The sequence below is a fragment of the Mustela erminea genome, chromosome 1, assembly GCF_009829155.1.
Source record: "Mustela erminea isolate mMusErm1 chromosome 1, mMusErm1.Pri, whole genome shotgun sequence".
Classification (NCBI taxonomy): domain Eukaryota; kingdom Metazoa; phylum Chordata; class Mammalia; order Carnivora; family Mustelidae; genus Mustela; species Mustela erminea.
The window spans coordinates 171,416,662-171,474,006 of NC_045614.1; the positions used below are offsets into that span (position 1 = coordinate 171,416,662).

General features: G+C 36.1%; 1 long non-coding RNA gene across 1 annotated transcript; it reads right to left on the bottom strand.

Moving 5' to 3' along the window:
- Positions 1–22,990: 22,990 nt before the first annotated feature.
- On the bottom strand, positions 22,991–42,296 carry LOC116567057. The gene is made up of 3 exons (XR_004276095.1): positions 42,224–42,296; positions 26,372–26,378; positions 22,991–23,000 (listed from the first exon to the last, which is right to left on the bottom strand). It is a non-coding gene; the product is annotated as an uncharacterized LOC116567057 (long non-coding RNA).
- Between the last annotated feature and the right edge of the window lie 15,049 nt (positions 42,297–57,345).

Consider the following 57,345-nt stretch of genomic DNA (forward strand, 5'->3'; position numbering starts at 1 on the left):
CCTCTAACATTTCTGGGTTTCCCCAAAAGGATGCCCATTTGGTCACAAATCAATATACAGCCACAATAACCCCAACCTGTTCTCATCCCTTCGTGGTGTTTGCTGTTTCTGATGCCTTTTGGAGCACCTCATGGCCATGAAGAATGTTGGAGAATCTAGAAACCAAGGGAGCTTTCTTCTGATGTTCCCAAAGTGAACAAGCTGCTTTTTCTATGCTTCCTGCTGCCTCCTTTCCTCCAACTGAGTATCCTAACGGGTCAGGTCTTCTGACAATTAGGGTTTGGGGAAATTTCTTTCACCTAAGGATTGTGTACCTGGAATCACAGGCCTGTGAGCTCTTGCTTTAGTGTGAAGGGGAATATTTTAAACAACTATTATTCAGCCATTATTTAAGTGCTAATTGGTTCCAATTATTATGGATAAAAATACAAAAGAATGTTCTTTGTCTTTAAGATCTAGTTCAAACTATCTAGTTTAAGTAGGATAAACACACTAAAAGGTCAAATAATTTTGCAAAAAATAAATCACTGCAGGATGTAAACCCAGCAGCCCAAGGCATTTGTGGTGAAGCTTTTGCAGGTAAGTAGGAATCACATTCCTAAGTCATTAGAGACAACACCAAAATAAGGATGTTTTTCTCTCCAAGGAGATACTTTGACTAGGGTTTATTTACTCAGTGAAGATGTTTTTCGGGCTTATGTGTGAGATATCTAGGGATTCATGCTGAAATCTCCCTGCCTCCCTGGCAGTTTTTATTTTTATTTTTTTGTTTATTGTGTTTTCCTTGGCAAACTTGTTGACTTGAAAAAAAAAAAATTTGAAGCGTTCATTGTGCCAGCATGATTGTGTGCCATGTGCTCTGTCTGATCTTGTCAGTCTTTTCCTCCTGTCTTCAAAAATACAAGTATAAAGCTTCTTTAGCTAATTAGTCATTGCAATGTACTTTCATTAAAGAGAATAGATTTACAATCTTAAAAGTTAGTTACAAAGTATGGGGATACAAAGAGGTTGAGGTGAAAGAGGTTTTTAGGGTGCTGGAGAACGCCAAATGGAACTTTTGAAGTATTAACCAGAAATGAGATATGTTCTGAAGAAAGGTGTTTCTTTATTTTCAGAATTACTGAGTAGGATTGTTTCAGTTAGAAGACTGCATTTTTTGAAGAGACAGTAAATCACTATTATTTTTTAAAGCCTTCCTATGCTACAGATTTGCTGCTGAGTAATAAGTCACATCCCCTTGGTTTTATGATGAAATACTATGTAACTGGAAAACTAACAACAACAAAAAACAAAGGTAGGCAGCCTGGGCTTTACTTCACCTGAGTTGAATTGGAATCTCTGAGGTAGGTTCTGTGCTTCCTATAAGTGATTTTAACATGCAGCTAGGGTAAAGAATCACTTCCCTACCCCAACTACACCATGAGATGACACTATGTTTACTTAATTGTCTTGGAAATAATTGGGGTATGGGCAGCTCTAGCTTCTCATGGTTGTGTAATCCAGACATTAGTCCCTTATCATAGATGGGTGGTAGAGCCAAGTAACAATTCACCTAGCCAGGTCCACACATAGAATTCTGATGAATGTCGAGTCCTTTACTGCAGTTAGAGACTCTGAAATGGTTGCATTCTACCTGGTCATAGAGAATAAGTCTAGTTTACCTTGTCCCTGAGCCTCATTCATAGGAGTGACTCCACGTGGGCATTTGTTTATGGTAACTTCTGTTGTATAGAAACATTTCTATAGTCAATTATGTCTTTCTCAGTGTGTTGCTTTGAGCTTTGTCTTATAATTATGTTTTCTTTGCCCCAAAATAATATTGACTTATACTTTCTATTGCCACTTCTCATCATTTTTTACATCTATATCTTAAATCCTTGTGGAAAGTATTTGAAATAGTTTTAATCTTCTATTTTCTTCCCTGAAAAGTTGGCCAATGTTCAGTGCCATTTATTGACATCTCTGTCCATTTCTCATTGATTTGAAATGACACTGGTCATATTTTTTTTGTTTATATATGAATCTTTCTTTTAAGCTTTCTATTCTATATTCTTGATCCTTAATTGATTCCCAAGTTGTTGTTTCTGACTTTGAAGATGATACCTTTTGTGTTCAGTCATTAAATAAGACGTTGACATGGAAAGTCTGAGATTATTATCATAAGAAGGTATTCATTTTATTCATTTCCTAAGATTTCTTAAAATCTGTAATGATATTTTGAGTTTTGTAATGATATAGTTTTTTTCGTTTGATCAACTGATGTGATGAACTATATCAATAATGCCCTAAATAGGAAAACATTCTTGCCATTTTTGGAATAAATCCAACTATGTCATTATCTATCATTCTTCTAATATTGCACTGCATTTTATTTTTCTGAAACATTTTACTATATGATGGAATTTAAAAAATTATTTACCACCAAAACTGGAATTGGCAATTTCTTTTTTTTTTTTTAAAGATTTTATTTATTTATTTCAGAGACAGAAATGACAAGTAGGCAGAGAGGCAGGCAGAGAGAGAGGAGGAGGAAGCAGACTCCCCGCTGAGCAGAGAGTCCAATATGGGGTTCGATCCCAGGATCCTGGGATCACGACCCGAGCCGAAAGCAGAGGCTTGCCACCCAGGCACGCCCTGGTATTGGCAATTTCTATAAAAAATGTGTTTTAAGGTCATAAGCAATAAGTGGGTAGTAAAGAAACAGAGGCAGTTGGCCTTAAAAAAAAAAGTGAAGAATAAAAATAAGTTTCTAGTTTAAACTTTCTCAAGGGTTATAGATTTAACTTGTGTGTTGAAAGAGCAAAATATTTAAGGTGTAATCGGAAGTGCTATTATTCATGTGTCATTCTTCATTCAACTCCATTCTGTGAAGATAGTTTTCTCATTCTGGCTAAAATCTTGTGCCCAAGTAGTATCTTCTACTCCTATTTATTCCTGTCAGTCTCATTTCAGTGAATAAAATATCAAGAATCATGAAATAGTCAAAACTAAGTTAAACTTCTCTCCTACCTCAGTTCCAGCCTTTAGTGAGAGGGGTGGGATTTTTCTGGTGGGATTTTTTCCCCCCTCTTCACCAGCTCCTTTTCCCTAGTCTTTACTTCTTAGCCTCAGCTTCTGATACTTCTGGGTTTAGAATACAGAGAAAGGAACAAAAGGAGATAAGATTGTACTTGACTGGCCATAATTTATAAGGATCTTAGCTTGTTATAGCCTTGTTGAATATTTAAAAAAAATACACATTTTTTTATTATGTTCAGTTAGCCAACATATGGTACATCATTAGTTTTTGTTGTAGTGTTCAACAATTCATTAGTTGTGTATAATATCCAGTGCTTATCACAGCACATGTCCTCCTTAATATCCATCACCTTGGTGAATATTTATTTATTTATTTATTTATTTATAAATGATTATTTATTTATTTGACAGACAGAAATCACACACAAGTAGGCAGAGAGGCAGGCAGAGAGAGAGGAGGAAGCGGGCTTCCTGATAAGCAGAGAGCCCCATGTGGGACTCCATCCCATGACCCTGAGATCATGACCCGAGCTGGAAGGCAGAGGCTTAACCCACTGAGCCACCCAGGCGCCCCCACCTTGGTAAATATTTAAAGCTAACACTTACAGAGGGCTTTGTGGGCCTTCAGGAACCTCATCCCCACCGAACACTAACAATACCTCATCTGTAGTTCAGTAGCTAATACATTTTCTTCAGCCAGTTATTTAAAATTCCTCCTTTAGTCTTTAAACTTCTAGCAGTACAACTTTAGCTTTTTTGTGCTGAGGTCCTTCTTCCTCCAGGCAGCCCTCCTGGGCAGATTCTAACACCTCATCATCTCTTGTCCAGGAGAAGCACTAATACCAGGATTACAGACGATTATGGATTGAATGTTTGTGTCCCTTCAAATCTGCATGTTGAAACGCTACTTACTCAATGTGATTGTGGAGACTTTGGGAGGTATTAAGGTTTAACTAATTACCTTATAAGAAGAAACACTAGAGAGCATGGTTCCTCTTCTTAGCATGTGAGGACAAAGAAGTGTCATCTGTAAGCTAGAAAGAGGGCTTCCACCAGAACTGAGTCATTCTGGCCTGGTCTTGATTTTCCAGCCTCCAGAGCTGTGAGAAGTTCATGTCTGTTGTTGAAGCCACTCAGTTTATGGCATTTTGTTATCACAGCACAAGCTGACTGAGACATAGACTGTCCCAAATGCAGCTATCATGCCTACTCTTTCTTCAGAGCAGTGGCTCCACCATAGCCTCTCACTGTTAGCCTGGTGTCTGACACTTATCTGGAGACTCTACTGTGTCTTCCCAAACTTAAGGGATAGATACCAAGTCTTCTTGAGGACTCCCTCAAGATGTTTGAGGAGAGCAAAAGACACACTTTTGCAGGTTCCTAACCCACCAGTAGTTCTTGCCAGTTTTCTCACCATTTAGCTTCCCATTCTTTTCTAAAGTCTGAAGATGTTTGGTAAGCCAAGGGTTACAAAACTGGTTCTTTGTTATCTCTTTTAGAAGGCTTGTACAGGGACTCCTGGGTGGCTCAGTTGGTTGAGCAGCTGCCTTCGGCTCAGGTCATGATCCCGGCATCCTGGGATCGAGTCCCACATCGGGCTCCTTGCTCCGCGGGGAGCCTGCTTCTCCCTCTGACTCTGCCTGCCACTCTGTCTGCCTGTGCTCACTCTCGCTCTCTCTCTCTCTGACTAAATAAATAAAATCTTTAAAAAAAAAAAAAAAGAAGGCTTGTACAACCTGAATATTGCTTGGGTGTGACAACAATAGTTACCTATTTCCCTGAGGTCTCAGTCAAAACAGATGTAAGACTCCTATTTTAACATCCTGTAACACAAAAGAATATTTGTTCTATTACTTTGTATTAGGTGCTGGAGTAACGGTAGCTTAGAGACAAGAGAAGGGCCAGTTAGTTAGGACATATACACTTTGCAGCTCTGAACTAGTTCAGTGTAATCTTATCTGGACCACATCAAAATCTGATGGCTTTAGCATGCACTGAATCTGTCTTCTTTTCCTTTTTCTTTCTTTATTTTTAACCAGCCACAGTATTCTCACTTTTTCTATTAATTTTTATCTGCTTTTTTTGGAAAATCCCTCTGAAATTCTAAAAAAAAATTGGAAAGACCACAAATATATTCTATTTGTAAATATATATATCTATTTCTATATATAATGAATGGGTTAACCCATTTATTCTTTAGTAGGTTTAACCCAGGAAATTAAAGAAGAAATTAAAAAATACATGGGAGCAAATGATAATGAAAACGTGACAGTCCAAAGCTTTTGGGATTCAGCAAAGGCAGTCCTAAGAGGAAAGTATATAGCAATATGGGCTACCTCAAGAAGAAGCAAAATCTCAAATACACAACCTAACCTTTATTAAAGGAGCTAGAAAAGGAACAGCAAACAAAGTCTAACGCCAGCAAAAGAAGGGGAATAATAAAGATTGGAGTAGAAATAAATGATACAGAAACAAACAAAATACCCAGTAGAACAGATAAATGAAACTAATATCTGGTTCCTTAAAAGAATTAATAAAATTGATAAACCCATAGCTTGACATATCAAAAAGAAAAGAGAAGGAATCCAGATAAATAAAATTGCAATGGAAGAGGAGAGTTCACAACCAACACCACAGAAATACAAACAATTATAAGAGAGTATTATGAAAAATTATATGCCAATATACTGGACAATCTGGAAGAAGCAGACAAATTCCTAGAAATATACAAGTTACCAAAGCTGAAACAGGAATAAATAGAAAAGTTGACAGACCAATAAGCAGTAAAGAAATTGAGTAAGTAATCAAATATCTCCCAAAAAACAAAAGTCCAGGGCCAGATGGATTGTCAGGGGAATTCTACCAAACATTTAAGAAGTTAGGATCTATTCTTCTCAAACTGTTCCGAAAAATAGAAATGGAAGGGAAATCTCCAAACTCATTCTATAAGGCCAGCATTACCCTGATTCCAAAACCAAAGACCCAGCTAAAAGGGAGAATTATAGGCTAAAATGTCCGATGAAGTTAGATGCAAAAATTCTCAACAAGATACAAGCAAATTGAACCCAACAGTACATTAAAAGAATAATTTATCACAATCAAGTGGGATTCATTCCTGGGTTGCAAGTGTGGTTCTATATTCACAAGTGAATCAACATGATATGCCACATTAATAATAGAAAGGATATGAATATTATGATCATTTCAGTAGATGCAGTAAAAGCATTTGACAAAATATGACATCGATTCATGAAAAAAAAAACCCTCAACAAATTAGGTATAGATGGATCATACCTTAACATCATAAAAGTCATATATGAAAAACTCACAGCTAATACCACCCTCAATGGGGAAAAACTGAGAGCTTTTCTCCTATGGTCAAGAAAAAGACAGGGATGTCTACTCTCATCACTGTTATTTAACATAGTACTGGGAGTCCTAGACAGCCATCAGACAACACAAAGAAACAATAGGCATCCAAATTGCCAAGGAAGAAATCAAACTTTCACCATTTGCAGACCACATGATACTCTATGTACAAAACCCAAAAGACTCTACCAAAAAATTGCTAGAACTGATACATGAATTCAAAAAAGTCACAGAATATAAAATTGATGTACAGGAATCTGTTGCATTTCTCTACACTGATAGGGAAGAAGTAGGAAGAAAGTTAAGGAATCAATCCCATTTACAACTGTACCCCAAACTATAAGATACCTGGGAATAAACTTAACCAAAGAGGTAAAAGATCTGTCTTCTGCAAACTATACAACATTTATGAAAGAAATTGAAGAGGACAGAAAGAAATGGAAAGACATTCCATGCTTATGGATCAGAAAAAGAAGTATTGTTAAGTGTCCATGCCACCCAAAACAATCTATACATTTAACACAATCCCTATCAAAACAACACCAGCATTTCTCACAAAGCTAGAACAAGCAACCCTAAAATTTGTATGGAACCACAAACGACCCTGAATAGCTGAAGGAATCTTGAAAAAGAAAAGCAAAGCTGGAGACATCATGATTCCAGACTTCAAGCTATATTACAAAGCTGTAGTCATCAAGACAATATGGTACTGATGCAAAAAAGGACACATAGATCAACAGAACAGAGCAGAAAATTCAGAAATGGACCCACAACTATGTGATAACTAATCTTCAACAAAGCAGGAAAGAATATCCAGTGGAAAAAGACAGTCTCTTTAACAAATGATGTTGGGAAAACTGGACAACAATATTCAGAAGAATGAAACTGGACCACTTTCTTACATAGTAAATAAAAATAAATAAAAATGGATGAAAGACTTAGATGGGAGACAGGAAACCAAAAAAGCCCTAGAAAAGAGCATAGTAAGTAACAGCTTCTTATTGGACGTGTCTCTAGAAGCAAGGGAAACAAAAGCAAAAATGAACTACTGGGACTTCATTAATATAAAAACTTCTAGGAACATCTGAGTGGCTTAGTTGGTTAAACGTCTGCCTTCTGCTCAGGTCATGATCACAGGATTCTGGGATCAAGTCCCGCATTGGGCTCCCTGCTCAGTGGGGAAGCCTGCTTCCCCCTCTGTTTGCCGCTCTCTCTCTCTGACAAATGAATAAATAAAATATTTTTTAAAAAATGATAAAAACTTCTGCATACAAAGAAAACGATCAAGAAAACTAAAAGGCAGTTTATGGAATAGGAGAAGATATTTGTGAGTGACATATTTGATAAAGGGTTAATGTCCAGAATCTAAGAAAAGCTTACTCAACACCCAAAAACAAATAATCCAGTTAAGAAATTAGCAGAAGGCATGAATAGACATTTTTCCAAAGAAGGCATAGAGATGGCTAACAGACACATGAGAAGATGCTGAACATCACTCATCATCAGGGAAATATAAAACCACGATGACATATCACCTCACACCTGTCAGAATAGCTAAAATTAACAACACAAAACAGTAGATGTTGGTGAGAATGTGGAGAAAGGGAAACCATTCTGCATGGTTGGTGGGAATGCAAACTGGTGCAGCCACTCTGAAAAACAGATGGAGTTTCCTCAAAAAATTAAAATAGAACTACCATATGACCAAGCAATTGTACTGCTAGGTATTTATCCATAGCATACAAAAATACTGATTCAAAGTAGTACATGCACTCTCATATTTTATAGCAGCATTATCAACAAGAGTCAAATTATGGAAAGAGCCCAAGTGTCCATTGACTGATGAATGAATAAAGAAGAGTGGTGAACACACACACACACACATATACCCCCCCACGCACACACTAGAATATTACTCAGCCATCAAAAATAATGGAATCTGGGGGAGGAGTCAAGATGGCGGAGAAGCAGCAGGCTGAGACTGCTTCAGCTAGCCGGAGATCAGCTAGATAGCTTATCTAAAGATTGCAAACACCTGAAAATCCATCGGCAGATCGAAGAGAAGAAGAACAGCAATTCTGGAAACAGAAAAACAACCACTTTCTGAAAGGTAGGACCGGCGGAGAAGTGAATCCAAAGCGACGGGAAGATAGACCCCGGGGGGAGGGGCCGGCTCCCGGCAAGCGGCGGAGCAACGGTGCACAAAATCAGGACTTTTAAAAGTCTGTTCCGCTGAGGGACATCGCTCCAGAGGCTAAACCGGGGCAAAGCCCACGCGGGTTCAGCGTGGCCTCAGGTCCCGCAGGGTCACAGAAGGAGCAGGGGTGTCTGAGTGTCGCAGACCTTGCGGGTATTGGAACGGGAAAGCCGGCTACAGAGACAGAGCCGACAGTAAGCTCACAGCTCGGTGTTACCTTGAACTGGTCGCAGGCTCGGAGAGCTCGGAGCGCGGCCGGAGGTCAGGCAGACGGGAGTAACTGGGCGCTGTTCTCTGAGGGCGCACTGAGGAGTGCGGCCCTGGGCTCTCGGCTCCTCCGGGCCGGAGACCAGGAGGCCGCCATTTGTATTCCCGTCCTCCAGAACTCTACGGAAAGCGCTCAGGGAACAAAAGCTCCTGAAAGCAAACCCGAGCGGATTACTCACCCCGGCCCCGGGTAAGGGCGGTGTAATTCCGCCTGGGGCAAAGACACTTGAGAATCACTACAACAGGCCCCTCCCCCAGAAGATCAACAAGAAATCCAGCCGAGACCAAGTTCACCTACCAAGGAGTGCGGTTTCAATACCAAGGAGAGCAGCAGAATTCGGAGGAGGAGAAAGCCAAGCACGGAACTCATGGCTTTTTCCCTGTGATTTTTTTTTAGTCTTGCAGTTAATTTAATTTTTTTCTTTTTCTTTTTTTTTTTTTTTTCTCGCCTTCGGGTAAAATTTTTTTTTTTTTAACTGTTACCTTTTTCTTTTTTAACGATTTTTTACTAGTTTATCTAATATATATATTTTTTCTTTTTTACATTTTTCTTAGGTGTTTTCCTTTTTTTTTTTTTTTAATTCTTTTCTTTTTTTTTTTTTTTTTTTTTTTTTTTCTTTCTTCCTTTTTGAACCTCTTTTTATCCCCTTTCTCCCCCCTCACGATTTTGGATCTCTTCTAATTTGGTTAAAGCATTTTTTCCTGGGGTTGTTGCCACCCTTTTAGTATTTTACTTGCCCCTTCATATACTCTTATCTGGACAAAATGACAAGACGGAAAAATTCAACACAAAAAAAAGAACAAGAGGCAGTACCGAAGGCTAGGGACCTAATCAATACAGACATTGGTAATATGTCAGATCTAGAGTTCAGAATGACAATTCTCAAGGTTCTAGCCGGGCTCGAAAAAGGCATGGAAGATATTAGAGAAACCCTCTCGAGAGATATAAAAGCCCTTTCTGGAGAAATAAAAGAACTAAAATCTAACCAAGTTGAAATAAAAAAAGCTATTAATGAAGTGCAATCAAAAATGGAGGCTCTCACTGCTAGGATAAATGAGGCAGAAGAAAGAATTAGTGATATAGAAGACCAAATGACAGAGAATAAAGAAGCTGAGCAAAAGAGGGACAAACAGCTACTGGACCACGAGGGGAGAATTCGAGAGATAAGTGACACCATAAGACGAAACAACATTAGAATAATTGGGATTCCAGAAGAAGAAGAAAGAGAGAGGGGAGCAGAAGGTATACTGGAGAGAATTATTGGGGAGAATTTCCCCAATATGGCAAAGGGAACGAGCATCAAAATTCAGGAGGTTCAGAGAACGCCCCTCAAAATCAATAGGAATAGGCCCACACCCCGTCACCTAATAGTAAAATTTACAAGTCTCAGTGACAAAGAGAAAATCCTGAAAGCAGCCCGGGAAAAGAAGTCTGTAACATACAATGGTAAAAATATTAGATTGGCAGCTGACTTATCCACAGAGACCTGGCAGGCCAGAAAGAGCTGGCATGATATTTTCAGAGCACTAAACGAGAAAAACATGCAGCCAAGAATACTATATCCAGCTAGGCTATCATTGAAAATAGAAGGAGAGATTAAAAGCTTTCAGGACAAACAAAAACTGAAAGAATTTGCAAATACCAAACCAGCTCTACAGGAAATCTTGAAAGGGGTCCTCTAAGCAAAGAGAGAGTCTACAAGTGGTAGATCAGAAAGGAACAGAGACCATATACAGTAACAGTCAACTTACAGGCAATACAATGGCACTAAATTCATATCTCTCAATAGTTACCCTGAATGTTAATGGGCTAAATGCCCCTGTCAAAAGACACAGGGTATCAGAATGGATAAAAAAACAAAACCCATCTATATGTTGCCTCCAAGAAACTCATTTTAAGCCCGAAGACACCTCCAGATTTAAAGTGAGGGGGTGGAAAAGAATTTACCATGCTAATGGACGTCAGAAGAAAGCAGGAGTGGCAATCCTTATATCAGATCAATTAGATTTTAAGCCAAAGACTATAATAAGAGATGAGGATGGACACTATATCATACTCAAAGGGTCTGTCCAACAAGAAGATTTAACAATTTTAAATATCTATGCCCCCAACGTGGGAGCAGCCAACTATATAAACCAATTAATAACAAAATCAAAGAAACACATCAACAATAATACAATAATAGTAGGGGACTTTAACACTCCCCTCACTGAAATGGACAGATCATCCAAGCAAAAGATCAGCAAGGAAATAAAGGCCTTAAACGACACACTGGACCAGATGGACATCACAGATATATTCAGAATATTTCATCCCAAAGCAACAGAATACACATTCTTCTCTAGTGCACATGGAACATTCTCCAGAATAGATCACATCCTCGGTCCTAAATCAGGACTCAGCCGGTATCAAAAGATTGGGATCATTCCCTGCATATTTTCAGACCACAATGCTCTAAAGCTAGAACTCAACCACAAAAGGAAGTTTGGAAAGAACCCAAATACATGGAGACTAAACAGCATCCTTCTAAAGAATGAATGGGTCAACCGGGAAATTAAAGAAGAATTGAAAAAAATCATGGAAACAAATGATAATGAAAATACAACGGTTCAAAATCTGTGGGACACAACAAAGGCAGTCCTGAGAGGAAAATATATAGCGGTACAAGCCTTTCTCAAGAAACAAGAAAGGTCTCAGGTACACAACCTAACCCTACACCTAAAGGAGCTGGAGAAAGAACAAGAAAGAAACCCTAAGCCCAGCAGGAGAAGAGAAATCATAAAGATCAGAGCAGAAATCAATGAAATAGAAACCAAAAAAACAATAGAACAAATCAACGAAACTAGGAGCTGGTTCTTTGAAAGAATTAATAAAATTGATAAACCCCTGGCCCGACTTATCAAAAAGAAAAGAGAAAGGACCCAAATAAATAAAATCATGAATGAAAGAGGAGAGATCACAACTAACACCAAAGAAATACAAACTATTATAAGAACATACTATGAGGAACTCTACGCCAACAAATTTGACAATCTGGAAGAAATGGATGCATTCCTAGAAACATATAAACTACCACAACTGAACCAGGAAGAAATAGAAAGCCTGAACAGACCCATAACCAGTAAGGAGATTGAAACAGTCATTAAAAATCTCCAAACAAACAAAAGCCCAGGGCCAGACGGCTTCCCGGGGGAATTCTACCAAACATTTAAAGAAGAACTAATTCCTATTCTCCTGAAACTGTTCCAAAAAATAAAAATGGAAGGAAAACTTCCAAACTCATTTTATGAGGCCAGCATCACCTTGATCCCAAAACCAGACAAGGATCCCACCAAAAAAGAGAGCTATAGACCGATATCCTTGATGAACACAGATGCGAAAATACTCAACAAAATACTAGCCAATAGGATTCAACAGTACATTAAAAAGATAATTCACCACGACCAAGTGGGATTTATTCCAGGGCTGCAAGGTTGGTTCAACATCCGCAAATCAGTCAATGTGATACAACACATCAATAAAAGAAAGAACAAGAACCATATGATACTCTCAATAGATGCTGAAAAAGCATTTGACAAAGTACAGCATCCCTTCCTGATCAAAACTCTTCAAAGTGTAGGGATAGAGGGCACATACCTCAATATCATCAAAGCCATCTATGAAAAACCCACCGCAAATATCATTCTCAATGGAGAAAAACTGAAAGCTTTTCCGCTAAGGTCAGGAACACGGCAGGGATGTCCATTATCACCACTGCTATTCAACATAGTAGTAGAGGTCCTAGCCTCAGCAATCAGACAACAAAAGGAAATTAAAGGCATCCAAATCGGCAAAGAAGAAGTCAAATTATCACTCTTCGCAGATGATATGATACTATATGTGGAAAACCCAAAAGACTCCACTCCAAAACTGCTAGAACTTATACAGGAATTCAGTAAAGTGTCAGGATATAAAATCAATGCACAGAAATCAGTTGCATTTCTCTACACCAACAGCAAGACAGAAGAAAGAGAAATTAAGGAGTCAATCCCATTTACAATTGCACCCAAAACCATAAGATACCTAGGAATAAACCTAACCAAAGAGACACAGAATCTATACTCAGAAAACTATAAAGTACTCATGAAAGAAATTGAGGAAGACACAACGAAATGGAAAAATGTTCCATGCTCCTGGATTGGAAGAATAAATATTGTGAAAATGTCTATGCTACCTAAAGCAATCTACACATTTAATGCAATTCCTATCAAAGTACCATCCATCTTTTTCAAAGAAATGGAACAAATAATTCTAAAATTTATATGGAACCAGAAAAGACCTCGAATAGCCAAAGGCATATTGAAAAAGAAAGCCAAAGTTGGTGGCATCACAATTCCGGACTTAAAGCTCTATTACAAAGCTGTCATCATCAAGACAGCATGGTACTGGCACAAAAACAGACACATAGATCAATGGAACAGAATAGAGAGCCCAGAAATAGACCCTCAACTCTACAGTCAACTAATCTTTGACAAAGCAGGAAAGAATGTCCAATGGAAAAAAGACAGCCTCTTCAATAAATGGTGCTGGGAAAATTGGACAGCCACATGCAGAAAAATGAAATTGGACCATTTCCTTACACCACACACAAAAATAGACTCAAAATGGATGAAGGACCTCAATGTGCGAAAGGAATCCATCAAAATCCTTGAGGAGAACACAGGCAGCAACCTCTTTGACCTCAACCGCAGCAACATCTTCCTAGGAACAACGCAAAAGGCAAGGGAAGCAAGGGCAAAAATGAACTATTGGGATTTCATCAAGATCAAAAGCTTTTGCACAGCAAAGGAAACGGTTAACAAAATCAAAAGACAACTGACAGAATGGGAGAAGATATTTGCAAATGACATATCAGATAAAGGACTAGTGTCCAGAATCTATAAAGAACTTAGCAAACTCAACACCCAAAGAACAAATAATCCAATCAAGAAATGGGCAGAGGACATGAACAGACATTTCTGCAAAGAAGACATCCAGATGGCCAACAGACACATGAAAAAGTGCTCCATATCACTCGGCATCAGGGAAATACAAATCAAAACCACAATGAGATATCACCTCACACCAGTCAGAATGGCTAAAATCAACAAGTCAGGAAATGACAGATGTTGGCGAGGATGCGGAGAAAGGGGAACCCTCCTACACTGTTGGTGGGAATGCAAGCTGGTGCAGCCACTCTGGAAAACAGCATGGAGGTTCCTCAAAATGTTGAAAATAGAACTGCCCTATGACCCAGCAATTGCACTATTGGGTATTTACCCTAAGGATACAAACGTAGTGATCCAAAGGGGCACGTGCACCCGAATGTTTATAGCAGCAATGTCCACAATAGCCAAACTATGGAAAGAACCTAGATGTCCATCAACAGATGAATGGATCAAGAAGATGTGGTATATATACACAATGGAATACTATGCAGCCATCAAAAGAAATGAAATCTTGCCATTTGCGACAACATGGATGGAACTAGAGCGTATCATGCTTAGCGAAATAAGTCAAGCAGAGAAAGACAACTATCATATGATCTCCTTGATATGAGGAAGTGGTGATGCAACATGGGGGCTTAAGTGGGTAGGAGAAGGATAAAGGAAACAAGATGGGATTGGGAGGGAGACAAACCATAAGTGACTTTTAATCTCACAAAACAAACTGAGGGTTGCTGGGGGGAGGGGGTTAGGGAGAAGGGGGTGGGATTATGGACATTGGGGAGGGTATGTGCTTTGGTGAGTGCTGTGAAGTGTGTAAACCTGGTGATTCACAGACCTGTACCCCTGGGGATAGAGTATTATGCCTCCATCAGAAAGGATGAATACCCAACTTTTGTAGCAACATGGACGGGACTGGAAGAGATTATGCTGAGTGAAATAAGTCAAGCAGAGAGAGTCAATTATCATATGGTTTCACTTATTTGTGGAGCATAACAAATAGCATGGAGGACATGGGGACTTAGAGTGGAGAAGGGAGTTGGGGGAAATTGGAAGGGGAGGTGAACCATGAGAGACTATGGACTCTGAAAAACAATCTGAGGGTTTTGAAGGGACGGGGGGTGGGAGGTTGGGGTACCAGGTGGTGGGTATTATAGAGGGCACGGATTGCATGGAGCACGGGGTGTGGTGCAAAAATAATGAATACTGTTATGCTGGAAAAAAAAAAAAAAAAAATAAAATAAAATAAAATAAAATAAAATAAAGCTAAAAAAAAAAAAAAAAAAAAAATAATGGAATCTTGTTATTTGCAAAATCATGGATGGAGTTAGAGTATATTATTCTAGCAAAATAAGTCAGTCAGAGAAAGACAAATACTGTATGATTTCACTCATATGTGGAATTTAAGAAACAACAAAGGAAAACATGTAGGAAAGGGGGAAGAAGAGGGAACAAACCATAAGAGACTCTTAATAATAGAGAACAAACTGAGGGTTGATAGAGGGAAGTGGGTGGGGGATGGGATAGATTGGTGATAGGTATTAAAGAGGGCACTTATGATAAGCACTGGGTGTTGTGTGTAAGAGATGAGTCACGATTTCTACTCCTGAAACCAATATTGCACTGTATATTAACTAACTAGAATTTTTTAAAAAATGAAAACAAAAAACAAAAAAATTTTGAATGTTAAAAAAAGACTCAACCTTTTTTCATCATCTAAATGGGAATATTTTCATATTTGTGTTACTGTTTTGTCATATGATCCATTATGTCTGAAATTCTCCTTGGCAGAACAACATTAGAGATGTTTGGTGAGTCAGTTCTAAATCTAACATTACTTACTATAAGTCATTTTTTTTTAATTAGGGTAAGACATACATAAAATTTACTATTTCAGCTATTTTTAAGTGGTCCTTTCAGTGGCATTAAGTACATTCACAATGCTGTGCAACCATTACCACCATCCATTTCCAGAACTTTTTTACCACCTTAAATTGAAACCCTGAACCCATTAAACAATGGCTCCCTATTACTTATCTCCTCAGCTCCTAGTAACCATAATTCTACTTTCTGTGTCTACAAATTTGACTACTCTAGGTACCTCATATAAGTGGAATCATAATATTTGTCTTTTTGGGTCTGATTTACTTCACTTAGCATCATGTTGTCATGCATGATGTAGCCTGTATAAGAATTTCATTCATTTTTCAGGCTGAATAAAATTCAATAGAATGCATATGCTACATTTCGTTTATTCATTCATCTGTCCATAGATATTTGTGCTATTTCTTATTTTGGCTTTGTGAATAATGCACTTTGAACATGGGTGGACTAATTTAGTCCTTGTGCTATGGACTGAATTATGTCCCCCCAAATTCATATGTTGAAGCCCAAATCCAAAAAGTGGTAGTATTTGGAAACTGTATCTTTAGGAAGTAAATAAGGCTAAGTGAGGTCATAAAGGTGGGGCCCTAATCCATTAGAGCTGTGGTTTTGTAAAAAGAGGAAGAAAGCCCTCACCCTGTTATGTGAGGCAGCAAGAAGGTCACCATTTGCAACAGGAAGAGAGTTCTCACTGGAAGCTCAACCCCACTGGACCTTGATCTGGGATTTCCAGGCTCCAAATTATGAGAAAATAGATTTCTTTTGCTTAAGCCACACCATCTATGACATTTTATGATGGCAACCTGAGCTGACTAAGACATCTTGCTTTCAATTGCTTTGAGTTATATTCAGAAGTAGAATTGCTAGATCATAACTTTAATTTTTTTGAGGAACCAACATAACTGTTTTACATAGGAGCTGTACCATTTTTTATATTTCAACTAGCAATACACAATTGTTTTGATTTCCTCATATCTTGCCAACTCTTTCCCCTTCCCCTCCCTTTCTTTTCCTTTCCTTTCCTTCCACAAATAGCTATCTTAATGCATATGAAGTGATATTTCATTATAGCTTTTGATTTACATTTCCTTACATTTACTTCCTAAATGCTATCAATCACCTTTTCTGTGCTTATTGGCTGTTAGTAAACTCTGGGAGAGATGTCTCTTTAAGTACTTTGCCCACTTTTATTTGGCTTGTTTGTTTTATTGTTGAGGTGCTCTATGTCAATTTGAAAAGAGTCATTTTAAAAACAAAATATTTTTTTAAACAAAGCTTCCAATTTCCATATAATATTGATTTTCGGGAATTTCTTTGCTATGCTCAAATTTCATTTTTTCCTGCTAAAATTTTTTTCATGATTGCTGGGAAATTTGGATTTTCATCTTAGCATCTGTGTTATGAAATACTGATGACTGTACTTTCTGGCATGTGCTTTTAGTTGCTAGTTGGATAAACCACTATGATAAGTTGACCAAATCATACTTTAAAAAATTTACATTTTAACAGTTCAAATTCATATTTTCTTAGTAATTTTTCAAATTATTTAAATGATGTCCTCCAAGACCTTATAACACAGAAAATTTGATGTGAGAAGAGTAACAAAATATTATGACCTTCAACTGAGAAATATCTCATAATCATTTAGAATTTTTTTTGTTTTAGAGTACGGGACAATAACTAAATTTATTGCCAAGACAAGATTATGAATTGACCTATGGATTAGTTTCCTATGACTGCTATAACAAGTTATAACAACTTGGTAGCTTAAAGAAACACAAATTCCTTCTCTTACAGTACTGAAGGCTCAGAACCTTCAATAAAGGTTCTGAGTAAACCTGAAATCAGGTTTACTGCACTGAAATCAAGGTGTTACCAGGGCCCTATTCCATCTGGAGGTTCAGGGGAAGTATATGTTTCCTTGCCTTTTCCAGCACCCAGAGGAGCATTTCTTGGATCCTTGTGTGTCCTCTTCTCCATCTTCAAAGCCAGGAATATAGCCTCTTGTTTCCAGTGTCATGATGCTTTGTTATGCTGAATGTGTCAAGCTTCCTTCTAATTCCCTTTTATAAGAATTTCTGGGATTTAAAACAGTATAGAATTTCCTTAAAAAATTAAAAATATAAATACCACATAAAATAATAATTCCATTGCTGGGTATTTACCTAAAGAAAATAAAAATACTAATTTGAAAAGATATATGCACCATGTTTATTGCAACATAATTTACAACAGCCAATATGGAATCAACCTATGTGTCCATTGGTAGATGAAGCAATAAAGAGATGTGGTGTGTATCTATAATGGAATGTTGTACAGCCATAAAAAAGGATGAGTACTTGCCATTTGTGACAACGTAGATGGACTCAAAGGGTATTATGCTAAGAGAAATAATTCAGACTGAGGAATACAGGTACCATGTCATTTCAATCAAATGAGGAATCTAAAAAAACCAAATTAACAAAAAGCTGAATCATGCCTATAATTTTAGAGAACAAACTATAGGTTACCAGAGAAAAAGAGGGTGAGGGATGGGCAAAATGGGTGAAGGAGAGTGGGAGATACAGGCTTCCGGTTATGGAATGAGTAAGTGATGGCAATAAAAGGCATAGCAAAGGGAATATATTCAATGATATTGTAATAGGTTGTATGATGACAAGGTCATACTTTTGGTGAGCAAAGCATAATGGACAGAGACTTTGAATCACTGTGTCATACACCTGAAACTAATGTAACATTGTGTGTCAACCATACTAAATTTTTTTTTTTTTTGAATAGAGAATACTTGTGATTGCATTTAGGGGACACCTGGATAGTATAGGCTGTTTTTTCCATCTCAAGATCCTGAAGTTAATCATATCTGTAAAGACCCTCCCTGCTTTTTTCTCTATATACGGTCACATTCATGGGTTTCAGGGATTAGAATGTGGATATCTTTTGAGGGACCCTTTTTCTGCTCTTCCACAACCTAAATAAGGCTCTTCAGAAATTTAAAAAAAAAAGAATGAAACTCTATATCATAGATGTTCCCAAATCCTAGTTCTGTAAAAAAGTTTTATTAAAGTTTAATGCAATTCACCTGTTTTATTCACACTAACTACATCACTTTTTCTTTTCCCATTTTATTCTTGACCTCTTGCAGTTTGGCTTCTGCCCCATGCTACAGATAAATGCTTTGAAAAGTTTATCATTGACTATGGAGCCAAATCCTGGAGCATCTCTCTTTGGTTTTCATCCTCCTCATTCTCTTTGAAGTGTTCCGCGTAGATGACTTATTAGTCAATGAAACTTTCCCTTCTTTCAATGCCCATGACACTCACCTGCTGGTTCCACTTCTTCCCTTATAATCGTTGTAACCAATCCTTCTTTTTTCTTTTTAGGTGTCTTTAATTCTCCTAACCCATGAAATAGAAATTTTTTGAGGTTCTATGCATTGTTCTGTTTGTTTCCCTTTATTTCTCTTAGGATTAGTTCCTGAGCTAATGAGACTTGCAGATCTCGATCTTCAAATGTGAATTCCACTTAAACACTCTGGACAGCCATCTATTTGCCCTTCCACAGGTCATGTGCTCATAGATATCCTGGTACCATTTCCAAACCATCATTTAGAAAAACAAAATTCATTTCGCATTCATCCCATCAGTTTTGTTTTTGTTTTCCAATTTCTGTGAAGGTCAATGACCCCACCATTATCTTAGAAATTTTGTTATCTTATTTCTTACAACTAGGCTTTGTTATAACTTTTTGAATCTTAGTGAAAATAGGTTTTGGTTTTGTTATTTTTAGCTCAGTAGTCTGGAGCAGTGCTCCTCAGAGTGGTCCGTGGATCAACAACACGAAAATCTATTAGAAATGTAGTTTCTGGGGCACCTGGGTGACTCAGTGGGTTAAAGCCTCTGCCTTCAGCTCAGATCGTGATTCCAGGGTCCTAGGATCAAGCCCCGCATTTGGCTCTCTGCTCCTCAGAGAGTCTGCTTCCTCCTCTCTCTCTGCCTACCTCTAGGCCTACTTGTGATCTCTGTCTGTCAAATAAATTAATAAAATCTTAAAAAAAAAGTAATTTCTAGGTCCTATCCCAGACTTTCTAAATTATAATCTGTATTTTACTGTATGGTTTAGCAAGCTCTTCAGGTGATTTTCATGCAGGGTGGCATTCAGTAACCACTGTTTTAGAGTCTAGTCCAGATTGGCATTGCTACTCCAATAACTTCTTACTAGGTGATGCCCCTTATTTTCAGTCAAATATCTTATGGACAATTGTTTTCTTTTAAAATTCCTATCCTGTCTGTTAATCTTATTTCACATCTTATAGCATTATGTATTACATATGTACGAAATATGTGGAAACCTGACTAAAGGACATGTTTAAAGTGAATAGATTAATGGACTTCAGTTTTTCTTTCCTGTTTTGAGTGACAGACTGTGTCAGGTGGTTTTTTGCTTTGTTTTGTTTGTTTTTTGTTATCTTTCTTTGCTTTTTTAATGCTCCTAGATCCCTAGACTTAGCTTTTTTTTTTTTTTTTTTAAGATTTTTATTTACTTATTTGTCAGAGAGACAGAGCACACAAGCAGGCAGAGTGGCAGGCAGAGGCAGAGTGAGAAGCAGGCTCCCTGTGGAGCAAGGAGCCCGATGTGGGACTTGATCCCTGGACCCTGGGATCATGACCTGAGCCAAAGGCAGCGGCTTAACCAACTGAGCCACCCAGGAGTCCCTAAACTTAGCTTTTTACACAGTAAACTTCAAAACAGAAATCTTGACCCCTCTTGGAAAGTTGGTGACAGGAAAGGGAAATAAGAGAGCAATGAGAGAGAGGACTGCAATCCAAAAACTAAATTTGGTTTGCAAATATGAGTGGGATTTTAGCATCAAAGAATTGCTGAAGCTTGTCACTAGTATTAGCAGTTTTTTTTTTTTTTTTAAGGAAAATAATTTACATAAAATTTCTAAGCCTTTTAAGTTCCTTTTAGTTTTCTTCAGGCAGTTAGAATTCATGGCAATGGTTTATTTGAGCTAATCTTTTCTATTTTTCATTAGCTAATGCCAAGGATACTAGGAGGTCCTTTTGTTGGATTATTGGCATTTGGAAAGAATTTGAAAAGAAGGAAGAAAGTCTCCAAATAACCTAATTATACAAATTAGAATCTGCCCCATCGCTCCTGAATATATTGATTTAGTTGAAGTTTAGTGTTCCGTGAACATCTTTTTTTTTTTTTTTTTTTTAACTGAATTGAACATTTGCCAGTGTTGAGATATATACTGGAAACACAACACAGTGATACTTAGCAGGAACTCTCTTACGTTGCTTACTGTTTAACATAGGAGACAGACTAGTAAACAGACACTTAAAATATAATGATAATGTAAATGGCCCAAGCCCCCTCTGCTTTTTGGATGTCAGAGAAGCTCTTAATTCTGCCACACATGTATGAAAAGTTCAGCAGTGTAAAGACTGTTCTGAGCAGCACATTCACTTGTTCTGGAAGAGTAAAACAAGACCTGCAGGACTGCTAGTGCTGGGGAAATGGTGGAGTCAAAAGTCTCTGAAGTTGTTTTTAGTAGCAAATCTTACTGTCTGCCATATTCTACTAGAAGAAACAACAGAAGCAAGGCTCTTAGCAAATCATGTCCATTTAATTTCCCTGAATGGAAGTCTAATTTGTGTTAGCCATATGTCCCAGATAAGGGAGTTGAAATGAGGTATCAAGTCATTCATTCATTCATTCATTCATTCATTTATTCATTCATATGATAGTTTTATTCATTCATATGATAGTTTAGGAGTCACTCTGAACCAAGATAAGATTGTTAAAACATTTGCTGAAGTGACTTTACATCTTTGAGCATTTTGGGTTTAAATGCTATTTGAACTTGTGAACTTTCCTAGAGATTTCTTAATGAGTTAAACTGATGATTCATTCTTTTTCAGAGAAGAAGCCAGTAAGGTAATAAGAGACAAACAAATTATTTAATCAGAAGTTCCATCCTCTAATGAATAAAACTACTGATTTCATATTGTCCATTTAATAACAAATAAGAATTGCTTGCCATCTATATGGCATCTATATGGTATAAAACCATTGAGAATGATAAATAAAATTGAATATCCATGATCTAAAGAGAGTACAAAATGTTTTTTTGTTTGATTGGTTGTTTGTTTTTACAGAGAGAAATCACAAGTAGGCAGAGAGGCAGGCAGAGAGAGAGAGAAGAGGAAGCAGGCTCCCTGCTCAGCAGAGAGCCCGATGCGGGACTCGATCCCAGGACCCTGGGACCACGACCCAAGCCGAAGGCAGTGGCTTAACCCACTGAGCCACCCAGGCGCCCCCAAAATGTTTTTTAAATACTTCAAAACAGATGTTTTCTTTTCTTTCCATCCTTCCTTCCTTATTGTTAAAGTGGAGGAACAAGGATTATCCTACACAAATTTCTGAACATTGGTTTAAACTTAAAGCTGTCTTGGCCATTTATTGTAAAATATGATATGGAACCAACTAATTGTACTTTTTGGTGCTAACATACTAAATCCAAGTGTTAACATGAGGCCACATTTAAAAAATTATTTCATGCACATATATTAGTAGAATCACATTTCAAGTGTATCTCCCATTGATTTTAGTAATTATATTTATAAGTGAATCATCACATTTATAAACAACAGAAGAGTATACAAAGCACACTCTAGGCACGTTGTACATCAGTGAAAAATAGTCTTTCCCTTAAATGTATAGTGTTCTTGAGAAATCTAAATTGATGTGCAAAACCATGGAGAGCATATGTTGCTATCTGAAAGTAGAAACAATAAATGAGTACTTTACTAAATAAGTAGAAAAATGAGCAAAGTTATCCTCAGTTGTGAAGACTTGAGGATAGTCCTTTGCTGTTTTGCTCTGCTGAATATCTACTAGCTTTGTGTAAGGTGGTAGAGTTCCAGGCTGATGTTTACATGAAGTTGTGTTTATATGACACTTAGGAACCATTGGCATGTATCTCTTTGAAATTTTATTGTAAGCAGCATAAATCAAATCAAGTCTTCCACTAAGTTATGGCAGCTTTCTAGTTCTGGGACATTTTAAAAGCCCCATTTGCCTGTCTCAATGTAGAAGCTCTGAAAATCAAAGGGTGGTGAGTAGAGTTCCAGGATATATTAGGGTATTGTTTCAGCTCTATTTAATCTCATCCTCAACCCCACTTCATATCAATGATTTGTCTTGTCATATCCTCTTAGAATGTTTTCAAGTTCATTAATCTTTTGAAAAAAGTTAGCTTCTGCTAATATAGTGTTTTATAACCTTTCTTAACCTTCATCCCATTGTGATAAATCTTAAATCCTTCTTTAAATTTACTTGAAATTTTAAAATAAAATATTGTGAGAGACAATAACCAAATATTCTTGTACTTATTAACATCTCTCAGGCTCCTCTCCACTTAGGTTGGAACCTTGTGACTATTCCAGGCATATATATGTAAAAAGATGTTTTCTGGGCCAGGGCAGTTAAGAACCAAGTGTCTCCACCGTCTCTCTCTCCCTTTTTTCTATGTAATTGGAAGTGAAGAAGTGTAAGATGGTGGAGTTTCAACATCGAGGGGCCTGGGCCTCTGAGTCACCGCTTGGCCAGCTGTTGTGTACGAATTGACATGAGTGAAAAATAAACCACTGTAGTTAAGCTGCTGAGATTTCAGGATTTATTTGTTACTGAGGCCTAACTGAGAATTACTTAAATAATGAATGCAATATGAATCAGAGACATGGGATAAAAGGCCACCTCACATGTCTATTTTACAACAATAAATGGGGTTGGATTTAAATTAGTGAGATTCTGGTTGGCATTTGAGGAACACTTCCAAAGAATGAAGAATTTTCTGCCTGTGATGAAGATTTAAATTGCCTAAGGAATCCTTTCTGCGCTAATTTTTTTTTACTATATTGGAGTTCCATAATATTGATATGGAAAACTTCTGTTATTAAAAAGTAATTTTAACTATGGGTTAAATAATTGAAGCTAATTTTTCAGATTTGTTTTTCATACTTTTTTTTTCTGATTATAAAATGAGCAAATGCTCACTGTGGGAGAGAAAGTTTAATGAATACACAAAATAAATAGAAAATGCTGCAAATCCCTCATAATCGTAAACACAAAGATTTAAATACTAATATTATTGGGTAATGTTTCCTTCCAATCTTGTTACTTCATGTAAGTACATGTTCTTATTTTGAAGCCTTGCAAGTATTATATTGTTTCCTCTTGGTTTTACCTTTATTTATACCACAAATTCAAGCTCTTCTCCACATTATTTAAAGATTCCTTGTAAATCTTGTTTTAGGTTTTTTGTTGTTTTTTTCCATTTTAACTAGGGCTTCCTTGAAATAGATTAATTTTTGGTTAAGACAATAACTTTGTGTGAATTTCCAATCTATTTATTTGTTGGATTGGTCCTGAAAGCCGCATTGAATCTGTGAGAACAAATGTATGGAATTAAGACTGTGTGTGTACACACACCAAAGGGATTAATTTGACAATTTTAGCTACAACCACTTTTAAAAAGTTGACTTTTATTTTAGAAACAGAGTAACTTGAAGAGCAGTAGAGGGTTATTATTTTAACTGAAGAAACACTTACTAAGCACTAACTTACCAAAGTATTGTAAATTGCTGTAGATCAGAAGATGATCATTCCTGCCCTGAAAGAGCTTATGCTCTAGATGAATTCTTAAATAAATGGGTTCTTGGCTGTATGTCTGTTGGACTTGAGAAGTAGTAGGCAATAAGAAATTTTAGGTAAATTACACGAGATACACCCGTCTGAGGGATACAAAATGAAGTTAGTACAGTTAGTCTACTCAGCAGAGATTCACAACATTTGTGGGAGAAGGCGCAAATCTCATCCTGTGATGGGAAGCACCAGTGGGCATACAGCTGCAGATGGTGATATTTGATTGTTTGAGGGTCCACTGTACTACAATCTCCCTTTGTGTTACAACCTAATTCATAATGTTGAATTAGGCTACTGACTATCTCACCTGGGCAAGGTCATCTTCGTGGGTGTGTGACCAGGGCAGTTGCACAGTACCCATACTCCAAGGTAAACTCTGAACTCAGAGTTTAATGCTCAGTTATTACCATCCTAAATTCTTAGTAATTTATCTTTGAATTTGTGTTTTATAAGTAAAGTCTGATGGCAGAATGGAATCTGCACTGGGGGCTTGGAGCTTTGATTCATGGGAGATCCCACTTCCTGCCACTTCCCTGCCTGCTTGCATCACCATATTGGGTTCTCAGCCACTTGCTCCTCTGCCCCATTGAGCAATTACTGTTGCCTATCACCCCTGGTGGGAACATGGGCATGGGAAAGTCAGTTTGGGGCACTTAGATTCCACTCAGTCATAGGGATCGGTGATACCCCACAAGTTATCTTTTCATCCAAGTTAGAATAACATTAAGTAGCAAAATAGTAAAAACAAAGAACCATCATGAGAGGTCAATGGAGAGAATCTAGAAGGAGGCAAAAAGTTTTTATCCCTCCTTCCAACCCAGGTTAAAAAGATCTGACCTCCAATACTCATCTGAATTCTATGAAATAGCACCAGAACAAGGACCACTAAAATTACCCACATCTCTGAATGTCATACAAACAGGCGCTTGGTCTAGCACTTTGACATTATCTAAGGGCATTAACAGGCCCTTAGTCTAGGATCTCTTTGGAATTATCTAAAATTATTAGGTATGAAAAATCTGTATTTATGTCATTACTATTCTCTGTTGATCTGAAATTAAGATAATATATTTACGAGGACTATAACATTTCAGTTTTGTGAACAATCTTTATGGCCATGATACATAAGAAAAAAAATAACACATTGAAGCTAAAAAATTGGGGAAAATTAGGTATGAACTGGCATGAGGAATTGACTTATGAGCCACATGCTTATTTTTTAAAAGAAATATGCTATTTATTCATTTATTCATTCATTTATTGAGTACTATATAGCTAGAATCTGGATATAGGAGGGCAAGCAAAAATGATATGGCTCCTGACATCATAGAGCTCACAGACTAATGGGCAAGAATGGCATTCATAAAAGTACTACATGATTGAATGTGTAATTACAAACTGAGATGAATGCTGAAAGAAAGGAACAGCCTATAAGTGCAGATAGGAAAAGAACCCAACTCAGCTTTGGAAGCCAAGAGATGCTTTTCTATAAAGGTAGTGGTTGAGGAAAGCTGAAGAATCAGTAGATAACTGAGTGAACAGGACTGGGGGAAGGGAAGACATTTGCAAAGGTACTAAAGTGGGGTGGCAGTGAGGGGAGCATGAACTATTTGAAGAATTAGAATGTCAGTTGGCAGAGCTTAATTAGTGAGAGAGGAGAGTTGTGGGAAGTGAGCCTGAGGAACAGACAGGGACCAGAGCATGCAAAGGCTGGTAGACCATGCTAAGGATTTTGAGCTGTAGCCTAGGAACAATGAGAAGACATTGAAGGTGTTTAAGAAGGAGGTTGGTAGAATTAGGATTTGTGCAAGATCAGATTATTATTTGTTAAAGGTGTCTTTGCCTGCAATAGGGAAAAATAGTTTGGAAGGAGTCTCAGGTGAACGTGGAAAGTCTTATTAGGATACGGGTGCCATAGTTCAGATAATAGGCAGCCTGGACTAGTGGGTGATAGTGGACACAGAGACTAATATGGATTCAAGAGATGTGTGGAGAACAAAATCAAAGGCAAATTGAATATAGGAGGTATCAAAGACAATTTCAAGTCTTGTTGGCTTGCATATTTTGATTGTGAGTCTATTCATTGATAGAGGAAACCAAGAAAATCAGGTTCAGAGGTAAGTATTATGAGATCGATTGAGATGCCCCAGACATTCAAGAATAAATGTTGAGGAGTTGTTTGTACATATGGGTGGGTAATAAGTGGGTAATTGAAACCTGGGCTTATAAGCTTATAAAAAATATAATAATAAGTGGGTAATTGAAACCTGGGCTTATAAGCTTATAAAAACAAAACAAAACAAAACAAACCAACCTGGTAGATTATTATGTTCCTGCAAGGTGGACAGAAAGAGAGCTCTATCTTGGAAACAAGGGCAAGGAAGTGTTTCAAGAATGAAGGCACTGATTCACAATATCGAATGTAGGGTAACATGAAGTAGAGAGAACACTGAAACATCACAGTCTTGACTTTAGCAAGAGCTTCTTGGACAGAGTGATGGGGAAAAAATGGGAAAAGTTGGAAGTACGAAAGTGAAGACCACTTTAAGTATCTCTGAATATATGTGACCATTATAGAGAGAAGAGAGAAGACAATAGCTGGAGGGGGATGTGCATGGTAGAGTTTTAAACTGAAGCAGCTTAGACTGATGAAGCAAATGGGGAGGTTTTGATACTATCATTGAGAAACAAAAATATATGCGTTTATAATTTATGCACAAGGCCCATTGATTTCCTTTTCAAATGCATATTTTTTCAACCTTTAGATTGTAACTTGAGATCTTTCCCCTAGTAAGCATTCTTTCAATACTAGCTCCATGACACTTGTCATAGCATGCTTTCTCTCTGGAGATCCAAGGTGAACAACGCACAAAATTTCATTTACAAATAAGCAAAATGTGAATATTGCCAAATTGTTTTCATAACAATGCTGTCTGATGTAATTCCCAATGGTTACATTGCTGGGTTTGAAGAAAAATTGGCTTTAAGCTTTTTGTGATTGCATGTATTCTTTCTCCCAAAAGATATGTTTTTGGAGCAGGTCACAATGGATGAGTAATATTTAGAATAGAATAGAGTTGGCAGAACATTTTTTTATAAGTGTTGTGCAGTTAAAATCATAAATAGCAATATTTTTTTCAGTTATGTTAGTAAAGAGTCAATTATAAATAGTGAGGAAAGCCATGGATCAGCTTTCAGTTTCCATGTGCCTATTTTGGGTATTATCTGTGAATGCCACAGGCAACTTTGCAATTTCTTCTCTTTTTATTATAATTGATAAGTCTGTGTTTATAATTGTGAACACATTTTGGTGAACGTTCTCATTCTTTGGACCCCATTACACAATGATATTTTTCTCTCATTTTCCCCTTGCTACCCTTTCTCTACAGGTGTTTTAAGTTTAACTGAGATGATTCAAAACTTTTTGTTGTTGTTGTTCTCGAACTTTTGCGGTATCAGTTCACCTCTTAGATTTATGCCTTTCAAGATCATATTTTACCTCAGATTATTTTCACTTACTTATCTTTGCATTTCCTAGTGTCCTTATCTTCCTCCCTCAGACCAGTTACCAATTTCCTGTCTTGGGTTTTTTTTTGGTTGTTTTTTTTCCTGTGAGATAAGTTTCCTAATTGTTATTATTTTTTTACATTTTTATAAGATTTTATTTATTTATTTGTCGGAGAGAGAGAGAGCACAAGCAGGGGGAGCACAGGCAATGGAGAAGCAGGCTTCCCACTGAGCAAGGATCCTGATGTGGGACTTGATTCCAGAACCCTGGGATCATGACCTTAGCAGAAGGCGGATGCTTAACTGACTAAACCACCCAGGTGTCCTCACCTTCCCAATTATTTGGGCTCACACAAGGTTAGCCTTCATTCCTTTTTCCTTTGTCACCAGTCCAGTGAGTTGTAAAGTTCCTAACTAACCCCTTTTATAAACTAATTCAAGTACGTGGCATCATATCAATAGAAAACAACTTCTGAGAAGCAATAGTTTTCTGCCTCTCCCTTTCCCACCTGCACTTCCATTCTCAGAGGAAATACACTTTAACTGTATTTTGTTCTCCTAGTGGTCTCTTTGAAAACTGTAGATGATGTACTTACACTTGTATTTATTAATTGATCAAAAAACTTCATGGCTGTTGACTCCCAATATAAAAAATAAATCTTTTGATTTTTTTTTTACCCTTCTTCTTTTGATGTTCTGATATTTATATGTGTAACTTTACTTCCTTTTTTAAAATTTAACCCATCTAAGCATCTGTTTCTTGTCCTTTAACTCTTTATATTATTTCTTGATCTCCTCTTTGTAAAATGAGACTATCTCTTCTCTACAATCATTTTCAAGTTTTGTATTTATCTCTAAAAGTTTATAATCAACAAATATTGCCTATACTATTGTAATCTTATTATAGATATATCCAGAAGTTGGTCCCCATTGCATTTCTTTCTCCCTAGATTCAATGTCATTATCCCCATCTGTATGTGTCTTTATATTTAAAGGAGTTTTTTTGTAGACAATATATAATTGGGTCTAGTTTTTTAATCCACTGTGACAATCTCTATCTTAAAATTGGTTTATTTAGGCCATTGATGTTCAAATTGATTATATATATTTGGATTAATATGTCCCATATTAGCTAGCTCTTTGAATTACTGTTCTTTCCCTTTACTCTCATTATTGTCTTCCATTTTCTGCCTTTTGTCATTTTAACTGAGAATTTAATAAAATTTCATTTTCTCTCCTTTCTTAGTATATCAGTTACATAGCTTTTCTTTTTTCTCTTTTTCTCCCTCCCTCCCTTCTTCCCTTCCTCCCTTCCTTCCTTCCTCTTTTATTTTTAGTAGTTGCCCTAGAGTTTGCAATAAACATTTACAATTAATCCATGTCTCAAATGATACTCGTTGCTTCATGGATAGTATATTTTATAACAAAAAAATAATAATAATCCTAATTCCTCCCTCTCATCCTTTGTATCATTGCTGTCATTCATTTCACTTGTTTATAATCAGACATAAGCATGCATACAATATATACATAAATGTACATGATTGAATATATTGTTGCTCTTGTTTTTTTTTAAGGAAATATTATCTGTTAGATCAATTAAAAATAAAAATTTTTATTTTACTTTAATTTATTTGTTCTCTGATGCTCTTCCTTTTTTATGTGGACCTGAATTTCTGACACATGATTTTCTTTCTCTATGAAGAAATTTTTTTAAAAGATTTTCTTTATTTATTTGACAGACAGAGATCACAAGTAGGCAGAGAGGCAGGCAGAGAGAGAGGGGAGAAAGCAGGCTTCCTGCTGAGCAGAGAGCCCCATGTGGGGCTCAATCCCAGGACTCTGGGGTCATGACCTGAGCCGAAGGCAGAGGCTTTAACCAACTGAGCCACCCAGGTGCCCTGCTCTGAAAGCTTTTTATTTTGATCAAGTTCCAATAGTTTTATTTTCACTTTTGTTTCCCTTGCCTCAGGAGACTTATGTAAAAGGAGGCTGCTACAGCTGATCTCAAAAAGGTTACTACCAGTGTTCTCCTGTCTTTCATCCATTTTTTATTTGTTTTTGTTTATGGTATAAGAAAGTGGTCCAGTTTCATTCTTCTGAATGTTGTTGTCCGGTTTTCCCAGCACCATTTGTTGAAAAGACTGTCTTTTTCCTGTTCTTTCCTGCTTTGTTCTTTCCTGCTTTGTTGAAGATTAGTTATCACATAGTTGTGGGTCCATTTCTGAGTTTCTACTCTGTTCTGTTGATCTATGTGTCCTTTTTTGCATCAGTACCATATTGTCTTGATGACTACAGCTTTGTAATATAGCTTGAAGTCTGGAATCATGATGCCTCCAGCTTTGCTTTTCTTTTTCTAGATTCCTTCAGCTATTCAGGGTCGTTTGTGGTTCCATACAAATTTTAGGGTTGCTTGTTCTAGCTTTGTGAGAAATGCTGGTGTTGTTTTGATAGGGATTGTGTTAAATGTATAGATTGTTTTGGGTGGCATGGACACTTAACAATACTTCTTTTTCTGATCCATAAGCATGGAATGTCTTTCCATTTCTTTCTGTCCTCTTCAATTTCTTTCATAAATGTTGTATAGTTTGCAGAAGACAGATCTTTTACCTCTTTGGTTAAGTTTATTCCCAGGTATCTTATAGTTTTGGGTACAATTGTAAATGGGATTGATTCCTTAACTTTCTTCCTACTTCTTCCCTATCAGTGTAGAGAAATGCAACAGATTCCTGTACATCAATTTTATATCCTGTGACTTTTTGAATTCATGTATCAGTTCTAGCAATTTTTTGGTGGAGTCTTTTGGGTTTTGTACATAGAGTATCATGTTGTCTGCAAATAGTGAAAGTGTGAGTCTTCCTTGGCAATTTGGATGCCTTTTGTTTCTTTGTGTTGTCTGATGGCTGTCTAGGACTCCCAGTACTATGTTAAATAACAGTGATGAGAGTAGACATCCCTGTCTTTTTCTTGATCATAGGAGAAAAGCTCTCAGTTTTTCCCCATTGAGGGTGATATTAGCTGTGAATTTTTTGTATATGACCTTTATGAGATTGAAGTATGTTCGTTGTAAATCTACTTTGTTGAGGGTTTTTATCATGAATTGATGTTGTACTTTGTCAAATGCTTTTTCTGCATCTATTGAAATAATCATATGGTTCATAATCTTTTATTAATGTGGCATATCATCTTGACTGATTAGTGAATATTAAATCATGCTTATCACCTGGGGATAAATCCCACCTGATCATAGTGAATGATTTTTTAAAATGTATTGTTGGATTTGGTCTGTTAGTATTTTATTGAGAATTGTTGCTTCCATGTTCATTAAGGATATGGCCTGTATTTCTCTCTTTTAGTGTAGTCTTTATCTGGTTTTGGTATCAGGGTAATGCTGGTCTCAAAGAGTGAGTTTGGAAGTTTTCTTTCCTTTTCTGTGTTTTGGAATAGTTTGAAAAGAATAGGTATTAACTCTTTTTTAAATGTTTGGTAGAATTCCCCTGACAATCCATCTGGCCCTGTACTTTTGTTTGTTGGGAGTTTTTGATTACTGATGCCATTTTTTTTTTTTTTTTTTTTTTTTTTTTTTTTTTTTGCTAGTTATCAGTCTACTCAAGTTTTCTATTTCTTCCTGTTTCAGTTTTGGTGGTTTATATGTGTCTATAAATTTATCTATTTCTCCCAGGTTGTCCAATTGGTTGACATGTAGTTTTCCAGAATATTCTCTTATAACTGTATTTCAGTTTTGGCTGTTATTTCTCCTTTGTGATTTTATTTATTTGGGTCATTTCTCTTCTTGGTAAGTCTGGCTAGAGGTTTATCTCTTATTTTATTTTATTTTTAAGATAGGGAGAGTGATAGGGGTGGGGAGGGTCTGAGGGAGAGGAGAGAATCTTAAGCATGTTCCATGCCCATCATTAAGCCCAATGTGGGGCTCAGTCTCACAAATGTAGGATAATGACCTGAATCAAAACCAAGAATCAGATACTTAACCTACAAAGCCACCCAGGTGCCCCTAGAGGTGTATCAATTTTATTTTATTTTTCAAGGAACCACTTGCTGTTTCCATTGATGTTCCATTGTTTTTAAGTTTCTATATCATTTATTTCTGTTCTGATCTTTATCATTTCCTTCCTTCTGGATTTAGTCTTCATTTGTTGCTCTTCTTCTGCCTCCTTCAGGAATATGGCTAGGTTGTATATTTGAGATTTTTCTTGCCAATTGAGGCAGGATTGTATTACTATATTCTTCCCTCTTGGGACCACTTTTGTTGCTCCCAAAGGTTTTGAACTTTGTGTTTTCATTTTCATTTGTTTCCATGTATTTTTAAAATTCCTGGGGATTTCCTCATTGACCCATGCATTGTTTAGTGGGTTGTTGTTTAACCTCCATGTATTTGTGGTCTTTCCATGTTTTTTCTTGTGGTTGATTTCTAGTTTCATAGCATTGTTGTCAGACAAGGTTCGTGGTATGATTTTAATCTTTTTGTATTTGTTGAGGCCTGTTTTGTGACCTAATATGTGATCTATTCTGGAGAATGTCCCATGTGCACTTGGGAAGAATGTGTATCCTGCTGTTTTAGGATGGAATGTTCTGAATATATCTATTAAGTCCATCTGGTCCAGTGTGTCATTAAAAACCATTGTTTCCTTGTTTATTTTTTGTTTAGATGATCTGTCCATTGGTGTAAGTGGGGTATTAAAATCCTACTTTTATGATGTTATTATTAACTAATTCCTTCATATTTGTTAGTATTTTTAAAAATATTTATTTGGGTGCTGCCTCTTTATGTGCATAAATATTTATAATTGTTATATCTTTTTGTTGGATTGTCCCCTTTATGATTACAGAATGCCTTTCTTTGTCTCTTACTACAGTCTTTCTTTTAAAGTCTGATATAAGTCTTTGTTTTAAAGTTTGATATAAAGTCTGATATAAGTATTACTAGTCTGGCTTTCTTTTGACATCCATTTGCATGAAAAACTTTCTCTACCCCCTCACTTTCAGTCTGCAGATGTCTTTAGGTCTAAAATAAGTCTCTTGTGAGCAGTATATAGAAGAATCTTACTTTTTAAATTTTGGGGGGGGAGTTTATTTTTTTAAATCCATTCTGACACTGCGTATCTTTTGATTGGTTTATTTACATTCAAAGTAATTATTGATAGATACATATCTGTTGCCATTTTATTACTTGTTTTATTGTTTCTGAAGATTTTCTTTCTTTGTCCTTTCTTGTCTTTGTTACTTTAGATCTCTCCTTTGTACTCAAAGAGCCCCTTTAATATTTCTTGCAGGGCTGGTTTAGTGATCAGAAACTCTTTTAATTTTTGTGTGGGAAATTTTATCTCACCTTCTATTCTGAATGATAGCCTTGTTGGATAGAATATTCTTGGGTGCAGATATTTCACATTCAGCATATTGAATATAGATAGCATGCCATTTCCTTCTGATTTGGCAAGTTTCTGTTGAGAAATATCCAGCTGGCCTTCGGGGTTTTCCCTTGTAAGTTAAGAACTACTTTTAAGACTTTTTCTTTGTCACTATATTTTGTAATATGTTTAATGAAATTACAATATGTCTTTATGTTGGCCTGCTTTGGTTGATTTTGATGGGAATTCTTCATGGAGGGCAGACCTTGTTAAGAAAAACAGAGTATTCTGGTATATATTTACTGTAAGAACCTGGTCAATGTCTAGAGTTAAAACTCATAAAAGTATGACCATGTGACTGGATCCTCCTGGAACTTTTTTTACTCTCAAATGTTTCTACTCTGAACTTCCAGCAGTTCACCAGTTATAGTTCTGATTTTCTAAGCTCAGTAATTGTTCCTGTAGAGATTTCAGCTTGTGTCTGCTCCAGTAATTTGTGGTTTTCTGAATTCATTTGTTGATCTCTGTAATTGGGGGGGGGGCGGTTTGTTTTGTGTCCTCAGTTCTCTTGTGGATCTAAGAAGAGTAGTTGATTCTTTAAATTGTTTTGCTTTGTACTTGTTAGAATAGAGTGGTGACTTCCAAGCTCCTTACATAATGAACTGAAAAACAGAAATCTTGAATTCTCTCCTCTTTTACATTACCAATTGTTTAACATAATTTCCCATTTCTGTTTTCTGTATATTTAGAATTTAACCTTTTTGGGGGGAGGGAGCTTAGTGATACTTTTATCACACCAAAAAGAAATACCTTTCGTAGTCATTCCACATTGCTCTTTACTTCAGACCCTGGCAACCATTAATCTACTTTGTCTTGGATTTGTCTGTTTTTTTTTTTTTTTTTTAAACATAGGACCTGGGTTTTTTTTTTTTTTCTTTTCTTCAAGATTTTATTTATTTGTTTGACAGACAGAAATCACAAGTAGGCAGAGAGGCAGGCGAGGGGGAGGATGAAGCAGGCTCCCTGCTGAACAGAGAGCCCAGTGCAGGCGGGGCTAGATCCCAGGACCCTCAGTTCATGACCTGAGCCAAAAGCAGAAGCTTAACCCACTGAGCCACCCAGGTGCCCTGGATTTGTCTATTTTTGAACTTTTCACATAAATAGAATCATACAATATGTGTGCTTTTGCATTTGGATTTTTTGACTTAGCATTATCTTTTATCCATGCTGTCACAGGTTCATCTGTATTATAGCATGGATCATTCATTTTTTGTGGCTAATTAATATTTCATCATATAGATGGAATACCACATTTAGTGTTATGTTCATAAGTTTATGGAAATCTGTTTTTTTTTTGGCTATTATGAATATTGTTCCTATCAATGTTTGTACAAGTTTTGGTGTGTACATAGATGTTAGTTTCTTTTGGGTATGTACCCAGGAATGGACTTGCTAAGAATATAATAACTCTACTTTTAAACTTGGAATAATGGTAACTGTTTTCCAAAACAGCTGCATCATTTTACATTCCCTCCAGCAATGTATGAAGGTTCCAATTTCTTTGCATCTTCACTAATACTTGTTATTTTCCTTTTTTTCAGTCATAGCCATCCTACTGGGTGTAAAGTAATATTGTGTGAGACTTTCCATAATAACTGGTGACACTGAGCATTTTTTAAACTTATTTGGACATTTTAAGATATTTGGAAAAATATCTATTCAGATTCTTTGTCTGTTTTTTTTTTAAATGGGTTGTCTTAATGATGAGTTTTAGGAAATTAAAAAATGTTCTAGAGAAAATATATTCTGGATATGTGATTGTGGATTGTGATAAGGATATGTGATAGTAGATATGTGATTTTCTCTTTTGTGGATTGTCTTTACTTTTTTGATAATGTCTTCTGAAGAATAAAATTATCTAATTTTAATGAGGTCCAATTTATCCATTCTTTTCCATTGTTGTTTATTAACTATCTTTCACTATACAAATTGTTACAATATTATTGATTATATTTCCTATGTTGTACTTTATCTTGTGGCTTATTTATTTTATAACTGGAAGATTGTACCTCTCAATCTCCTTTACCTATTTCACTCATCCTTCCAACCCCCTCCCCTGTGGCAACCACCAGTTTTTTTCGATATTTATTAATCTGTTTCTGCTTTTTAGATTGCACATATAAGTGAAATCATTTGGTATTTGTCTCTGTCTAACCTATTCTCTTTGTATAATACACTCTAGGTCCATCCATGTTATCACAAATGGCAAGACTTCATTCTTTTCAATGGTTGAGTAACATTTCATTGCATATATATACACACACACATATATAAACATATATATATACATACACACATATATATCACATTTCTATCTATCCATATATATAGGTGTGATATTGAGATAGACATATCTTTATCTCTCTGTCTATCTCAATATCACACCTATTCTATCCATTCATTTATTGATGGACATTGAAATTGTTTCCATATCTTGGTTATTGCAAGTAATGTTGCAGTGAACATAGGAATGGATGTGTCTTTTCGAATTAGTGTTTTCATTTTCTTTGGATAAATACCTAGAAGTGGAATTGCTAGATTTTTTGGTAGTTTCATTTTTAACTTTTTGAGGAAACTCCATATTGTTTTCCACAGTGGTTACACCAATTTACATTCCCATCAACAGTGCATGAGGGTTCCCTTTTCTCCATACCCTTGCCAATACTTATATCTTGGGTTTTTTGATAATAGCAACTCTAACATATATGGGGTGATACCTTATTGTGGTTTTGGTTTGCATTTCTCTGATACTTAATGATGCTGAGTCTTTTTTCATGGACCTGTTGGCCATCTGTATGTCTTCTTTGGGAGAATGACTATTAAGATCTTTGGTCCATTTTTAAATTGGATTGTTTGGGGTTGTTTTTTTGTTTTGTTTTTTTTTTTCTTTGTTTTGTTTTTGTCTTTTTGTTGTTGTTTTTTTTGCTATTGAGTTGTATACATTCTTTAAATATTTTGGATCTCAGCCTCTTATCAGATAGATGATTTGCAAATATTTTCTCCCATTCAGTATGTTGCCTTTTCATTGTGTTGATGTTTCCTTCACTGTGCAAAAAACATTTTAGTTGGATGTATTCCTATATGTATGTTTTTACTTTTATTGTCTTTACCTGAGGAGATAGATCCAAAAACCTATTGCAAAGGCCATTGTCTAAGAGCTTACTGCCAATGTTTTCTCCTAGGTATTTTATGGTTTCAGGTCTCACATTTAAGTTTTTAATCCATTTTGAATTTATTTTTGTGTATGGTGTTCTGAGAAAGTGGTACAGTTTCATTCTTTCGCACATAGCTGTTCAGTTTTTCCAACACTATTTATTGAAAAGACTGTCTTTTCTCATTGTATATTCTTGCCTCCTTTGTTATAGATTAATTGGCCATATAATTTTAGGTTTATTTCTGGGCTCTCTATCCTGTTCTGTTGATCTATGTGTCTATTTTTGTGCCAGTACCATAACATTTTGTAGTGTATCTTGAAATGTGTATTGTGATATCTCCAGCTTAGTTCTTTTTTCTCAGGATTGTTTTGGCTATTCAAGGTCTTTTGTGGTTCCATACATGTTTTAGAATTATTTGTTCTAGTTATGTGAAACACATGGTTGTTATTTTGATAGAGATTACATTGAATTGTAGACTGCTTTGGATTGTAAGGACATTTTAACAATATCAATTTTTCCAATCCATAAGCACAATATTTTTCCATTTATTTGTCTTCAATTTCTTTCATCAGTGTATTATAGTTTTCAAAATACAGATCTTTTAACTCCTTGGTTAAATTTATTCTTAGGTATTTTTTTTTCTTTTTGATGCAATTATAAGTAGAATTTTTTCTTAATTACTCTTTCTAATAGTTCATTATTAGTGTATAGAAACACAACTAGTTTCTGTATACTATTTTTGTATCTTGCAACATTACCGAATTCATTAGTTCTAAGTTTTTTGTTGGTTTTTATTTTTTGGTGGGGGCTTTAAGGGTTTTTATCTTTCACTCTTGTTTGATGGTTTGGTTAAGTACTGACTTTGAGGTTTCAAACTTTCCCTCAGGGTTTTGAGGGCATTGATCTTTTATTTTCTATCTGTTATCTAAAGCCATAATCATAATGCATAACAAGGTATCCTAAATGTAGTAGCTTAAACAAATCCAACCATTTATTGTTGCTCCCAATTCTCTTGAGTTGTCTGGGTACCCTTAGGGTCCCAGATGAGTCTTTGGTCAGCTGAGAGCAGTTTTGCAGCTGCTGATTTTAACTGGGATCACATATATTTGGAAATTGGCTAGCTGTAGGCTTGTCTAGGATGACTTCATGTAGAATGACTCAGCTGTTTTCCAGGTTGCTCTCTTATCCTCCCAGTAGGTTAGCCTGAATATGTTCTCAGAATAGTGGCAGGGATCCCAGAGAAAGACTAGAAGAAAGACTGGAAATACACATGTTCCTTTTCATATCTCTTTTACTGACACTCACTGGTCAAAGCAAGTCATATGGCTGAACTCAGAGTCAGATGAGAGAAAACAATAAAGTTATAAGGCAATGGGTTCAATATGGTGAGATCATTATTTTGGGTCATTAATACACTTAGTTTGCCAGTGTTCTGTGATGTTGCTGATGGGATGGCTGGTACCAATCTAATTCTTATTCTTTGTGTTTAGGATTTACTCTTTATCCTTGGCATAAAATTTCATAATGGTGTGGTGTAACTAAAGTATATATTTTTATATTTTTTGGAAATAATTTCAATGTAGAGTTGGTGGATCTTTCAATCTGAGGATTCATTCTTATACCCTGAAATTATTTCCTTTGATAAATGTTTCTTGCCATTTTCTTTTTACTCTTTGAGGTTTCTGTTAATTGAATTTTTTGGATCAGTTCTCCATTTTTCTTATTTTTAATATAATCCATGTCTGTCTTCTTACTCTGGGAGATTACTAAATTTATTTTCCAGTCATCCTATTAAACATTTATTTTATTTGGCCATTAAAAAAAGCTCTTTCTTATTCTCTATTTGTTTTTCATTGTTTTCTGTTTTAACATTGGGGATGTAATTTCTAACTCTAAGTAAGTTATACATTTTCTTTTGTCTCTTAAAATTTTTTCTTCTATGCCTTGCTATTTGTTTCCACCAAGGTCCTTGTTATTTATTTTTATTTATTTATTTTTGGGGAGGAAGGAATATTTGTCTTGTATAATGTTGGTTCTCCTCATACATAAAGATCTGGTAGTCCTTGGTTGTTCATTTACATTCATGATTACCTTATAATCATAAATCATGATTATAAGGTAACTGCATGTGCCTTCTTTGTTATTTTACAAACGACTTTATTTTCTAATTTTCCTGAAGGTAAATTCTTACCATGAGTCTATGTGGAATGACTAGTTTTCCTGAAGAACCTTGCTTAAAATCAGAAGATAGGGTAAGGACCATTCTGAAGGATGGAATAGGCCCTACTACTCAAGCACATAATAAACTTATTATCATCCCTAGTGTATATTTGGGCACTTTACTGCTTTGTATAGTTAAATCTTCCTGTCCCTTAGGTCTCTAACTTGATTTCACAGTAGGAATTCTATTATACACATACTTTACCTCACAAAATCCTACTTTGCACAAGAGAGTTGTTTAATAACATTTATTAACCTGTTTTCAGAAGACTTTATTATTTGAGCAAATTTCCTTTTTCTGCTATAAAATGTTACTGATCCTAGTTGGTTAATAATAAAAAAACTCACTTCCTATTTTTCTAAATCATTTTCTTTACTAGAATCCTATAGTTTATACACTTCCCACTCCAATAAGAGTTTATTTTGTAGCTTCAGAGTTTCCTGAGATTTCCCATTCAGTCATAGATATCTCCAGGATCATCTGGGAAAATCTTTGAAGTCAAGTAGAAGATGATGTGTATGAACATCTACTGAAATTCTCATAATTTTTAATTGTGGTTAACTTCCTAATGTATAGTTGGGATTTCAGAAAGCAGAGTTGAACTTTTGATTAAAAATTATGTTTAAATCCCTAAATGATATGTGGCCATTGGGATCTTAAAATAAATATTTTCTAAGTTGTTCTTGTTTCTCTTTTTTGTAAATTTTATTTTGGAAAATTTTAATAATACACACATGTAAAGTATTATCATTAACTTATATATCCTTCACCTAGAATTATCAACCATTCCTAATTATATTCCATCTCTGCTCTGCCAGTGTTTTTCTTTTGGAGTATCTTAAAGCAAATTTTAGTCATCACTTTTTAATTAACATGTAATGTATTATTTTCTTCAGAGATACAGGTCTGTGAATCATCAGTCTTACACAATTCACAGCACTCACCATAGCATATATCCTACCCAGTGTCCATTGCCCAGCCACCTTATCCCTCTACCTTCCCCCAAAGAAGCCCTCAGTTTGTTTCCTAAGATTAAGAGTCTCTTATGGTTTGTCTCCCTCCCCAGTCCCATCTTGTTTCATTTTCCCCTCCTTTCCTCCCATGACCCCCTACCCTGCCTCTCAAATTCCTCGTATCTTTCTCTCTCAAATAAATAAATAAAATCCCTTAAAAATATCTGAAGTACTAACCGATTTTTGATTGTCCACATCAACCAACTTTTACTTAAAACAGTTAACTAATGGTTCTGAATGTATCACATAGGAGAGAATCTAATGTGCTTTCAACCAGTCTCATTACATAAACCTTTAGTCCTAATTGGAAAATAAACAGTGATGCTGAGTTACTCACTTTTCTTAGATAAATTGTTATAACACCAGTCCTAGAGTTGGTTTGTTTATTTTTAAAAAAAATAATATATAACTGTTCAGTTCTTGAAAAGGAAGAAATTAGAAAAGGCTCCACTCTCCAAGTGCCATTGTGGATGTGCCGTTGTTCTTCACTCACAGCTGATGCACAGAGCACTTGGTTCCAAATGAGCAGAGCCAAGGTATTTGTTTTAAGATTTAAAAATGTTTAAGAATTTTTCATATCTCTTTTTGAGGCTGGTTTTTGAATATTTATATTCTTGTCTCCTCATATATTCTGGTTTGTGCAGGAGTGAACTGCTGAACAAAGGTTCTGGTTATATGCTTATGGTCCTGAGAGATCGAAGATTCTCTTGGCCAAGGACTTGGACTTAAAAGAAATGATTATGTGATGCATAGTGTTCCATAATGCCACTTGTCTCCTATTCTCCATGTAGCTCTAAGTAACACCTACACAGGTATTTGAAAATGTGCTGACCTGTGATCTGCTTACTTAAGTAACAGAAAGTTTAGGAGACTCATAGCTAAAACCTTTTGATGATCTGAAACAACACTGGAAAGATTTTATCTTTGAAAAACAAATACAAATGCCAGGTACTTTTTCCTCATGACGGAAATCAGAGGAGTTGCTCTAGTGCTTGAATTAACTTTTCATAGGTTATAATATCACAGTTTTGAGAATTTCCAATAGCCCAGATGACAGCACAGCTGCACAGTTCAGAAAGCAGCTGCTTGAGTGGGGTGGATCTTGCTATGCTTATTTGAAGAGATGTTTGTGGTTATTTACAAAAGGAAGAGCTTAGTCAAGGATAAAGCTTTTTATTCTGTCTCTCCCTTCTCTATATGTGGCCTAATATTTTTATTAGATGACTCATTTTTTAATTATGACTTGGTTAAAGTTAAAATAAACATAATTTAACATTTAACTGGACAATTAGACTTTTTCCTCTATGTCCTTTATTCCCCGTGGGGAAAAAAAAATCAAAGCAACAAGAAATCATATCCCTCTGCAATCACCATAACCATTACAACTTTTACAGAGGAGAAACTAAGATAGCATAGTAGTAGGAGGACCCTACGCTTGTCTGGTCCCTTAAACTCAGCTAGATAAATAGCAAATCATTCTGAATACCCAAGATGTCAATCTGAGGACTGAAAGAACAAACTGCATAACTAGAGGGAGAGAAGAATCCACATTTTGGAAGGTAGGAGGTGTGGAGACATGATTTGTATAAGAAGCAGGTCACAATGCTGTGGTGATGAGGGAGCCCTGGTGACAGAGAGAAGTGTGAGAGAGAGGAGCACTTAGGGAATCATACAAGGAAAGCACTTCCACAAAGCCATTGACTGGGAAAATAAAGAGGGGCTGATTTTTGTGAGTTTTTATAACCACAGGGCTCAAAGACTGGGGTTTTGGAGGTCTGTGATGTGATAGGTGTGGAGCTCACTGGGCACTGCAGTACACCTGTGGAGAAGGAGGGTAGATAGCTCAGGGGCAGTTGGCATGATCTGGGTATCCCCTGGGATGCACTGGGAAAGATGATAACCACTTCTTAGAGCATATCTGAGTGAGGTGGCATTGCCTCTCCAGGGACAAGGAAGCTAGCAGGTATCATTTCCCTCCCTAGCCCCTCAGCATAAATTAACTTCAGTGTCAGCAAGTGCTAACAGTGGTAGCAAAAACCACTTACACCAAGCTCTGCCCCCTCTGAGCTCTGCAAGTGCTGCTTTTCTTGGCCAGTGTATCTGAGAACGAGTGCAGTAGACCCCTCCCCAGAAGACCAGCATACACACATGCATACACACACACAGCTTTCATGCACCACTACTGATCATAGAGTTCTACAAAGCTTCAGCTCTAGTGGAAATAGCATCAGGTCTCTTTTAACAAGCCAACCAGAGCACACCTAGTTAAAACTTGCTTCACTCAAGTCCAAACTCTCCCCACAGGCGAGGAGAAACTGCAGAGGACTGACCTGAGCAAAAGAGCAGCCAAAACACAGAAGCAGAGTGCACACAGCATATACCAGAGACACCTCCTGAAATGTCAAGCCCTGGATAATATATGACCTCTTCTTAATATAGCCATTACTCTCAGGAGCATAAAACATAACAGGCTTTCTTAACTAACACACAGAAGACTGAGACCTAGACAAAATCCCAAGACAGAGAAATTCATCTCAAAAGAAATAATAAGAAAAGGTTACAGCCAGGAATCTAAGTACTATGCCTGATCCAGAATTTAAGGCAATAATCATAAGGGTACTAGCTGGGAAAATGATATAGATGATAAAATTTTGGGAAGTAATAGAGCTGAAAAGAAGAGGGAAAGAAAAATATTCGATCATGAATGTAGGCTTAGGGAACTCAGTGACTCCCAGAAGTATAATTACATTCCTATCATTGCAGTCCCAGAAGTAGAAGAGAGGGGAAAAGAGAGAATAAGTTTTATTTGAAGAAATTCTAGCTGAAAAATTCCCTAATCTGGGGAAGGAAATAGGCATCCAAATCCAGAAGGTACAGAGAGCTCCCATCGAAAATCAACAAAAGTAGGCCAACACCAAGACATACCATAGCTACATTTACAAAATACAAAGATAAAGAAAAAAAATCTTAAAAGCAGCAAGAAAAAAGAAATTCCTAACTTACAAGAAAAGACAAATCAGGTTTGAAGCAGATCTCTTCATAGAAACTTGGCAGGCAAGAAGGCAGTGATATGATATATTTTAATATGCTGAATGGAAAAAATATGCAGCTGAGAATACTCTACCTAGAAAGACTATCATTCAGAATAGAAGAAGAGGTAAAGAGTTTCCCAGACAAACAAAACTAAAGGAGTAGGTGACCACTAAACCAGCCCTCAAGGCATATTAAACAGGACTCTTTGAGTGGGAAAGAAAGCTCCAAAATGACAAAGACCGAAAAGAATCAGATTAAATCTCCAGACAATGACTTAGCAGGTAGTAACAATGGCACTAAATTTATATCTAACAATAATCACTCTGAATTTAAATAGATTAATTCTCTAATCAAAAGACATAGGGTATCAGAATGGATAAAAACACAATATCTATCTATATGCTGTCCACAAGAGACTTATTTTAGACCTAAAGACACCTGCAGATGGAAACTGAGGGGATGGAGAACCATCCATCATGTTAATGGATGTCCAAAGAAAGCTGGAGTATCCATATTTATATCAGATAAACTAGATTTTAAACTAAAGACTATAACAAGGGATGAAGAAGGGCATTATATCATAATAAAGGGGTCTATCCATCAAGAAGATTTAACAATTATATTTGTGCTCCACGCTCCAAACTTGAGAGCACACAAATATATAAAAGAATTAATAACAAACTCAAAGGAACTAATTGATAATAATAAAATAATAGTAGTGGACTCTAACACACCACTTACAGCAATGAACAGATAGTATAAGCAGAAAATCAGCAAGGGAACAATGGTTTTGAATGACACATGCTTCAGAGAGATATAACAGATATATTTAGAACATTTATCTTAAAGCAGAAGAATATTCATTCTTTTCAAGTGCACATGGAAGATTCTCCAGAAGAGATCACACACCAGTTCACAAATCAGGCCTCAACAATCACAAAAAGATTGAGATCATGTTATGCACATTTTCCAGTCACAAGACTTGAAACTTGAAGTCAACTACAAGAAAAAAAATTGAATACACAAATACATGGAGATGAAAGAACATCCTAAGAAAGAAAGAAGGGGTTAACCAAGAAATTAAAGAAGAAATTAAAAAGTACATGGAAGCAAATGATAATGAAAACATGACAATCTTTGGGATGTCTTTGGGATGCAGCAAAGGCAGTCCAAGACGGAAGTATATAGTAATACAGGGCTACATCAAGAAGCAAGAAAAGTTTCAAACACACAACCTAACCTTACACGTAAAGGAGCTAGAAAAAGAGCGACAAATGAAGCCTCAAAGCAGCAGAAGAAGGGAAATAATAAAGATTAGAACAGAAATGAATAATACAGAAACAACAACAAAAAAAACAACAGTAGAACAGATCAATGAAACCAGGAAATTGTTCTTTGAAATAATTAATAAAATTGATAAACCCTTAGCCAGACATATCAAAAAGAAAAGAGAAAGAACCCAAATAAATAAAATAATGAATGAGAGAGGAGGGATCACAATCAATACCACAGAAATACAAACTGTAAGAGAATATTATGAAAAATTATATGCTAACAAACTGGGCAATCTGGAAGATATAGATAAATCCCAGAAGCATATAAATACCAAAACTAAAACAGGAAGAAATAGAAAACTTGAACAGACCAATAAACAGCAAAATAAAGTTGAATTGGTAAACAAAAATCTCCCAATAAATGAAGTCCAAGGCCAAATGGCTTCTAAGGGGAATTTTACCAGATATTTAAAGAAGAGTTTATACCTATTCTTCTCAAACTGTTCCAAAAATAGAAATAGAAATAGAAAATAGAAACAGAAATAGAAAACCCATTCTACAATACCAACATTACCCTGATTCCAAAATCAGACAAAGACCCTACCAAAAAAGAAAATTACAAGCCAATATCTCTGATGAATATGGATGCAAAATTTCTCAAGATACTAGCAAATTGAACCCAACAGTACATTAAAAGAATCATTTACCACGGTCAAGTAGGATTTATTTCTGGGTTGCAAGTGTGGTTCAATAGTCACAGGTCACTCAATGTGATATACCACATTAATAAAAGAAAGGATAAGAACCATATGATCCTCTCAATAGATGTAGAAAAAGCATTTGACAAAGTACAGCATCCATTCTCAATAAAAACCCTCCACAAACTAGGGATCGAGGGAACATACTTCAACATAATAAAGACCACATACGAAACACCCACAGTTAATATCATCCTCAATGTGGAAAAACTGAGAGCTTTTCCTCTATGGGCAGGAACAAGACAGGATGAGGATGTCTGCTCTCATCATTACCATTTAACATAGTATGCGAAGACTTAGTCTTAGCTTCAACAATCACACAATAACCAACAAATAATAGGTGTCCAAATTGATAAAAAAGTCAAAATTTCGCTATTCATAGACATGATACTCTATGTAGAAAATCTGAAAGACTCCACCAAATAACTATTAGAACCAAAGAGTGAATTCAGCAAAGTTACATTATATAAGATCAATGTATGGAAATCTGTTGCATTTCTATACGATAGTAAGGAAGAAGCAGAAAGAGAAATCAAGGAATTGATCCTATTGACAATTGCATCAAAAACCTTAAGTTACTTAGCATTAAACCTAACCAAAGATGTAGAAGATTTATACTGTGAAATTACTAAACACTTACGAAAAAAATTGAAGATGACATGAAGAAATGGAAAAACATTTCATACTCATGGATCGAGAACAAATATCATTAAAATGTCTATAGTACCCAAAACAATCTACATAAATCCCTATCAAAATACCACCAGCATTTTTCACAAGGCTAAAACAAGCAACCCTAGAATCTCTATGGAACCACAAAAGATCCCAAATAGCCAAAGCAATCTTGCAAAAGAAAAGCAATGCTGGAGGCATCACAATCTGTACTTCAAGATATATTACAAAACTGTGGTGATCAAGACAGTATGGTACTGGCACATAGATCAGACACATAGATCAATGGAACAGAATAGAAAACCCAGAAATGGACCCACAACTATATGGCCAAATAATCTTCAAGAAAGCAGGGAAGACCATCCCATGGAAAAAAGACATCTCTTCAACAAATATTATTAGGAGACTGGACAGCAAAATGCAGAAGAATGACATTGTACCACTTTCTTACATCATAAACAAAAAGAAGTTCAAAATGGGTGAAAAATCTAAATGTGAGTTAGGAGACCATCAAAATCCTAGAAAAAAATCCTAGAGAAGAACACAGTAGGAACTTCTTTGAATCAGTCATAGCAGCTTATTACTAGGTATGTCTCTGGAAGCAAAGGAAACAAAAACAAAAATGAATTATTGAGACTTCATCAAGGTAAAACCTTCTGCACAATGAAGGAAACAATCAACAAGTCTAAAAGGCAACCTTTGAAATGGGAAAAGATATTTGCAAATGACATATCTGATAAAGGACTTATGAAACTTATGAAAAGAACTTATGAAACTCAACACCCAAAAAACAAATAAGAAATGAAAGAAGACACAGACATTTTTCCAAAAAAGACATCCAACTGCCAACAGACACATGAAAAGATGTTCAGCATCACTCATTATCAGGGAAATACAAATCAAAACTACACTGAGAACAACACACATCTGTTAGAATGGCTAAAATTAACAATACAGGAAGCAATAGATTTGGTGAGGATGTTGAGAAAGGGGAACTCTCTTACACTGTCAGTGAGAATGCAAATTGGGGCAACCGCTGTGGAAAATAGTATAGAGGTGTCTCAAAAAGTTAAGAATAGAACTACCTATGATAAAATCATTGCACTACTAGGTATTTACCCAAAGGATACAAAAATACTGTTTAAAAGGTTATTTATTTACTACTTGTTTATTGCCTGATGAATGGATAAAGATGTGGTAGATACGTGAGAGTGTGTGTGTGTGTGTGTGTGTGTGTGTGTGTGTACAGTAGAATATTACTCAGCCGTGAAAAAGAACAAAATCTTGTCCTTTGCAATGTTGTGAATGGAGCTAGAGTGTATTATGTGAAGTGAAATAAGCCAGTCAGATAAAGATAAATATGTATGATTTCACTCATATGTGGAATTTAAGAAACAAAACTCCCAGATGAACATGGAGGAGAAAAAGAAACAGGTAAACCATAAAATAGACTTTTAAATATAGAGAACAAACTGAGGTTTGCTGGAGGGGAGGTAGATGGGGGCATGGGTTAAATGGGAGATGGGCATTAAGGAGGGGACTTGTGATGAACATTGGGTGTTATAAAAGTGATGAATCACTAAATTCTACTCCTGAAACCAGTATTACCCTGTACGTCATTTAACTGGAATTTACATTAAAAAGGGGAAAAAAAGTAACTTTTATAAACAAAATTTTAAAAATCTGGTGATTACTAGGATGTATGAAAGAATCAAAAGAATAAAAGATGAATTTATAAGGAAAAAAGATGAATTTTTTATTGGAAGAATATAAGAACTAGAAAGGGAAGTTTAGTGTTAGCACCCATGCTATTCTTAAAGGGCAAGGCATCACAAAGTAGGTTAGTTCCCCACTAGTTAAAGTACTAGTTGGGAGACAAACAGTTGTTCCTGAAGCTTATATCTTTTCTAACCTCAGCTTCCTTATTGATAGCCTTGGAAACAAATTCTTATTTGCCCTCAAGCCAGGTGTTGCTTGGTGGTTGTGCTGTCAAAATCTAGGGACTTGAGATCCTCAACCTAGCTGTGAGTACAATTTAGGTACACGTCTAATGTGTGTAAACTAGTTGGTGGGATGAGGTAGAGGAGATCCATTTCTTGGGCCAATGGTAGACCTCCCTACAATTTATTTTATACATTGTTGTAAAAAAATGAAATATGGTATTGTTTCACAAGGTAAGTAGATAATTCTGAAAACAGTTTTTATGAGCTGGCTTTTTTCCTTTAGAAAAATGGAAAACAAATGTGTATTTTTGCATGCATGAGTGACGGCATTTGTCTCATCCCTTGTACTTCCTCCCAAATAGGGTTACACCTTTAATTACCTTGTCCTGTGATCCTACTGTTTCTCTAATTAGGTACTTTACAATGTAATTTATCTATCTCGAATCTCTACAGCCTCCTACAAAATTTGTAAGCATCCCTACTTCACCCTGTTTTCTCCTCCACCTTATCCTCTTCACACCTCATTCCCAAAACTAATCCCACTTCCCACCTCATATTCTATTAGTTACATTATATCATGGCTGTTGGTTTAGCATCTAGCTTAAATTGGCCCCAGAAAATTAGACTCTTCTTTACCCTTTCTTCAATGCTTAGCACAGTGTGTGGCCCAGACACAGTAGGCACCAAATATTAGAATGGAGAATGTTTTCTGTGAGACAGGAGCCTCACTATCTTCAAATGTGTGTATGCACTCAGAGTGTCCTAATATGTGCATATGCACACTGGTCCTTATTATATTAACTTTCTGTGACCATAGGAAAAATGCTGAATTTCTTCCTAATTACTTGCAGTACATGAAATATCACTGCTTATCAAAATCTATAAATCTTGTATCTCCAAGTTTTCTTTGTTATGTTTGTTTTTGTGAAAAAGGAAAAAAGTGTAAGTGGGATGCTTCTATCAGTCCTTGAATTAGGAGAACTGAATTGGAAAGTTGAAGTACCAAGCTAATTCAGAATTTTAAAACATTTTATAAATAGTATAGCATCCCAATGGTATAGTGGAAATTTTGTGCTAGGTTTAAGGGTGACAGAGGTGATCCTACAATATGTAATTCCTAAGTTGAAGAAAATACATTATATTGGCATTGAAAATTATAGTAAAACCTCTCAGGAAGCCCTTTGTTAACAAAGAGGTGATTAAACCCCCAGTTAGGCTCATGTTATTGGCTTTGGCAGCCTCCACCTTGTGTACAACACAGAGCTGGCACCTATAAGGATGTTACACCTATTCTTAGCAGTGTTTTCCATGGAGTTCTATGACTATGCAATGATTTAGGGGAAAATGGCATGTGGGAAGGATTCTTAACATTTATTATCCTAGACATAATAAATATTTTTTTCTAAAAATTAATTGGTCAAAAGATTTCCCCAGTGTCTTGTTTATTTTCAGAGGCAAAGGAAGAAGCTGGTGACCTTTCTGTATTCTCACATCAACAGCCACGAGGCATTTTAATTTAAGGGGAAACAAAATCTGTGACCCACTTTTAAACAATTGAGACTGATTAACCTTTGTTTAAATTCATCTAACTTAAACAGTCTGGAAATAAGTTCTTGGACATTTTTCAGTAGGAAGTAGAGAAAATGGTCATGTAAATACACAAAGTGAGAAGAGATGTTAACTACACAGTTGCTGGTGTGAATTGTGGGAGAATTTTATTTGAAAATCTCTATTGGCTCTTTAATGTGGAAATCATATCCTCATCTGTACTGGATTTAAAAATGGGTTAGTTTTACATGTGAGTGAAACCAAAGAGGATCTTAACAAGTGTCTGTATTTTACATAAGTATATCTTTAAACAAGGCAAAATATATTTATTATTTGTGGAAATTGGGAATAATCTCAGCTCCTTCTTCCAAGTATAGTGAATCAGTGTTAAATACACAAAGTACTGAACAAGACTAACTGAGGCTCTTTAACCTGAACCCTCCAAAACCTGAATTCTTGGTGGAATTTGATAGTGTGTGACAATATAGTGCTTTATTTTGTAGTTTTGGGCTATGGTAGTAAATAGAGAGCCCTATATTATGAGTCAGGAGCTTGAATTTGCAATGAACTAGTTGTATAACATGGACATGCTATTTAAACTCTCTATGCCTCAATTTCTACTGAAGAATAGAAGAAGGGAAACTGTCTTTGCTGAGGCAAAAACTGGATGTGAGCCTATTGTGTTTTCAGTTATATATTTCTATTAAATCTCAAGTAGAATTAAGACATCAACATTGTAGAGGTTGGCTTAGGTGGTGATGCTGCTAAAAATTTCCATGGTAACAAAACATACTAAGCTTTATTTTTAAAAAATTATTACATCCATAAATTAAATGCCCCTAGAGTGTAAACAATTATTCATTTTATTTATTTATTTTTTGACAAACAGAGATCACAAGTTGGCAGAGAGGCAGGCAGAGAGAGAGGAAGAAGCAGGCTTCCCGCTGAGCAGAGAGCCCTATGCAGGGCTCGATCTCAGGACTCTGGAATCATGACCTGAGCCGAAGGCAGAGGCTTTAACCCACTGAGCCACCCAGGTGCCCCAATTATGCTTTTTTTTTGGATAGAACAGTGCGTTTATAATTCTGTGAAGAGTCTTTTAATTAGTGTGTATGTGTATAGTTAGTGTTTATCAAACATCTAATAAATTTACTTAGTGACTGGAATTTTATATCACTAATATGATTGCTTTTCTGTTCTTGTTAGCCACAGTTGGTTTCAGTTTGAGATCAGGAACTCAGACTGTTATATATTGACTTTAAAAAAAAATTTTGTGCCTTAAGTTACTTTTTCTAATTTTCCTTAGATGAATGTCATTTAACCAAAACTATTATAGGTTTTTCTTCACAAATATTTTAAAATGTACCTTTTGTTTTATTTTTTTTAGAGTTTTTATTTTAATTCCAATTAGTTAACATACAGTGTTATATTAGTTTCAGGTGTTCAGTATAGTGATCCAATACTTCACATCACCCTGTGCTCATCATGACAAATATCTGTAATCTCCATCACCTATTGTTTTTAAATCTCTTTGAAACTCCACAGACTTTGGAATATAATTCAACAACATATGACAAATTCTTAGTACTCTATTGATAAGAGAAACAATGATAAATTGATGTACTCTATTAAAGGAAAAGATGGAACTTATATTAAAATAAAAAAGGCAAAGAGGAGATGAAGACTGGGATCCTTCAGAAACAACAAATTGTTTTCCTTTCCTTGGGCAAAATGTGGGTGGATTGGTGGTGAGCCAAATTTTCGGTTGCTTGTGGATTTTCTTTTCAGTTGCTTGTGGATTCTCCAGAAGATACAATAACGTCCATAATTAACCAGGAGTTTAAAACAAAAGCATATGCTACTATGACATATCATAACTGATAATTATACCTTTTATGACTGAAGTTCTAAGGCCCCTTCACAAAGTAGTTAACAAGTGCACAGTAGACTTTATAAGACTGTTCCAGTGAGATCCATCAGTGAGATCATAATGTGTTTTTACTTTCTTCATGGGGATTCATTTATTCACATGTGCATATGTTTATTGGTTAGTAATTACAATGCACAAACTATGTATCAGGGCCTGCCCTCATAGATGCTTACAACAGAGGTGGAAGATAGCTATTAATGAAGTTATGACCTGTAGTAATAGATGTGATTACAGATAGCAGTGCTAGGAATGAGGGGAGAGTATAAATGGAGTTCCTAACCTAGTGTGGAGGGTGAAGGTCGATTTCAGAAGTCATTTAGGGAAATAGTGAAATGTTCTTAGTAAAGAACTGGTTCACCTTTAGGTTTTGTCATTCTAGGCATTTATGCCAGGAGAAGACTAATTGTAAATAACTGTCAATAGCTGCCCCTGTTATTCTATTGTAGGGCATTTTCCATTGGCAACCTGGGTTATGAGTGAATTTTTCTTGGCTTTCAGAAGTCCATCTGTGGTGCCATTTTTAAGTAATGATCTGATGACCATAAGAAAGCAGGAATGCTCTTACTTCAATGAGTATCAGGTGGTCTGATGAGAGGATAGCTCTAAATCTGAAACTGCATCGTCTTCTCAGATTACTGCCTCGGTTACTGACTACCTAATTTAAAAACAAAACAAAAAACAAACAAAACCCCAGACAAACCAAAAACCAAAAAAACATTCAGTTCAGAGACAGTGCAAGAAACACTGGACTTCTTAAGGCAAGTGTTTCCTATGGAGTTTTTGCTCCATTAAAGGCAATCATGGGCTGGCATAAGGATGCCTTCCCTGATGTCTAAGAGCTGTTGAGTCCCAATTATGACTACATTCTGAGGAATGCACTCCCCTCTGCTCTGATGTCCTTTGGTTTATGGTATTAGAAAGGTCCTGGACTACAAAATGGTATTTAGCTTTCGGGCCACAACTGCAACATGACTTTTGTCACCTTCAGATTTGCTTATAAATGCTAAGTCCTAGATGTTACCTGGGATCTCTTTTCATGGCCATGTCTTTTTTTTTTTTTTTTTAAATTTTATTTATTTAACAGACAGAGATCACAAGTAGGCGGACAGGCAGACAGAGAGGAGGAAGCAGGCTCCCTGCTGAGCAGAGAGCCCGATGCGGGGCTCTATCCCAGGACCCTGGGATCATGACCTGAGCCGAAGGCAGAGGCTTTAACCCACTGAGCCACCCAGGCACCCCATGGTCATGTCTTAATAAACTGTACTGGTTCCAGATTTCATTAAGAGTGTTTTGTTTGTTTATTTTTTTGTTTGTTTTAGGGTATGCCTGTGACTTTTTTCTTTTTTGTTTGTTTTGTTTTGTATTATTTATTTATTTTTACTTTATTCTTTATTGCACTACAGCTCTCGAAGCTTTGGTCTGGGTTTCTGTTCAGAGACATCTGTCACTGGAGTATAGATGGCTGCAACTGACTCAAGAAGTTTGACCATAATAGAACCTCTCTTAACCACCTCTCAGGGTGATACATTGTAAGGCTGGTTATCTGTGGACTACTGGTTTGAAGAGCTAGATAATAGACAACTAACCAGAAAGCTTTCAGAAGAACCTATGCTTTTATAGACTGTACTTACTTTTACAAATGATGTCTTGTGGGGAAACAGTCTTGATATTCCCACAGTAGCTCCTGTGTTAACCATATATGGTAATTATTTCTATAGGCTTTGTTGTTAAATGTTTGTTTTTAGTCTCTCTATAGTTGTGTAAAAGACTAGTTTAGGGGCGCCTGGGTGGCTCAGTGGGTTAAGTCTCTGCCTTTGGCTCAGGTCATGATCTCAGGGTCCTGGGATTGAGCCCAACATCCGGCTGTCTGCTCAGCAGGGAGCCTGCTTCCCCCTCTCTGCCTGCCTCTCTGCCTACTCTGTGTCAAATAAATAAATAAATAAACTTAAAAAAAAAAAGACTTGTTTAGATTATTCCATGTTCCAGAATAGATTTTGTTTATTGAGGAAATACCATTAAGGCAAACTTATGTTTTGTTTAAGCCTAAGAACCCACTTTTATTATAAACTTTATCTTTGTATAGAAAATATTGCTTCTTTATTCTTTATTTCTATAGTGGTAGTCTCAGATATGTATCTCCATGAAATTAAACAAGTATAATTAAACAAATAATTAAAGAAGTAAAAATTTAGGGACGCCTGGGTGGCTCAGTTGGTTAAGCAGCTGCCTTTGGCTCAGGTCATGATCCCAGCGTCCTGGGATCGAGTCCCACATCGGGCTCTTTGCTCTGCAGGGAGCCTGCTTCTCCCTCTGACTCTGCCTTCCACTCTGTCTGCCTGTGCTTGCTCTCACTCGCTCTCTCTCTGACAAATGAATAAATAAAATCTTTAAAAAAAAAAAAAAAAGAAGTAAAAATTTAGATGAACAATTTAGAAGTTTCTAAAAAGGAGGTTTCTTAAGGTTTCATAAACTTTTATACAAGTTACTTGCTATTAGATAAACATTAGATAAACATTCATAGGGAGTGTTTTTCTGAAGTTATTTTGAGCTCTAACATGCTGCTTCCTGGCAATTGCTTGAGATTATGAATTTGACATATCAGACTGGGCTATTAAGGAATTTATAATAGCTTTATCACCTTGGGTAGGTGGGAAAATTAAGAAATTTCTTATGTCAAATGGCAAATGACTTGATTTTATTCTCCTTAGTCTTGGCCTTCTTACAATAAAGTAACAAACATATACATTTCTAACCACAAGTTTGTCTAGGGGAAATGCACAGGGTTTGTTCCTAGCATCTTGTGCTCATTTTCAAGGAAATTATTGCTCCCCCTTAATTTATTAAGATATAATTTACAAGTAAAATTGTATATATTTAAATTGTACAACATGAAGATTTGGAATTGCCAAAACAATCTAGAGGAAGAACAAATCTGGAGGCATCCTGATTTCAGGAATGAAATCATTCCTGATTTCAAACTATATTACAATGCTATTGTGATCAAAACAGTATGGCACTGGCATAAAAACAGATACAATGATTAGTGAGGAGGAATAGAAAGTCCAGATATAAATCCACATATATGTTCAAGCAATCTTTGACAAGGATGCTAAGAACACAATGGGGGAAAGATAGCTTCTTCAATAAATGGCGTTGGGAAAACTGCACAGCTACATGCAGAAGAATGAACCTGGATCCCTATCTTACACCACTCACAAAATCAACTGAAACTGGATCAAAGTCTTAAATGTAAGACTTGAAACCATAAACCTCCAAGGAGAAAACTCCTTGGTTTCATGATTTTATATATATATACATATATACATATATATATATATATATATACACATATATATACATATATATGACCAAAAATACAAAAGCAAAAGTCAGTAAGTGGGGCTATGTTAAAGTAAAAGGTTTCTGCATCTTCCTTATCCGATAAGGAAGATGTGGTCCATATACACTATGGAGTATTATGCCTCCATCAGAAAGGATAAATACCCAACTTTTGTATCAACATGGATGGGACTGGAAGAGATTATGCTGAGTGAAATAAGTCAAGCAGAGAGAGTCAATTATCATATGGTTTCACATATTTGTGGAGCATAACAAATAGCATGGAGGACAAGGGGACTTAGAGAGGAGAAGGGAATTGAGGGAAAGTGGCAGGGGAGGTGAACCATGAGAGACTATGGACTATGAAAAACAATCTGAGGGTTTTGAAGTGGCTGGGGGTGGGAGGTTGGGGGAACCAGGTGGTGGGTACTGGAGAGGGCACGGATGGATTGCATGGAGCGCTGGGTGTGGTGCAAAAACAACGAATACTGTTACGCTGAAAATAAGTTAAAAAAAATAAATTAAAAAAAAAGGTTTCTGCACTACAAAAGAAAAAAAATCAGCTAAGGGACAATCTATGGAATGGGAGAAAATATTTGCAAGTCCTACATCTGATAAGAGGTTAATATCCAAGAACGCCTGGGTGGCTCAGTCAGTTATGTGTCTGCCTTCAGCTGTCATGATCTTGGGGTTTGGGGATGGAGTCCCGCACTGGGCTCCTTGCTCAGTGGGGAGCCTGCTTCTCCTTCTCCCTCTGCCTGCCACTGTCCCTGCTTGTGCCCTCTCTCTCTTTCTAGATCTCTGACAAATAAATAAATAAAATCTTTTAAAAAAAGAGGTTAATATCCAAAATGTATCATGAATATATCAGGAACTCAAAACACAGTGACAAAAAAATCCACATAAAATGTTTAAATAAATTAAAATAATTAAAACAGATTTTTAAAGGACTTAAACAGACAATTCCCAAAGACATGCAAATGGGCAACAGGTAAAGGAAAAGGTGCTCAATATCATTAATGATCAGGGAAATGCAAATCAAACCCACAGTGAGATATCACTTCAAACCTGTTAAAAAAAGACCCCAAAAGAGAACAAATCTTGGTGAGGATGTAGAGAAAAGGGAGTTCTTGTTCTCTGTTTGAGGTAATTTAAATTGGTGCAGGCACTGTGGAAAACAGTATAATAGTTCCTTAAAAAATTAAATACAGAAGAACAATCCTGCATCTGGATATATATCTGAAGGAAACAAAATTAGTATGTCAAAGAGATATCTATACTTCCATGTTCATTGTGGCATTATCATAATAGTGAGGATATGGAAACAACAGTAGTATCTACACTTATTGTGGTGAGCATTGAGTAATTATAGACTTGTCGGTATAATATATAATTTTATCTATCTATCTATCTATCTAGTACACCTGAAACTGATATAATATTGTATGTCAATTATATGTTAAAGAAGATATGGAAATAACCTAAGTGCCCACTGATCAATGAATAAAGAAAATATATATCTTTTGTTTAATGCAATATACAGTAAGCACATGCCACTATAAAAATTACTGGCTTTGGTCTATAATGAAAATTTAAGGGTTGTATCCAATTTGGCTCTTAGTACACTCTCCTCACCTGCCTGGTTCTGTCTCTGTAATCCTGCAACGTTAAGTAAAAGAATATTCTCTCCTCGAGCTTCAGAAGTAAAGTATGTCACAATGAGATTTAGAAGTGCTACTGAACAATACTCTGTTTTATCAGCTAGGGTTCAGGCCCTGATGAAATCAAGAACAGGATTCTTTTCGGTAGTGGTTTGTTGGTTGGTTTATGTTTTAGCATTTTGTTTAGAATACTCATCTGTACCAGGAATGGAGCAGTGATGGGTGAGAACGTGTCAATAATCTCAAACTTATAAATTGCACAATAAATTTAAGTGAATAACTTTAGCATATTGGAAGACACTTGTCCCATATTAATGTGAGCAATTGGACCAGACATTCCAAATTTTTAATAAGAAATGAAAGTCTGAATCTTTTATATGAAGTGTACTATTGTTTAATATTGGCAATCAAAACAATGCAGACCAAAGAAAACACAAGTGCAAAACCAGCTGCGAGATTGAAACCTTTGGAGTAAAGGACATCTAGGTTCCTTCTAGCTGTAAAAAATGTCTAGTTAATGAATTACATTCACCACTCTATCACCCTGTTCTCATTGTCTCATCATTTTATTAAATAAGATGCCAAGGTGTGTTATATAAATAATTGGAGTATGTCTTTTTATCACAGAAACCTAGCTTTGATGTTTTGCTTTAGAAAAATGATACTGATAAATGACTCTAGATTTTTGTGTAAATGATGCTAATTAGAGCTTTGGGATTTCTTTTGATCAGATACTTTAATATCATTGTCAGAATAAGTACTAAACTGAGTATGAATTTGTACTTTATTTTTTTTTAAGATTATATTTATTTATTCGACAGAGAAAGAGAAATCACAAGTACACAGAGAATCAGTCAGAGGGAGCGGGGTAGCAGTCTTCCCCACCGAGGAGAGAGCCTGATGTGGGGCTTGATCCCAGGACCCTGGGATCATGACCTGAGCTGAAGGCAGAGGCTTTAACCCACTGAGGCACCCAGGCACACTTGTAACTTTAAAGAACTCTGTTGTATCAAGTCGGGGATTAGGTTGTCAGCCATCACAGACCTCACTGATAAAATAAGCCAGGAAGCACAGTGACATTTGTTTCAGAATTTTTGGTTCAAGAGCTTGGTATTGGGTGTCTCAGTCGGTTGAGCATCTGACTTTGGTTCAGATCATGATTTCAGGGTCCTGGGATCACCCCCTCTCTCACTGTCTGGTTCTTTGCTCAGTGGGGAGTCTGCTTCTCCTTCTCCCTCTTCCCCTCTCCCCCACTTGTGCTCCCTCTCCCTCTCTCAAATAAATAAGTAAAATCTTTTAAAAAAAGACAAAAAAGAAAATTTGGTATCTGACTCTTAATCATAGGGTCTGTAATACTTCTTTGGGGGAAAGTCTGATAAAATTATAAGGGGACAAATGTAAATCAGAATTTCAACATTTAAAAATAGAATTACAGATTTTCCTCAAAATATTT